The following is a 72,089-nucleotide window of genomic DNA, read 5'->3' on the forward strand; positions in this document are numbered from 1 at the left end:
ATTGGCAGGCTACTATCGGAGATTCATTTGGGATTTCTCCAAGATAGCCGTACCCCTGACACGGTTGACTAGGAAAGCCGTGGTCTTTCGATGGGGGCCTGAGCAGCAGGCAGCGTTCGAGATTCTGAGGCAGAGATTATGCGAGGCGCCGATCTTAGCCCTGCCCGAGGGCGTAGAGGATTTTGTGGTATACTGTGACGCGTCGATCTCAGGCTTAGGCATAGTATTGATGCAGAGGGGGCATGTTATTGCTTATGCCTCGAGGCAGCTGAAGCCACACGAGGCGAACTACCCGACGCATGATTTGGAGTTGGGGGCGGTGGTTTTTGCACTCAAGATTTGGTGGCATTACCTCTACGGGGTTCGATGTACCATTTACACTGACCACAAGAGTTTGAGGTACCTCATGGATCAGCCGAATCTGAACATGAGGCAACGTCGGTGGTTGGACGTGGTGAAGGATTATGATTGCGAGATCCTTTACCACCCGGGGAAGGCTAATGTGGTGGCCAATGCGCTTAGCTGCAAGGCGGCGCCGATCAGGGATATTTGCATGAGGATGACTGTGCTGACTCCCCTGTTGGAGCAGATTCGGGAGGCTCAACAGGAGGCTATGAAGGAAGAACATCGAAAGAGTGAGCGAATAGTGGGTCAAGTCACCTCCTTCGATTATGATAGCCGGGGGTTATTAACACTACACCGTAGGGTGTGGGTGCCGTATCATGGAGGCGTGCGCCAGATCTTGATGGGGAAGGCGCACAAATCCCGATTTTCTATTCATCCAGGGGCGACGAAGATGTATTGGGATCTTCGTCTATACTATTGGTGGCCCTGCATGAAGTAGGATGTGGCGTGGTACGTCGAGCGGTGTTTGACCTGCAGGAAGGTCAAGGCCGAGCATCAGAGACCGCACGGCAAGATGCAGCCGTTGGATATCCTGTTGTGGAAATGGGAGGATATTACGATGGATTTTATCACAAAGCTTCCCCGGACGGCGCGAGGAGTAGATTCGATTTGGGTCATCGTGGATCGATTGACCAAGAGCGCCCATTTTATTCCGATTCAGGAAAGTATCTCGGCCGAAAAGTTGGCCGATATCTACATTAGGGAGATAGTGGCGCGACACGGGGTGTCAGTGTCAGTGATATCAGATCGAGATGTGCGGTTCACTTCCTGGTTTTGGAAGAAGTTTCATGATGAGTTGGGCACTCGTCTGCACTTTAGCACCGCCTTTCACCCGCAGACGGATGGCCAGAGTGAGCGGACCATCCAGACTTTGGAGGATATGTTGTGGGCATGCGTGTTAGACTTCGGTGGTAGCTGGGATACCTATATTCCCTTGGCTGAGTTCTCGTACAACAACAGCTACCACGCGAGTATTAACCGTCCTCCATTCGATATGTTGTACGGTCGGAGGTACAGGACCCCGATATGTTGGGGTGAAGTTGGACAGAGGGTCATGGGGAGCACCGAGGTGGTGCTCAAGACGACCGAGAGAATCCATCAGGTTCGGAACAGGCTTCAGACTGCACAGAGTCGGCAGAAAAGTTACGCCGACAAGCGTCGATCAGACCTGGAGTTCCAGGTCGGGGATATGGTTCTCCTGAAAGTGTCGCCTTGGAAGGGCGTCATTCGATTCAGGAAGCGGGGCAAGTTGGGCCCGAGATACATTGGACCGTTCAGGGTTGTAGCCCGGGTGGGCAGGGTGGCATATAGGTTGGATCTGCCAACCGAGCTCAGCCAGATCCACAACACCTTCCATGTCTCCCAGCTGTGGAAGTGTCTCATGGATGATTCAGCGGTGGTGCTGTTAGAGGATATATAGGTTGATGACAGCCTGAATTACATTGAGCGCCCAGTCGCAATCCTCGACCGGAAGTCGAAGGATCTCAGGAACAAGAGGGTGGAACTCGCGAAGGTGCAATGGCAACACCGAAAGGGATCGGAATGGACTTGGGAGCCGGTGGAGGAGATGATGGAGCATTAACCCGAGTTGTTTCAGGATCGAGCAGCAGACTTCGAGGACGAAGTCTGAAATTAGTGGGGGAGATTTGCAGCACCTGGTTCCTGGTACGTACTTCTTGTGATTAATATTTTAATTTTATGCATTTTCGCTTGGGACTCGGCGAGTTGAAAGACCAACTCGTAGAGTAGGAGCGGGATAAGGCGCGGGGTTTGAACTTTGTACTCGGTGAGTCGGTCCCCGGACTCGGCGAGTAGACCCTGTTTGGACAAAAACCCTAATCCGGGTGTTTACACCCTATTTAAACGCTCTATCTTGGCCTCTTCAGTCCCTAACACTTCCAGAGAGTCGTAGAGAGAAACCCTAGCCCCCATATTATTCTTAAGAATGATTTTGGCCTTGTGGAGAAGGATTGGAGCTTAGAGAAAGGAAGAAGAGTTTGAAGAGTGCAAGAGAGGGAGTAGATCTGAAATCTACATTGGGAGAAGCTTTCATTCAGGTAGTAAAGTCTCTACCTTGATCTATAGTTCTTTAGATCCCATTTTGTCCCAATTTGGTGGTTTGCAAGCCCTAAAACACCAAACTCCATGTGTTTGTGCTTAATAATCCGAAAGGACTTCAGATCTAGACTTTATGGACGTGTTAGAAGCATAAATTTGTTGTGGTTGAAGTGATTAAGGACCCCATAGAGTGCATGACCTCTTAAAGAGCTTAGAATTCCATTTTTGAGCTTATAGGGCCATGCATGCACGTAAAGTTTGCAACTTTACGTGTTAAGCATGCCCTAGGATCATAGATATGTGGTTTTGAAGAATTGCATGTCTCAGATTTGGCTCATATGGGAAATGGGTCAAGGGACTCGGCGAGTCCCAAGGTGGAACTCGGCGAGTTCTATGAATACGGCCTTAGACTCGGCGAGTTGCATGAACAACTCGGTGAGTCCTTTGAAGATTGCCTGGTACTCGACGAGTTGTTCCTCAAACTCGACGAGTTGCATGAACTGTTATTGTGTACGAAGGGTTTAAGTGCCAGAAGTCCAACCCTTCGTGTTTTCACATAGGATTAGCAATCTAACGTGTTCCGTTAGTCCCAAAAACCCCAGATCCTCATAAAGGATGTTCGGATAAGGATCTGGAAGCGAGTGGGGAGTCTGCTCGCATGGACTCGGCGAGTTGTTCATGGACTCGGCGAGTCGGGTCAACTGGCAGTGACTTTGACTTTGACTCTTGGTTTGGTTGGGGGTAAATGGTCATTTTACCCCGAGGTCGGTTAGCAGTATTTGACTAAGGGTTTTGTGGGAATTATAGTCGGAGGATTTCCGGAGCAGCAGCAGCAGACGACGGTCAGTTCCCACGCAGATCAGCAGCTACTTTGAGGTGAGTTACCTTCCAGTAGCGGTGGGTCTACGGCTACAATGTCGGCCCACCAGTAGGAGTTGTATGATAGATGATTGTCTCTGTGATATTCATCTAAGGTTGCTACTACCTGTGATATGTTTATGTGCTAGTATGGTATGTTGCTATGTGCTAGTGATAGTAGGGGGAGATAGTCCCCAGAGTACCGGTCGATAGGGCCGAAGGGGCGGTCGTGCCCAGCCATGCTAGATAAATTATGTGATATGTGTTATGTGGTAGTAGTAGGGGTGAAATAGTCCCCAGATTCCGGTCGAGAGGACCGAAGGGGAGACCAGCACCCAGGTATGCTAGTCAGTATCCGATCGAGAGGACCAAAGGGGAGGACAACTCCCAGATGTATTAGACAGTATCCGATCGAGAGGACCGAAGGGGTAGGTCGGGCACCCAGATATGCCTAACAATATATGTTCGATATGTAATTGTATGGTATGTGGTATGTTGGGGGAACTCACTAAGCTTCGTGCTTACAGTTTTCAGCTTTGGTTTCAGGTACCTCTTCTTCGAAGGGGAAGGAGCTGGCGCAGTAGCGGTACATCGCACACATGCTTGTATTCCGCATTATGAAATTTTCCTGGGGATTTGTACTCTGACACCTATATGTTTTATAAAAATGTTTTCCAGACTTGCACTATCTTTTGTGAAATGATTTGATCGTTGAACGTTTTATTCCTGATGTTTTGCTAAGTACATGTTTTAAAAATGAAAATTTTGGCTCGTATTTTTGGGTTGTTACACATCACCCCACCGTCACCACCCCCACCACCAACCACCACCACCACCACCTCCATTACCACCTGTCACCACCACCTCACCTACCACCTACCACCTTGACCCCCACCACTAACCACCACCTACCAACATCATCACCATCCATCACCTACCAAAAACACGATCATCACCACGACCCGCCACCTGCCACCACCACCGATCACCACCACCCCCACCCACCACCCACTGCTTGCCACCACCACTATCTACCATCACCTGTCATCACCCACCCATCAACACCACCACCACTAACCAACCCACCATCCACCATAACCACCACCCACCACCAACAAAGCAACTATTACCCAATACCCCCATAAGCCATCACCCACCACCACCACTCCCATCCCCACCCACAATCACCATTCGTCTCCACCACACACTACCCCACCACCTTTCCCTACCTCCACCACCACTACTACCATCACCCACCACCGCCCATCTACACCACCACCACCATTATATAAAACCACCAATATCATATGTGATTAAATGTATATAATCACATAAATCATGTGTGATTAAATACATATAATCACATGTGATTATGTGATTTTATGTATATAATCACATATGATTTATATAAACAATATTTGTTTTCATGTTTTCCATTTAATAATTTTTATCGTGTATTTAATAATATATGATTATATGTATTTAATAACATATGATTAATATGAATAAATTTGTTTTTATATTTTTTACTCAATAGTTGTTCTCTTGTATATAATCACATATGATTAATATAGACAATATTATTCTTGTCCATATAAATCACACGTGATTAGATACATATAATCACATGTGATTAGATGTATTTAATCACATATGATTAAAGTTAACAAATAACAATTACTAAATCGAGAACTTGATAATGAATCACATAAATCATATGTGATTCAATAGTTGTTCTCGTGTGTTTAAATACATATAATCACATAAATCATATGTTACTATATGTATTTAATCACTTAAACCATATGTGATTAAATACATAAAATCACATGTGATTATATGTATCTACTCACATATTATTTATATAAATAATATTCGTTTTCAAATTTTTGATTCAATAATATTCTCATGTATTTAATCACATGTGATTATATGTATCTAATAACATATTATTAATATGGACAAAGAACAACTTTTGAATTAAGAAGGCAAAACGAAATCTTACACATATAAATAATATGTGGTTTGATACATATAATCACATGTAAGATTTCGTTTTGCCTTCTTAATTCAAAAGTTGTTCTTTGTCCATATTAATAATATGTTATTAGATACATATAATCACATGTGATTAAGTACATGAGAATAAATAATCGGAAACACAAAACTAATATTGTTCATATAAATCATATATGATTAGATACATATAATCATATGCGATTAAATACAAGAATAACTATTGAAACGAGAATGTAAAAATTTCACTTCTCCACATAAATCATATGTGATAGATACATATAATCACATGTGATTATGTGTATTTAATAACATTTGACTTATATAGACATGATTTGTTTTTGTGTTTTCTACTTAATAATTGTTTTTCATTTATTTAATCACATGTGATTATATGTATTTAATCACATATACAATAGTAAACGATCCATGATCTAAGGGGAATATTTATAAATAGAGGATTAATTTGTTTATTATTAAAATAACTATATATAAAATTTCATTGGTTTAGATTCAGTCATACGTTCACACTATTGTGTGAGCGTATGACTGAATCTAGACAAATGGAACTTTATATATAGTTATTTTAATAATAAACAAATCAATCCTCTATTTATAAATACTCCCCTTAGATCATGGGTCGGTTACTATTGTATATTTGTTATCATCTTCTAAACCCTATTGTTATCTCAAATTGTTGGTTCATCATCACCATCACTAGAAAATCCCACAACAGTTTAGCTCCATCGGCCCGAGCACTGGGCGAATTGGACGTCCTCTTCTTTCTCCCCAACAAAAATCATCTGAACCTTTCCCTTCCCTACTCCGGTTGTCGTTGCTTCTTCTTCCTAGCACACTGACTTCATCGACAAATTCTTACATTTCTCCGTCTTCGATCAAAACAAAGGTACATTCAAGAATATTCCTCCCCAAAGTACCACCGTAGTTAATTTCTCAAGACATCAATTTTTCTCTTTATTTCAGAAAAGATAGAAAATGATGAGAAAAAGGGTGGCGAGGAAACCAAAATCATTTGAAATCATGGACTCCATGGATCTCCCTCTTCATTCCCTAGTATCAGAACATGTGGTCTGCTCCTAGATTGTATCAATTTTTTGGGCGAGTTTTATGGGTAAGAAATTAATTGAATAAGGAACCCAAGAGGTACAAACTGTTCCCCTCTAACCCTCACCACATACAGAACTCTTGTTTTCTCTCTTTCCATTTGATTAATTTTGTTGTTATTGATGAAAACAAAAATTATAATTTTCTAAATAGTTAACTAAGGATTCAATTGATCTTCAATAGAGAATAAGGTAGTAGGAAGACACAAGTATCAGACTAGAAGTTTAACATACCATTTAGTGTTATACACTTTGAATATGAAGATCTTTATCTTGGTTCAACAAACAAAAAAAATCCATAATTGATACAAGGCATCACCTATTTTAATAATTAAGCTCCTGATTTTGTGATATCTTAGTTTCTACTTTTGATTCTTGATTTTTATTGTATATTTTAGTTATTTATAATCTTGGTTTTGTATGCTTTTCATTCTTGAATTTGTATGCCAGTTTTGATATTGGAGATGAACTTTCTATTAAATTTTTTGGTTAAATTATCACTGAAGGTATGCACTAACTTGCCATTTGACCACAAAATCAGGCGTATAGTTATTGGGTTGTCCTTCTGGAGTTCCTTACTAGTAGAGTTCAAGTTGATATGAAGAGATCTCCTTGAGAAGATGTTATTGTATCATAGGTCAGCTCCTTTCCTTGTTTCATATATGCAATTTGTCAACACGAGACGTTGATATGTAAGATTGGTATGAGTTATTAGTTATGTTGATTTGTGAAAACAGGATCTACCTTGTTTGACTGATAGGGGTTAAGTTATTGAGATCACGGATCTAGTTTTAGAAGGTTAATATTTGATGAAGGAAATCATCCAGGTGATGACAATAGTAGCAATATGTGTTTAATTGGAGGTAGATTATCAGCCATTAATCGTGGATGTAGTTTTGTCTCTAGTCCTTCTGGTGAAGCAACATCAAAGATTGCAATCTTCAAAGGTAATTAGTGCTACCCAATCTCCTAGGCTTTAACAACCTTAAACCATCAAATATATAATTATTGTACAAAATGGTCTAACTTTTCTCTTTCTTGTTTATAGGAGGAAAACGGAAGTTTTAATTGAATGATTTGTTGGTTTAGCTTCAAACATGAAGATGTAAAGACAGAGGCATGGGGAACCCATCAAAAAGCAAAGACAAATTCCTCAAGAATGATGACAGATTCTTCAAGAATGATGACAAATTCTTAAAGAATTATATATATATATATATATATATATATATATATATATATATATATATATATATTATTGTTTTTTATATTATCTAAGAATGACGAAATATTCTGAAAGAATGTACAAATAATGTAATACGTCATATAAATTTTTCGTTTATTCCTTAATAATGATGACAGATTCCTAAAAAATATATTATAGAAGGTTGTATACATTCTTTAAAATATTGTATATATTTTTCTTTTTATGTTATAAAAATGATATTTTTATATTTTTGGGATTGTTCTCATTTTTATAATATATATATATATATATATATATATATATATATATATATATATATATATATATATATATATATATAATGAGAACAATCCTAAAAATATAAAACAATCATTTTGTATCATATATATACCCTTAAGGGTATATAAGTTTAGGTACCCAAATTCACAATACCACGTTGTTTTGTATCATATAATGCATTCTAATTGTCTAATGTTCTTATAATTAACTTCTAACTTGATTTAATTCCATGATTTTTATAAATTACACATTTATCTTACTTTTACATAATTTTTATTTTCAACTATAATATATATAGCCTAGTATGTGGTCGGCAAAAAGATGTGATGTAAGAAGAAAATAATAATAAAATTTAAAAAATGTTGAAAGTAAATAAAGTTAAGGTTGAATCTTAATAACATTATAATGAATATATCAAACAAAACGACATATTATGATGTGTTTAGGTACCTAAACTTATATATATATATATATATATATATATATATATATATATATATATATATATATATATATATATATATATATATATATATATAGGGTTAGAATCAAATGTGAATCATAAGTATTGTATGAATGTGTGATCAAATTTTGATCATTAGATTAAAATGAATGAATGATTATGATCTTAAAGTACGTGTAATTAACACGGACTACAATGTATCTTAAGTAAGTGTTGAGACTATCTCCTATACATCACACAACACAAGACTATTTTCCTTTTGTGTGGAAGAACCAAGTTCATTTTATATCATTACTAACTTGATCATTGGCGGTTGTTTCTGAAACACGAGTTTTGGAACGGTTCTAACCGTCTCGTTGATGAGTTTTAAAGATGTCAAATCAGGATCAACTAACGATGATGAAACACAAGATTCGAGATCCTCTCCCGATTAATCCAATGATGATTTCTAGTAACATCAATAGTTTATATTGCATCTACATGGCTATGTCATACCAATATTTTTAATTAATTTAACTATATAAGTATTATTAAAACTTTTTATAAAATATAAACATATATTTATTTAGAAAGAATTTTGAATGGAAATTTATTTGTATCCATTTACCGTTATGCCGTATTGATTCACACTTTTTTAAAATGGCGACGCACATACTCGGAAACTACACTTGAATTCTGCATATGTGCTTATGAAATTTGAATCCTCACACGAGCATTTCACCATGCTAATAGGCCAAATGCCTATTAGTGTATTGATTGACATGGTAATTTAAAACGGACACAAGGGATATTCGTATAAGTTGAAGATACAACTAGTACAAACCCAAACAGTGATCGGATTATCGTATACCCAAAATAAAAGTCGACCTCATTTTATTAGCATCAAAAAGTGCTAAAATGAGCCAAGGAACATATAAGATTTTATCCTCTAAAACATTTTTAGAAGATAAAAATTTGCATGTATATAATAAATACCTTAGCTTCTTATTCATTACAAAGAGGATCTGATTTGTTAAATTGGCGCAGTTGGGCTTTCGAGATCTCGAAAACAGATGAGCACTGGGCAAGTCCTTGAATTTTCTCATCCAATCGTGTCTCGTCAACAACAAATTGGGAAGCATGAGAAGCAATTGAACCATTGGTTGCCACCAGCTTTAGGGGTTGTGGCGGGAGCTGCAGGCGGTGGTGTAGTTTCTGCCTCCGCTGCTCCTTTTGGCGTTGGCGGCGTTGATGATGGTGACTGAGGTTTTCCAGCATCTTCCTTCACCGGACTCCCCCCTGCAAGTCTGAGAGTAGCAAACACCATAAGCCCGATTCTACAAATCATGAATCATCAGTATCACCCATGGATTATTAAAAAAACTTACAAAGGGAATGCAAATGAACCAGTGCTTTGGGAACTTGAATCCGAATTACGAGTCCCCTCGGTCGGAACCCTAGAATTTGGACTGGACTCCCAATCCGGTGAGCTTTCCTTTCCCCTAACGAAATCGGTTGGTGATGCATTTAGGGTTTCAAGGAGTTCTTCCTTCTCGTCCGCACTCTTCCTTTCGTCTTCTACTGTTGTTTCCACCATCGGGCTTGTCAAACTGCCATGTGGCGTAAAACATGAATACTCGAATCCATCGTCCAGCCAGTGAAGTTTTCCAGACTGGCTTATAAAAAAATCACTATCCATGGAGAAGCTATTGCTCCCCATGTGGATACTGAATAACGATTCATTCGAAGCTGCACTCCATTCCGAATCATCACTCTGTTTTGGAGAAAATATAGATGAGGGGATCCTGTTTGGATCATAGTCATCGGATTGCGCCATCACTTGGATCGGAGGGGATTGTATTGGAGATGCATTTGATGTATCGAAATCAGAGAATCGTGGTGAAGCCATTGATGATAACTTCACTGTTAGTCTCCCAGATGAACTCGTTTTTGCTGATTCCGTATTATTTGATCTTAGCGAGATAGATTCGTTTTCTTCAAATTCTGGGAATTTCACATCATTTTCACCACCATTTACTTCCATTGGATTTGAAGACGATGAGGAAGAGGAAGAAGAGAAAGAAGAGGAAGACGCACGGCCAACCATCTTGTCATCATCTTTGACGCTGTAAGTAACATCAAACTCCGAATCTAGATGTTCACTGCTACCACTCCCGTTCTTGTGTTTCATTTTGTTTTGTTCAACAGATAAACTAATGTCTAATGCTGTAAAACGAAAAGCAATTCGTGTGCGTAGCTATCAATCAGTCCATGAATTTAGAAACGAAGAAGCCAACAATTATAACCATTCCTATTGTAATCCAAGATTCAATTTTTTTTTTCTTCTCAAATTAAGTTACTACTAGTTAATCAACACATTTACGGATCTGTGAGAAATAGATTCAATGAATTTTATGATATAATGATATGATCATATATGCATGGCTTCAAAATTGACGATGAGAAGGAAAACTCTGGTTTCATGGCAACGATTTACAGTTCTTGCGATTGCAATTTGAGCAAAGACGTAACAATCAAATCACGAGATGAAAATTTTGAAACGTCAATGGATTCATGTATCGTTATGAAACGAATGATGATTTGAGAAAAAAATTCGAAAAATTGTGAGTAACTGAACTTACTTGAACATGAACATTCCCCTTATAGTTGGAACCCTACGGGTTAAGATCGCCGGCAGCACCAATGTTGCCCTAAATTTTAACGATGAAACCTCGGGGCACGAGATAGAAGATAAAGGGGAAAAAGTTTTGTATAGAGGGAAGAACAGGGTTTGATGATCGAATAACAGAAGGCTGAGCGCCCATTTAGGAAACGCTCATCTGTATGTGTCTCTTTTCTTTTCCTATTCGACCGGTATTTCTGTTTGTCAGAAGGTTTAGGGATGATTTTAGGAATAAAACAAAAGATAAAGGGGTGAAAATGTAAGTTAGAAAATTCTTCTATAACATGACGTTCACCGTTCAAAAGCGTTCATATATCTTTCACTTATCTACACTCTTAGACGCCATAGCCATGGAAGCAACTTTGCAGAAACAGCTTTTTCCGAACCATCTGCTAATTTCACCAAGAACACCGTCATTTGTCCATCAGAAATCGAGTTTTTCAACTCAATTTTTGAGTTACTCCGGTTTCCCCAAATTTCCGATTGTGGAACGTCGTCATAGGAACGCAAACGCAACGAAGGCAAGGTTTTTGTTTTTGCTCTTTAATATTTTTCTTTCTTTTACCATTTGTTGATTATGCTGGTTGTAGTATTTAAATAGATTAATGCAAGGAGAAGGAGATCAAACATGGAAACGGATACGTATGTATTAATGGAGCCAGGGAAGGCTGAAGAATTTGTAGATGAGGAAGAACTGAGAGCCAGATTGAAGAATTGGCTAGAAAATTGGCCAGGCACCTCGCTTCCTCCTGATCTTGCAAGATTTGAATCCATTGATGATGCTGTTTCGTTCCTTGTAAAGTCAGTGTGTGAACTCGAAATTGATGGAGATGTTGGCTCGATTCAGTGGTATGAAGTTAGTTTGGAATGAAATCATTCAAGTAATTTGCAATTACAATTTACAAAACAATTAAATGCCATAGTTTTGCCTCCATTCAGTTCAGTCCAATCGAGTATAAATCAATATATAAGCCTTATACCATTTAAAAACAGTTTCACAAGGTTCAATCAAACACAATGAGATTCAAATAATTTCTAACCAAAACCATCTTGAGCAAATCCATCAAGTTTTAAGAGCACCGAGATCTTGGAACTTGGACGCTTGAATCTGCAGGTGTCACGAGATCTTACATCAATTAACATAGCACAAAAGATAATCAGCATGTGTGCATCATGAGGTTGTACCTTGTGTTGTTGATTTTTAGTAAACGATGGTGGTAAGAGACCCGATGATTTGTTAGACTTTGTTCTAGCAAGAAGTCCTTTAGAAACAGGGGACATGATCTGATCAGTTGGGCTTTTATACCTACAAAAAACCACCAAAAGATTTAATTTTTGAAATCAAAAAGGAGAAAGAAAGAATCGCTTACATTTCTGGATATTTGAATGCTTTTGGAACTGTAAGACGATCAGGGGTGGCGAGTTTAGCAGAACCACCGGCCGGAGATGGAGAATTCATCTGAAGTGGTTGAATTGGGGATGGTGTTGATGGAGACTTTTGATCCATGGCTAGCGACTTATGAATTATGATCGAGTGTTTGAGTTTAGATAGAAGAGGGAGGAAGATCTCTTTTTAAGGGTTGAAATGAAATCAAAATGCTAGGGTTTGGTTTTATTCAGGGTTTTGTCAGTGTGGAAGACGGTAAAGTGGAAGGATAAGTAGACCGTTGGAGGAACAAGGTAGTGCTTAACGGTCCAATTCAGTGGGCCAATACCCAATGGTGGCTGCGACTTATTTTATGGTTGACTACAAAACTATGCATTTAATATTTGTATTTTTACTCATATATAAATTCTTCGTTAAAACATCATAAACAGTATATATATATATATATATATATATATATATATATATATATATATATATATATATATATATATATATATATATATATATATATATATATATATATATATATACTTTTTAGTATTCTCATATCTGGTAAGCAATTCTTTACTTCTGAAAAATTGAAACTTTTAGTGAACTAAGAAGTCGATTTGTAGAATACGTTCGTCTCCGGTCCCCATTTTTCTGACCTTAACAGATATGTGACCTTGTGAGTTTAATAGATCGACATAAATAAATGAATAACCTTTAACCCAACTATTGGTTTTCGTTCTTGATTTCTATCTATAGAGAGAAGTGCGATTGTTTGATTGTGTTTGTCTTTCAGACAGATATGTAAGCGTTGATGAGTACTTTCAAAAAACAATTTTTTATCTTCTAACTAAACAAAAATCTAGATTATACTCCATGTTTATGTAAATTTGCGTAAATGGTCCCTGTTTCATATTAATTGACAAATATCTATATATTACCTTCTTAATCATTAACAAAAACTTATCTACGTTTTATTTACTACCATAAAATAAGTCTAATAAGATGTTTTACTATTTATAGTGATTATTGTTTAAAATAGCCGCAAATAAGACATTAAATATTGGTTAAAAAATATTTATACTGATATTTTTTATATTTTATGATACTTATTGTTACTTTTATATATATATATATATATATATATATATATATATATATATATATATATATATATATATATATATATATATGATCATAAATTACTTTTAGTTGCATGCATAATTGGTTATCATGATTACACATAACAATTTAAAACACGACCAAAAATTATTTATAGTGACACTGAAATTTTATAATCATGACTATCGATCGACAACTATTAGTCACATATAAAAGTTTAAACTGTAATAAAAAAAGTTACTCTTAATTTTTATCTTTTATCGTGCCTATAATAAAACATTTGGTCACACATTTATTTTATAGAATATAGTTTTTTTTTTGTATTTGAATACTAATAATAATCGAAAATTAATGCATCGAATCAAATTCAGTACCAAACACAAGAAGTATATGCAAAAGTTAAAAGCAAGATAACTTTTATTATTTTATTAGAAGTGTTGTATAAATTTTATTGTTCATCTTGATATTTTGAATTTCATTAGATTAAATTGTATATACAATAGAACAATATTAATATTTATTTCATGTTCAATCCTTATCATGTACTCTAATAACTCTAAAAAAAACTTAATAATTTCTACTTCAATAATAGAAAACATATATTTATGGTGTTGTGTTTACATCATATAAATATTAATTCTTTTTAATATAAATAGTATTTTTTCATATTTTCTTTTATCAATGGTATATGAATATTCAATAAATATAATTTGTATATTAAGGTACAAAAAAATAAAGATTATTTAAACGCAATCATATCACAAGAATTGAGGGACTTATGGAGTTATATAAAACAAATTGCACTTAAATGTCATACTTTTTATTGCATATCATTTTATTTTATAAATTAATTGTTGTTATTTTTTCAGATTGCAGAGATATCATGAAGTCGTTTAATTCTAAAAGAATAGAAAATTAAATAGTGTTTATTTAGATAATAGAAATAACATTAATTTGTCGACTATATCGATCCATTAAACTTCAACCGCTACAAGTTCTATTACTTCAACTTACAACAGTATGTTTTTTATTTCAATTTACAAATTAAAAACTATAATTCTATTTAAATTTATCACCCGTGGATTTCCACGGGTTTAAACCTAGTATATATATATATATATATATATATATATATATATATATATATATATATATATATATATATATTTACTTTTTAGTATTCTCGTATATAAATTCTTCGTTAAAACATCATAAACATTATATATATATATATATATATATATATATATATATATATATATATATATATATATATATATATATATGGACAAAGGGAATATGTGGCTGTGTTGTATATAAGCTTAGACATAGAACTACCAATACTACGTCGTATAGACTTAAAACTACGTAGTTTAAGTACAAATCTTAAATTTTAAATAAAACAATTTCCTATTTTTAGTCTTAGATATTTTGGATTATTATTGTTTCCTTTATTTCCATCCTTAACGAATTTAGGTTCCTTCTTTTTAATCAAATTCTTTAAACACGTGTAACTCAAAAAATTATAAGCAAATTGGTTGCAGCAATCACATATGTAAATTAGGAGAAGAAAGGAAGGCATAGAGAATTCTGCAGATGCCTATTTTCTTTTAATATTATTTTTCATATCTAACATTAAACTTTTTAATAATTTATATCAAATAAGAAAAACCTCATGGGATAAACAAACAACGATCAAAAAAACGGCATAAGACTTATGGTTTTTTTTCTTTGTGACATTGGTTAACTGTTCATATATTTTATAGCTGTAAAAGTATCCATATGAATTATGACGGAAATTCAGTAAATAATAAGTTTTAATAGCAATGTTAAAGTGAGTAAAAATCGTAAAATAATTTGTTAAAGTAGAAATGAAAGGAAACAATCATAATTCGATATTACTAGGAGTAAAAATAGGAGAATAGCTTTATTTAAAATTTAGTATTTGTAGCTATACTACGTAGTTTTAAGTTGAAACGACGTAGTATTTGAGGTTCTATATCTAAGCTTATATATATATATATATATATATATATATATATATATATATATATATATATATATATATATATATATATATATATATATATATATATATATATATATATGTATATGTATTTTTACTTTTTAGTATTCTCATATATAAATTCTTCGTTAAAACATCATAAATATTATATATATATATATATATATATATATATATATATATATATATATGTATTTTTACTTTTTAGTATTCTCATATATAAATTCTTCGTTAAAACATCATAAACATTATATATATATATATATATATATATATATATATATATATATATATGTGTGTGTGTGTGTGTGTGTGTATTTTTACTTTTTAGTATTCTCATATATAAATTCTTCGTTAAAACATCATAAACATTATATATATGGAAATGAAAAGAAAATAAAAGAAATTGGTGTTCCTGAGTTTCATTAAAGGAGAGAAGTAGAGGAAAATGTGAAGATAATTTTCCTTCCGATTTGGAAAGAAATAATAAAATGATTCATTTTTCTTATACTTCTCTCCAACTCGGGAACACAAAAGAAAATTTTGTTTTCCTTTCTTTTCTCTTCTTTTCTCTCATAACTTTCTTTTCTCTTCTCTTCTTTTCTTTTATTAAACTCGGGAACGAGACGTCAAAGTTTCCTGAGAACCCGAGAACTAATGGTAGAGCGTTAGATCAAAAAATTTAATGGCTTAGATTAAAAATGGCATAATTGTAATTATAAATGAGTTTAGTGGCATTTTAGGTTTTTATCAATGAATCTTAGGGTTAGGGGTAAATTCGGTATTGTTTCAAAATTACATAAAATATAAATTATCAATTAATCTAAAATACTAAATTACTCTCTCTCTCTCTCTCTCTCTCTCTCTCTCTCTCTTCTTCTGCATATCGACCACCTCCCTCCATCTACCGCCTCCCACCTCCCTGCATTGACCACCGTTACCTTTGTCGTCGATAAAGGAAGAAACTTGTTAATCTCTATATCATCGACGGTGATGATTCATTCAATGATTCCATCGCCACCGATCTATTGGTTCAGTTTATGAGAAGAGAACAGATCTCGCGGCTGATTCACATCTTCATCTCATCTCCGATGATCGATTAGCATCTCTGACGACATGTTTGTGTGTTTCGTCCCATCTCTATCGAGCGATTCACATCTGCGCCTCATTTAGTAAATCAAATCCTATCTTCGTTGTTCTATCAATTCATTAGATCTAGACGGTCTTCCGATCGAATCCATTGATCAATTCGAACTGAAACGAGGTCAACGAACGACTTCTTCCTGCCGATGTTGCTTCACTGAATCGACGACCTGATTTCATCTTCACAAACGACGACCTGATTTCATATCCGCGCTCCACATGTGGTAATCTATACTTCTCATTTGTTATTTATTGTTGCTACTTAATAATGTGATTTCTAGTTGCTACTTCTCATTTTCAATTTTTGATTTCTGGTTGCTACTTTCTTACTTCTGATTTCTAATTCCAATGGATCTTGTGGATAGTGGAAATGAGATGTATGGAAATGCAAATCCGACAGAATATGGAAATCAGGGACTTGAGATACCAAGAGTGAATTTAAAGCCACATTCACATTCTATTGAACAAATGGAAAGAAACACAAATAGAGAAAGGTTAGTAAATTGTCTCTCTCAAAGCCTCCAATTGAGCAAGAATTTTGATTCACTAAGTTGTTAAGGTGTTGTTGCTTTTTTATTTAATGAACTTATATGTATACATGTGTAAATATATGCCATCAGCTTCCATATTGCATTAGTTCAAATGTGCAGCGAAACTGGTGATACATTTTTAATAATAATTGAGGCATTCATATGTGCAAATGTGTAAAACTAGGAATTTGTTGCATTTTCATCCTTTTCATAATTATGAATCAAGTGCAGTTTTGTATCAAACCTATTTATATAATGAACTTATATGTATACATGAAAGGAGTACCTTGTTCTGAATTAGCTCAAAAATTTTCATGGCAAGAGAGGATTTGTTGGTCTAATAAGGTATCTGTTCCATATAAAAAACAAAACATATAACAAGTTAATGCATATATGTGAATTGATGTATTTCCATTGTGTAAACTGGATACACCAAATCAGGCCTGTAAAGTAAGCTTTTCCCTAGTTTCAATATAAATTCACAAAATTCCTTAGTTTTAATCATGTGATTCACATATAAATCACATGTAATTCACATATGAATTATATGTAATTCACATATTGAGGTATTTATTCGGAACTTCTTCAGATTTGGTGTTGATTTTTAGAGTTAGGGTTTTCTAACCCCTTTAGAGGATGGACAAGTGGAGCAATTGGTCCCTTCTCGAGTTTATGCTTTGGATCTGGACTCAAAGAGGTCCATAGACCTTAACCCTTGGAGCTTTATGGGTTATTCTGGGAGCCATGAACTTAGGAGGTTATTTTTGAGGCTAAATCACCAAGTGAGACCATCTAGATGTTATATGAGTGTCAAGGTCTGAACTTTATGTGATTATCATGCTTGGGAAGGTTAGATCTGTGGATTTAAGGAACAGATCTGACCTCAGGAGGTCAAAGGAGTTTGTGCATGGCATGAACTCGCCGAGTCCAAAGAGTAGACTCGGTGAGTAGGGTTAGGGTTTCCCGTAAATCACTTAGTGATAAGACTTGCCGGGTTGGGGAATTAACTAAGTGAGTCAAAGGGGATTAGAGGACTGGAGTTCAAGGCGGAACTCGCCGAGTTTTTCTTGAGACTCGGCGAGTTGAGTCGAGGTGGCCCCGCGATTCATGCTAGGTGTGACTCGTCGAGCAAGGGGAGGAACTCGACGTGCCAAGCGGGACTAAAGAGTTAGTGGACACGTGTAGACTCGCCGAGTCGCCCAAGTGCACTCGACGAGTCGGGTCAAGTTGACCGTTGACTTTTGTTGAATTTTGGGCTTTGGTCAACACTGGGGGCCTTTGAGCCAAGAGAGGGATAAAATGGTCTTTCACCCTTCTGAGGGTGCCATGAGAGGGTTGAGTCTAGTCCTGGGAGTTATATTCATGAGGGTATTTATTTTATGTGATTAGGCGGAGGCTGATGGGTTTTAGCCATATGAACATTCCTATGTGCACATGCTACCCTAATGCTTGGGTCTAGGTTTCTCTAATTGAACATACATTGAATCCAAGACTTCTAATGGCTAATAGACTATAATAACAATATGAAACCAGAGATTAGAAGTTTACCTTGAATCACTTGCTTGATCTTCTTGTCCTTGAGGCTTTAGAGTCACAACTGTCACTCCTCTAATGTCTTACAAACACCAACTAGCAAGAAGATGATTTAAGAGAGAGGAGAGGGGATCAAATCGGCCAGGGTTTCTTCTCTAAGCACAAGTCACGAAATTCCTTAGCCCTTCGGGTCTATTTATACTTGTAAGGCTCCTTGGGTTTTACCCTTAAACCCTAATTGGATAACTTAGGCCCTAAGCAATCCAATACCCTAATAGATAAGCCCTTTGGACGAAATCTAAGCCTATCCAAAGCCCTAGAATTCGTCCCCTCTTATCCTTAAGGGATTTATAGCCTAAAGTGCAATTATCAAACAATTGACAGTTTATACCCCTTTATTTAATTAATCTCTTTAAGTCACCAAATTAATTCCTAATTAATTTATGACTTATATTAGTCAAATAACAATATCATTATTCCTTATATTATTCTTATAATATATTAATAATATTCCTTCTCTCATTATAAATCATCCTGTTAAGTTGCTATGGTGAAGGCAACCCAAAAGGACCATGCACAACCGGGTCAAATACTTGCCAAATATAGTTGCAGCCTTAGACACTATTCCAACAGTCTCCCACTTGGATAAGTCTAGTAACTATATATACAAGTATATCCCGATTAGCAATCGTAGCTCTCAAAGACGCTGCCAAACTCTGATCTAATCAATCTTGTCCTTTAGATAAGGGATCGTACAGTCCTCTGTTTAGATATCATGCTGACAATTTTATGGAACTAATTTGTCTAGCATTTGGTTTCTCGATCTCCGATTTATTCGACATAGAACTTAATCGAACACATCAATTCAGTTCTGACCGGGCCCGACACATAAGTCAAATCAAATCATCGAGCGGCCGAGATACCGCTTTTACCTTCTTAAGATAAAAGTAACAGATAAACTTCAACTTATATGCATTTACTTATTCATTAATCAACTATACACAAGAATGCGCTTTATAACATCAAGTTACTGATGCGGTTTCGCATTATCAATGTACAACCAATTAACAAACAACAAACCATATATCTTGGTTTTAAGACTATATGATATTATCGTCTTGCGATCACCCTTTTTATCATATTCCATAAGGTGATTCCAGCAAGCACGTGTTTGTTCCAATGCTCAAAACTAGTTCATAAGCACTCATGAACGTTGCAGCAGACTTTTGCTATGTCTAATACCATTTAGACAATCTACACACCAATTCATGACAATCTTCATTCATACCTACTTCCAACATATGAACGATTGTGGACAATTTGAACAATTCGGTTATTCTTAATAAACTCAATTATTCTGGAAGTCAAAACATGCAAAATGAAACAATAGTTAAACAATTAACATAAGACAGTAACATTACTCATAAATAATACTCTTTTATTTAATCATCAAATGTTAATTACATTTATCTATTACACGTTTCTACTACTATCTAATCTATACTAATATCATCCTTCAGCCCAATACTCCTAGCAAGCTGCAAGTGCTTAACCCTACTCAGTCCCTTCGTAAGAGGATCTGCTGGGTTATCTTCTGATGATATCCTCTTCACTACGAGTTGTCCTTCTTCTACACGATGTCTAATAAAGTGATATTTTCTGTCGATACGTCGAGATCTACCATGATCCCTCGGTTCCTTGGTCAAGGCAAACGCTCCTTCATTATCACAGAAAATCTCCATGGGCTCCTTTATGGCAGGTACAACTCCAAGATCACCGATGAAGTTCTTTAACCATATTGCCTCCTTCGACGCTTCGCTTGCTGCAATGTACTCTGATTCGCACGTTGAATCAGCTACGGTTTCTTGCTTGGAACTTTTCCAAGTTACTGCTCCTCCATTCAGGGTAAAGACCCAGCCCGACTACGAACGGTAGTTGTCCCTGTCGGTCTGAAAGCTGGTGTCACTATACCCTTGCACCTTCAAGTCATCACTCCCTCCGAGGACTAAGAACCATTCATTCGTCCTCCGAAGGTACTTAAGAATATTCTTAACCGCAATCCAATGGGCTCTGCCAGGATTCCCTTGATATTTGCTAACCATGCTCAAATTAAATGCTACATCAGGGCGAGTACAAGTCATAGCATACATGATTGAGCCAACTGCGGAAGCGTATGGTACTCGGCTCATTTCTGCTATTTCAGCTTCGGTACTCGGACTTTGAGTCTTACTCAACTTGGCATTACTTTGTATCGGTAATTCTCCCTTCTTCGAGTTTTCCATACTAAAACGTTTTAGTACCTTATCTAAGTAAGTGTTCTGACTAAGTCCTATTAGTCTCTTACTTCGCTCTCTTACTATCCTTATTCCCAGAATATAGGAAGCCTCTCCGAGGTCCTTCATAGCGAAGCACTTCCCGAGCCAGGACTTAACTTCCTGCAGAGTCGGGACGTCGTTTCCTATGAGTAGTATGTCATCGACATACAGAACGAGGAAGCTTACTATACTCCCACTGGCTTTGACATATACACATGATTCATCTTCGCTTCGTACAAATCCAAACTCTTTGACTTTCTCATCGAAGCAAAGATTCCATCTGCGAGACGCTTGCTTAAGTCCATAAATAGACTTCTCAAGCTTACACACTCTATTCGGATGCTTCGGATCGACAAAACCCTGTGGCTGAGCCATGTAAACATCCTCAGCCAACTTCCTATTAAGGAAAGCGGTTTTGACATCCATTTGCCAAATCTCATAATCATGAAATGCGGCAATAGCTAACATCACTCTAATAGACTTAATCTTCGCAACTGGTGAGAAGGTCTCATCATAGTCAACTCCGGGAGTTTGAGTAAAGCCCTTCGCAACCAATCGCGCTTTATATGTGTGTACGTTTCCATCCACGTCGGTCCTCTTCTTGAAGATCCATTTGCACCCAACGGTCTTACGTCCGGGCACATTATCAACCAAATTCCAAACTTGGTTGTCATACATGGACTGGATCTCGCTGTCCATCGCCTCCTTCCATTTTACAGACTCCGGGCCTGCCATGGCTTCCTTATAGCTATTAGGTTCATCTAGATTTATTAGTGTACCATCACTAATATACGTGTCCCCTTCGGTAGTAATATGAAAACAATAAAACTGGGGTTGAACTCTAACTCTTTGGGAACGTTTAAGAGGTAAGGACTCGTCAATTGGTTCAACTGGAGTTTCCTCATCGGGTTGAGTGCTAGCGGTAGAGGTTCCTTCATCTATCGATTCTTGAATCTCTTCAAGCTCGATTTGCCTCCCACTGTCTCCTTGGCTTATGAGTTCTCGCTCTCGGAAAACTCCTATCCTCGCAACAAAGACAACATTGTCCTTCGGTCTATAGAAGAGATATCCAAAGGATTTCTGCGGGTAGCCTATGAAAATACATCGCTCACTACGAGGTTCGAGCTTGTCGTGAGTATCTCGTCTTACGAAAGCCTCGCAACCCCAAACCTTGATATGTGCCAACGAGGGAGCTTTCCCTGTCCACATCTCGTGAGGTGTTTTGGCAACCTTCTTAGTAGGGACTCGGTTAAGGATATGGGCGGCAGTCTCTAAGGCATACCCCCAAAAAGAGATAGGTAGTGAAGCACGACTCATCATAGAGCGAACCATGTATAACAAGGTTCGATTACGCCTTTCTGCCACACCATTCAACTGCGGTGTCCTAGGTGGCGTCAATTGTGAAACTATTCCACACTCTTTGAGATAGTCATGGAATTCAAGACTTAGGTACTCTCCTCCTCGATCGGATCGAAGCATCTTGATTTTGCTGCCCAATTGATTCTCCACTTCATTTTTGAACTCTTTGAACTTTTCAAAAGTTTCCGACTTTTGCTTGATTAAGTAAATATACCCATATCTACTATAGTCATCGATAAAAGTCACATAGAAGCGGTTTCCATCCTTCGTGGTTGATCTAAACGGTCCACATACATCGGTATGTATTAGGTCCAATAGACCTTCACCCCTTTCACATGTACTTGTGAAGGGTGACTTAGTCATCTTTCCAAGTAAACAAGACTTGCATGTGTCATCTTCCCTAAGGTCGAATGACTCCAACACTCCATCCTTTTGGAGTTGGGCTATGCGCTTCTTGTTGACATGTCTAAGACGACAATGCCACAAGGATGCTCTATCCTCACCATTGGAAGAATCCATGCATAAAACATCATTTCCTAAGTTATCTACAATCATAACAGTTTCATAAATTCCATTACATGGTATAGCTTCAAAATATAAGACACCATTTAGATAAGCAAGAATAGAACCATTCTCATTATTAAAAGAAAATCTAAAACCTTGTCTAAACAAACCATGAAATGAAATGATGTTTCTAGCCATTTATGGTGAATAGCAACAATTGTTCAAATCTAAAGATAAATGTATTGAGAATTCCTAGGTTTGGATGAGATTCATTGAAACTTTTCAATGGCATGTTTAAATCTCGATATGCCCCTCTCGTTTGTGACTGGGATACCGAGGATCATAAAGTGGGTGTGAATTACCATGCAAATTTACAGGGTGCCTTCATTGTAACGATCACCTATTCGATGTGTCGGTAAACCACACACGCTCCATCAAACTATGATAAACAATGAATCACCCTTTGCCACCTTTGCTTAGAACAAATTAGTGTGCCGGTAAACCACACGCGCTCCACTAACTTCTTAGCAAGGGTGCAAAGTGCAATTTCATGGGATTGCATCAATTCACTTTTCCTAAAGTAACTAAGATCGGGAAATTTTTGAAAAACATGTAGTTACTTTGTATTTCATATTATACTTTTAAAGAAGAGATGAGGTTGCCCTATCATACCCGTTCGGCTAACGACCCTCCACCGATCAAGCAAGCGGTGGGTGTGAGTGTACACCCATTAAGCGCCATTTTATAGGCAGCAACCTTATACCCACCTTATAGACCGGCTTCGTGAATGAGGCCTACTAACGGTAAGACTAGCATTTTAATTATACATATATATATATATATATATGTATGTATATATATATATATATATATATATATATATATATATATATATATATATATCTTGTAATATTATATTAGTGTAGGGTTGAATTTTAAACTTGTAAAATTCTAGGGTTTGAAATTTAAATTGTCTAAATTAAACTTTTAATCACAAAACATAAATTTCAAAACTTGAGGGAAAGTTTTAAACTTTTAAAACATAGAGGATCAAATAACAAATAATCTAAATTAACAATTAATTCCATAATTGTCCATATTTGATTTATTTAATGATTTCTTGCAAAACAATTTACCAATTTAATTAAAATAATTAATCAATTATCACATAAGGAAACAAATATTTTATTAATTGATAAATATCTTCAATTAGGTCAAGAATATACTCATATATATATATCATAAAATCGGATTTATATTGATCTAATATGATTAAGGAAAGTATCTCAAAGATAAACAGCAAGAAATCCCGAATATTGCTCTTTCTGACACTCGAACTCGCCGAGTACCCAGATGGACTCGCCGAGTTGAGCCTACTCGCCGAGTTCATCAGGCAGAGGACAAAAAAACGATTTTTTCAGCAACAAACAAGCAATCAAAGTATCAATTCAATAGAAACCAATCTAGGCTCTGATACCACTGATGGGTTTTAGCCATATGAACATTCCTATGTGCACATGCTACCCTAATGCTTGGATCTAGGTTTCTCTAATTGAACATACATTGAATCCAAGACTTCTAGTGGCTAATAGACTATAATAACAATATGAAATCAGAGATTAGAAGTTTACCTTGAATCACTTGCTTGATCTTCTTGTCCTTGAGGCTTTAGAGTCACAACTGTCACTCCTCTAATGGCTTACAAACACCAACTAGCAAGAAGATGATTTAGGAGAGAGGAGAAGGGATCAAATCGGCCAGGGTTTCTTCTCTAAGCACAAGTTACGAAATTCCTTAGCCCTTGGGGTCTATTTATACTTGTATGGCTCCTAGGGTTTCACCCTTAAACCCTAATTGGATAACTTAGGCCCTAAGCAATCCAATACCCTAATAGATAATCCCTTTGGACGAAATCTAAGCCTATCCAAAGCCCTATAATTTGTCCCCCCTTATCCTTAAGGGATTTATAGCCTAAAGTGCAACTATCAAACAATTGACAGTTTATACCCCTTTATTTAATTAATCTCTTTAAGTCACCAAATTAATTCCTAATTAATTTATGACTTACATTAATCAAATAACAATATCATTATTCATTATATTATTCTTATAATATATTAATAATATTCCTTCTCTCATTATAAATCATCCTATCAAGTTGCTATGGTGAAGGCAACCCAAAAGGACCATGTACAACCGGGTCAAATACTTGCCAAATATAGTTGTAGCCTTAGACACTATTCCAACAGAGGCTAGATCGTATTCTACCGAGTCAGAGAGTTACCGAGACATCTGAGGTGAGTCTTCTCACTATACTTTACCTAGAGTGGTAACAGAGTTATGTGACAGTATATTTTAGAGCTATGTGCCAATGTATATGTATGTTATTTATGTGTTGAGATTTATTGTGATATGTGATATGCATGATTCAGAGTTTCAGAGTTAGGACCAGTGGGTCCATAGAGTTAGGACCTTTGGGTCCACAGTGTTAGGGCCAGAGGGCCCACATAGAGTTGGAACTGGAGGGTTCCACTGGGACACACCGACCAGAGGGTCAGCAGAGTTATAGCCTTGAGTGGCTAATATGTGTTAGAGTGGTATTTTGGGGAACTCACTAAACATTTATGCTTACAGTGTTTTGTGTTATGTGTCTCAGGTACCAACGATGACCGCGGGAAGGCGCCGACATGATCTGTACACACACACATACACACACCCCCGTGGAGTTTATTATGATTTGATTTTGGGATTTGTAATGAGATAATGTTGATACAATGTTTTCTTGAAAATGATTATGAATGAATGTGTTTTTTTAAAAGTGAAAAATTGTCTTAATTTTTACGGTGTTACACTTTGCATTGTTGTGATACTGTACATGACGTCCTCCGCCCCCGAACGTTTCCACCGTTCAGGTTTTAGGGTGTGACAAAACGTAAGGGGGGTGCGGCGCCGGAGACGGGAGGTACAAGGTGAAGGTGACGACTGGTTATGTTGCGCTAGGGTTAGGGTTTTAAACCCCTAAATACCCGCTCCATCTAAATGTTTGCCATAATGGCTGAACTGGTCCCTCCCCATAAACACTTTTGCAAAAAAGGCCCAAAATTTACTCTTTATACCCCCGCTCCCCCAATTCCTTTCATTTTAAGTCTGAAATTTACGTTTTTAACCCAGTCTCCTGAAATCCTTTACAATTTAAGTCTAATACTTACCAAATAGCCCCTTGGCCTCCAAAATCTTTTCAAAATAAATTCCAAAATTACTTTTTAACCCCCGAATGATCCGATTTATAACATTTGGCTTCCCAAAACCAATAATCCCCTAAATAATATGAGTTTATTGCGACTATTCATTCATCAAATTTTATCTATTTATTTATTAATGAAACAGGATGTTACACTTTTTGCGATCCCAGGTTTGGTCGCAACATGGATTCGAGTTTTTTTTTTTGTGCCAAAAATTCATCCGGGAGTGAAAAATCGATACATGTGATCGCAGGTTGTGTACATGCGATCGCAGGTTGGCCAAAAAGTGTCAAAATAGTATCCTACTTCATTAAAAAGGCCCGTGACGCATTTATTTCAAAGCCTGCGATCGCAACCTCAATACATGCGATCGCATGTTATCCCTTTCTTGTTCTGGAAGCTTCCAACTTGAGTATAAATACAACCCTCATAATCAGTTGTAAGGGTTAGACGATTCCAGACGAAGAAAACCACTTCAGAAGGCGATTTTTGAGTTCTTTCAGCGACTTTTGGAGATCTGAAGACTGCGAATCACCTCACACATTTAGTTTATCTAGATTGATTAGTAATGTTTCTTTTATTTAGTTTGATTTTGTTTTTGGCCATGTCTGGCTAAACCCTAGTTTTCAGTTTTGCAAATATGAGTACTTTTCATGTGATTGATCATTAGATATGGTTTTTGATTTGTGTTTCTATCTAGATTCTTCAGTTTTGTTCTTAATGAATGTTTGATTTTGATTCTTGTTAGCCTAATCACCTAGCTAGGGTTTTATCCTTCCAGTTAATCAGTTAATAGAATCCGTAATTGTTCTTTTCAACTGGTAAAAGTAACAAGTAATAAATCGGTTCCGTGTTTGGGATTTGACTTTATTATAAACTGTAAAAATCATATTTTTACGCTTCCGAGCATGTGAGAAGTATTGGATATTGCTGAGAATTTTACATAGATTATATTGCTACTTTTCTGATCTTAATTAAGAGATTGTTTAATATTAGACAGTAAAAAGTTAGGGTTAATTGAAGAGCTTGTTTTGGTTAACTAAATAAGGTAAAAGAGAAATTACTAGAGCTTGTTAGTTTTTCTCAGTACCAACTTAGATAGAATGAATCTCAAATAACCGGATATGGGTTGATTGCATGATTAGGAAAGTCGTAGCAGAACTGAAATCATTTTTTATATTCATTTTCGTTTAATTTAATATCACTGCATTTTTAATTTTTAGTTTAATTCAAAATCCCCTTTTTATATTCTGTTTCTTGACTAGATGTGCCTGATGCAAAAAGGCATTGACTTTTAGGCTGTGTCCCTGAGGATTCGACCCTGCTTCCCTGTGCTATCTTTTTAGTGCATTCCAAGCAGTGATAAATTTATTTGTTTAATACGTGTGCGGCAGCGTGTTAACACCTTAGTCTTGGACCAAACTAGGTGAGGGGTAAAATGGTCGTTTTACCCCATGTATGGATTATTGGTTTTGGATCGGAACCTGATTGTTATTTAGGTGTTATTTGTTTGATAGCGCAAGGCTTTTAGCGGGTCAGCAGTCAGAGATCTATTCGTGGGTTCGTCTGTCGAGGTGAGTCTCCTCACTGTTTTATGGATCGAAGGCACCAATGCTAGTCCATTTGGTTTATGTATTGTAGGAAGACCTGGGGGTAGCCCTTGGCATTTTTTATGAAAGACCAAGAGACGGCTCCTGGCAAATTGTATGCAAGACCAGAGTCTGAACTCTGGAAGTTACTAGTTAAGTACTTGTAGATTGTATATCGGTTGTCTTTGTGATGCTTGCATGGAATACCAGGAGGTGGCTTTTATCACTTGTCTATAAGACCCATGGTTTTGGCCCTCGACCTGGCAAGGAAGACCACGAGGCGGCTCGTAGCATAATGACAAGACTATGGTTGGCACATAGCATTTTTATTGATTTATTGAATATGTATGTCATGTATGGCTCGTTTGATATGTATGGTATGTGGTATTTGGGGAACTCACAAAGCTTTGTGCTTACATTTTTGGTTTATTCTTTCAGGTACTTCCGGTTCGAAAGGGAATGACCCGACTTGATCGTAGCACATACACCAATGTTTTTTTTTTTTTTTTTTTTTTTTGCAATTCATGATTTTTTAGATTTACTCTGATAAATGTTTTTACTCTGGAAGGCTTTTAAATTGTTTGGATAAGGATAAAGGAATGTCTGAATATTTATATTAAATATGAAAATTTTACCCTGTGATTTTCGGGACGTTACAAGTTGGTATCAGAGCCTTGGTTTGAGGGATTTGGGCATACTCTCGGGTGTGTCTGAACTCAAACTGAGAGTTTGGTGAAATTTTCATAAAATAAACATCTAATTAAAAAGAAATTTCTAATTAAAGAAAAGGGTGTGATGCTTGCAATAAGCCGAACTCAAGTAAGTGGTTCCCAAAAGGATATAGATCCGGTAAGAAATTTTTTTTGGTAGGAAGGTAAGAAGTTTTTTTTCTACATATTTTTTTGACGAACAAAAGAAATGAATCACTAAATGATTCATTTGTAAGATGATTCACAAGAAAAAATTCCCAAAAAAACATCTTTATGATTCATTTTTAAGTAAATTAAGAAAAAATTCCCAAAAAAACATCTTTATGATTCATTTTTAAGTAAATTAAGAAAAAATTCACTTTTGTGACAATTTTAGTGAATAACAACAAAATCATTGTATAAATGAATCATCAAGATGTTTTTTTGAGAATTTTTTCTTGTGAATCATCTTACAAATGAATCATCTAATGATTCATTTTGTTTGTTCGCTAAAAAAATATGTAGAAAAAAAACTTCTTACCTTCCTACCAAAAATTTCCTTCTTATTTGATCTTGAATCGTTCCCAAAATACCAATACATGTTTATTATGATATATGATATGATTATAAGAACTGCATGCTAGTTTAGGGCTAAGGATCTGCTCGGGATTGTATGCTAGGAGAGATGCGTTTTGTGCCTGATTGTATAAGCTTTTAGAATTGCATGCTAGTATGGTTTTCATACAGGTGGATATAATTACTTGATTAGTGTATGTTGGTTAGATTTTTCCGTTGTCTGAATGCTGCTTGTTTTGTGCTTTGTGGGGCTCTTAGTGATGTGGATCAGTTACTAAGTGAATATGTTAAGCCATATGCGACACAAGTTAAATAATCTCAGAGTGATGGATTTGACCCTATTATGAAACTCTCGTTTGAGTCCAACCGTTCTAGGGTTGAGTCTTTTACTCGAAGGATTATCTGATCTCTGTTGCATGTGAATATATTCATGAGGTAGTTGGTTGACATTGGTGGGAGTCCTTCAGCAGCCAAGGGCTAGGTGGGGTCGGGAACCTAGGAGAGCCTAGGATGTGCTTCAGTGGGTTTTGTTGCACTGTTTAGTGAGTTTTTGGTGCAATGGCTTGAGAAGGTGACTTAGAGGATTCAGAATGATTGCTGAGGAAAGTATGGACATGTATGGAGGTAGTATTGGGCCCATACTACTGAAAGCACATTATCCATACTCGAATCGGTGAGCGTCTTGGAGAATCCAAGAAGTGTATGGGAGGAGGATTTTGTATATGTTCTGATCTTTGGCATGTCGTATTTCAGTTTCATAATGAGTACACAGGGAGGTGGTTCCGGTTCTAGATCTGGTTCTCGCTCAGGTGCAGGTGCTGAGCCAATTAGCGAGCAGATGCGGGAATTCATCTCATCGAAGATTTCTTGCAGTATTTCGGAGATCTTGGATGAGCGGTTGGGTGCGTTCCGTGCTGAGGTTATGACCATCATTGGAGCTTGTACTCTTTCTTTCCGGGAGTTCCGTGCTTGTGGAGCTCATGCGTTCCATAGAGAGAAGGACCCCATTGCCAGTATGAGGTGGTTAGTAGATATGGCTAACGTGTTCAGGACGAGTTTCTGCCCTGAGGAGGCGAATGTTAGATATGTTTCCTGCCTATTGAAGGACAGGGCATGGGATTACACAACAAGCCATTTCCCTCTCTCTTCTCTTACTATGTCTGTAGCGACACTAGCTTAGCGAGTCCTCTAGTGAAAGCTAGGGGGTGGTGTTCCTTCTCCTAACGAGCCCCATAGCGACTTCACTCCTTATAACCTAAGGCGGGAAGGAGTGATAACACTCCTAACACATTGTCACGTTAGTTTTTTTTATTGACACGTAAGTGTTTTTTTTTTTTTTTTTTTTTTTTTAATTTTTTATTGTCATGTAAGTTTAGAATGTATACATTGAAAAAGATAGAGAGTGGTAGTGTGTAGTTTTAAATAGATTTTATTTTGAAAAAAAATAGCAATAGCTAATCAAAACTCACCCTTACCATTTACCATTTGCTCTCTCCTCTCTCCTGTCGTTAAGCATTTAGCGATAGCCCCTTAGGCCTTAACGAGACACATGGGGCGGTATTTGGCCTGTGCTAGCAAAGGTCTTGGCGACCGACTTGCAACCCCCACCTAATATGTAAATATATTTTTTTTAAGTATTTGGCTTGTGTTAACAAAGGTATGTAAATATATATTTTTAAAAGTATAAAACTCCAGGTGACTCACGTTCCTTGCGGGGGCAATAAGGTCATTTACGCAAAGAGTGCTTTATGGCGAGATCCCGTGTGCGGCACCAGCACCGAAAAGTCTCTCTCCTTTTTCTCCGCGCCATTAGGAATTAAGAACTCCCGCTTTCGTCGCCAATACTTACATAAATGACGATATTTATCCATTGATAATTGTATCGAAACACTGTTGCAGCTGCCAAATGCAAATAATGCTCAATTAACCACCCAGATACTTGATAGCAGCCTGCTTCTGGTGTTGAATTCCCGATTTCAGGTCAGAGATATCTCGTATTCCTCTACCTACTTCTGTAATCACTAATGTATGTTAATTTGTATGGATTGAATTTCTATCTGAAATTAGGATTTTTACATGCTCAATGCAAATGTTTATGCATGCTTATAATCTATATGCTTTAATGTGTGTGCGCTTTGAACTGTTTTCTTTTTTATTTAATATTTGTATGTCTGTTTGATTTGACTTCGTTCAGCTGGTATAATTGTGAGATTTTACATCTGACGTTGATTAGACTAACTAGTTTCTATACTCCATTTCGTCCAATTCAATTTCGTAGTTGAAACTGCTTGTTCTTTTTTCTCTTGGAAGGGGTGATTTGGCACCATTTAACCTAGCTTAATAAAATAACCTATAGATACATTACTAGAAGTGCTAGTGTGACATGATCATACGGTTTCCAGATTAAGGAGAAATTAATCACGTTTATCAGTTTGATTATGTGAAAACTTTGTCACTATTACTTCCCTGTAGTAATTTTAATACTCAATAATATTTGTAGTTTTAACTCTAAGATTTGTTATATGATTATTCATTCTCTTGACAGGAATAAATGGCTACAATCTCAGTAGCAGATATTGCCTTCCAGACCCATCCACACCACCTTTTTGTTTCCTCAGGCATTGGTGGATCTAAATCGTATGTCAGTCCCAAGAAATACACACTAAACTGTAGAAAGCACTTCAATAGTAAAAGGTTTATATTACCTTTCTTACTCACCTTACTTTCAAATGTTCATAAATCTGTTGGAATCCAACATGTAGTCTTTGCAGAAAATGCTTACACAAAAGTGATCGCATGTTCAAATCAAGTAACTTTATGTGCTGCACTGTGGTATGTTATACTCCTTTAGTTGTAAGTTGTTGAACATCATTGTTATGGACACCATTTTGACATCCATGGCATAATGCATGAAAAGGAAATAGCAATATCAGAAGATTCAATAACTGTTGATAATGGTGGAAGACTAGCTCTTGTAGTTGATGATGATTCTCAAAAATCAAAATTACTCAGTGATGGACCACGTAGAGAAATACCAGACTGGATGGCACGAAGGATAGGTTCTGTTCGTCCTAAGTTTCCTCCTAAAAAGATTGACATTTCTGAAGTCAACACATCAAAATTCAAGTCTTTGGAATTGCCTAATCCTTCTGAAGTATGGTCAATTGCAAAAGCAAAGCCAAAAGATGGGGACACATTAATTGAACATGTAATTGAGAAAGAGTTAATTGAAAAGAAACGGAAGTCTCTAGAACGTGCTCTGCAACGAAAAACCATTCAATGGCAGAAGACCCCAGAAGAAATAAAACTAGGTTTTTTTATTAATCTTTGCTTTTCTATCTATTTTGCCCATTATTTGTAATTTGACTTGTTCTTTGCTTCACAAATCACAGAGCCAGGAACTGGCACAGGACGTGAGATAGTGGTTAGTAACTTAATATAAATTACTAATTAGCTACCATTTTTGTTCTTTCATTAATCTTTGATAAATTGTTTTCATAGTTTCAAGGTTTTAATTGGGAAAGTTGTAGAAAAAAGTGGTACATGGATCTGGCTCCAAAGGCTGCAGATTTATCTCGCTGTGGTATAACAGCAGTGTGGTTACCTCCTCCAACTGAATCGGTTGCCCCACAAGGTCTTTATGACTTAAAAGTATTTATTGTGACTTAAAAAAATACATGGCATGATATAAAAGTGTTGATACATTTCATGGAATGACTTCAGGGTACATGCCTTCTGATCTATACAACTTGAACTCAGCATACGGGACACAGGAGGAGCTGAAGCATTGCATAGAGGAGATGCACAATCACCATCTTCTGGTATTATTTAGTCATCTTTAAAAAATAGTTTGGAGGAAAATCTGATGATACATAAATATGTTTTTTTTTTTAATCTTTTACAGGCGTTGGGAGATGTTGTGTTAAATCATAGATGTGCTCATAAACAGAGTGAAAATGGAGTATGGAATATTTTTGGCGGGAAACTTCCCTGGGGACCTGAAGCAATTGTTTGTGATGATCCAAATTTTCAGGGTCGTGGAAATCCTTCAAGTGGTATGAATAATTGAATATATCTCTCTAAAACAAATATAAATATGATTTATAGATTCAATGTTTATGTAAGGATATGTGTTTTTCATGTTATGAATTGCAGGTGACATATTTCATGCAGCACCAAACATTGATCATTCCCAGGATTTTGTACGAAATGATGTAAAACGGTGGCTGAACTGGCTTCGGAACAATATTGGTTATGATGGGTGGCGCCTTGACTTTGTGAGGTCAAAGGCTATTTTGGTCAATACTAGATATATATATATTTTTTTTCTTACAAGCCGATTGTTATGTTATTTATGTTATTTTATTCATCTTTGTAGGGGTTTCTCAGGTGGATATGTTAAAGAATACATTGAAGCTTCAAATCCTGCATTTGCCATTGGGGAGTATTGGGATAGTATGGCTTATGAAGGTGGTAATCTGTGCTACAACCAAGGTAACTTTTATATTCATTTTTCTTAGATACCATGTAAAATGTCACACGGAAACATAAAACTGAAAACTTTAAAAGTGAACTTTTTTTTTGTAGTTCTTGTGCTAATCTGTGTTTGTTTTGGTCTTTCATTTAAATTACTCATTAATAGCTGATTTGGATTATTAATATGCTCACAGATGCACATCGTCAACGTGTAATTAACTGGATCAATGCGACTGGTGGCACCTCATCTGCATTTGATGTCACAACAAAGGTATGAGAATTATCATATTGTTTGATGTCACAACAAGAGGAACTAGAAACTACTTGATGGAATGGAATGAGCAAAACGTATAACGGAATGGATCATTAGATTCCATTATCATTTTTGGTTGGCTTAAGGGAATGAAATGAGTCTTTCAAACATGTTTGTTATGTACAATTAGAAAATTAAGTTGATAAATAACAAAGAAAATGTTGGTTTTTAATAAAAATAAACTTTAATCACATAAAAATATATCGCTAAAAAAGTGCATATAGACGTATTCCATCAAGGAATGAAAAAAAAAAAAAAACCAGACTATAAAGAAGGAATCAAATTCCATTCCGTGTTTGATAATGATTATGATTTATGAAGGAAAGGAAGCAGTAGATTAGTAGTAATTGTAGTGGGGTTTGATGCAGGGAATACTTCATTCGGCATTGCATAATGAATATTGGAGATTAATAGATCCTGCTGGAAAGCCACCAGGAGTCATGGGATGGTGGCCCTCACGTGCTGTCACTTTCTTGGAAAATCATGATACCGGCTCAACACAGGTCAACTCCTCCTCCTCTCTCTCTCTCTCACACACACACAGAGTCACATATTATATGAAATTTTTGGTCTCATGGGTATTTAATAATTTGTTACATACATATAATACAGGGACATTGGCCATTTCCACGGGATAAACTTATGCAAGGATATGCTTACATCTTAACCCATCCGGGGACTGTAAGTTCCATCTGAATATTATTTGTTATTCTGTGACCAAAAAAAAAAAAAATATATATATATAGTTTCTGTTGGATTTAATGGATTTATATTTTATATTGCAGCCTGTGGTGTTTTATGACCATTTTTATGATTTTGGGATCCATGACGTGATAACGGAGCTAATTGAGGCTAGGAAACGAGCAGGGATCCACTGCAGGAGTGTTGTCAAGATTTATCATGCAAATAGCGATGGGTATGTGGCCCAGATAGGGGACACCTTGGTCATCAAACTTGGTCACTTTGATTGGAATCCTTCTAAACAAATTGATCTTCATGGGACTTGGCAAAAGTTCCTGGATAAACACTCAGATTACCAGATTTGGTTCAGAATCTAGTACACTGCTTCTTTTATAATTTCCATATTCCAGGAAATTACAACTAATAACTAAATCGAATCCAACATTCACTAATATTTACTTCTTAATAAGTAATATCCATTCGTCTATACAAGTGCAACACCGATATTTTGATTTGATTTTCTAACTTTGGTTTTGCTTTAGAATAAGCGTTTTCACCCTGTTCCCGAGTTTATCAAAAGAAAAGAAAAGAAGAGAAAAGAATGTCACGAGAGAAAAGAAGAGAAAGGAAAGGAAAACAAAATTTTCTTTTGTGTTCCCGAGTTGGAGAGAAGTGGAAGGAAAATTAATCATTTTGTTCTTTCCTTCCAAATCCTCCCAAATCGGAAGGAAAGACAGGAGGGCAGTGATCTTTTCATTTCTCTCCACTTCCTTTCATTTCTTTACTTTAATGAAACTCGAGAACACCAATTTCTTTCATTTTCTTCTCATTTCCACCAATTTCCTTTCCTTTCTCTTGTTAAGTTGAACTCGGGAACGGGAACAATTTAGGAATCTGATCAGTAGTTGAGGATTTTTTTTTAATATATTATTAGTGTTTAGATAAATAACAGTTTCTCCTTGAGGTACATATAACTTATATCTACTTTTTTCATTACAATAAGGAAACTCAATGTAAACAAATAATAATAATAATAATCTAAGACTTTTTAGTTAAAATATTAAATATATACTAATTTAACACACCATTTCGTAGAATACATGTTTTAAGCTAATAACTATTTATAGAAAAGATTGTACACACTATATTTACCAAAGAGCAGACATTATTTTTGAAAAAGGAAAATAATGGAGGTGAAGGGGGTATGAAATCGAATATAAAAAAGTGGAGATGCGGGGGATCGAACCCCGTGCCTCTCGCATGCAAAGCGAGCGCTCTACCATTTGAGCTACATCCCCAACTTGTTGTAAGCTGGAATCAGTTTATTATTATTATTATAATGAATCGTAATGTTGTTATTTGATTATGATCTAATCCCATTAAAAAAGTAGACCAATTAAAAAACAAATAATTTTACCCTTTCAAGTTTACTATTTGAGTAACTATTAATATTCTTAAATCTTAACAACTAACATGCAAAAGCTAAACTTGACGATAACTAAAAAACAACCTTATCCAATAAAAACCATGAATGATAGAAAAAGAATATAAAAGCTGATTACCTTGACTAAGAACAAAAGTAAAAGTTCGCTAGCTTAAATAGAAATAAAAGTTAGATGTCGTAACCTTAAATATAAAATTTCAAAAAGTTGGCCATTTTTCTAGGATCTAAGAGTTTGCAATAGTTGATTAACCTTTTTATATAATTTACCCTTAATATTATGAAATAAAATTTTTAAAAAAAGATCAATAGAAGGGCAAAGTGGTCATATTAAGAAAATAACATTTTAGCTATACATGTAAAGACCAAAGGACCTTCGGTGCAATACTTGGAAACCATAAAATCATCCATATCAGCTTTATAGAGGCAGATCCAATGTAGAGTCTGGATAGCCCGAGATCCCTCTCAATTTGTTTTTCAATAGTGTAACTTTTTTTGAAAAAAATCGTTCTACGTTGCAGTGATACCTTTGAAAAAATTTTGAACTACCTTAAAAAAATTGTGATATCCCTTTACTTTGATTCTATCCCATGGATGTTTATACTTGGACCAATAGTGCAGTCAAGGTTGTAGAACTCGTTACTCGGTACCTGTTCGGCCGACTACCGAGTACCGAGTACTTGGGGGTACTCGGATTTGGAAATTTTTATAGAAATATATTTAGGGAAATTATATATGTCAAAATCATAAGATAAAATCATAAGTTGATTGAAATATATAACAAAATTGGATACATGTGAATACACAAAAAATGAAAAACACATAATGGTTTCACTTCATGAATAATTACTGAAAATTTAAGATATATATGTAGTAATAATCACATGTGTGTGTGTGTGTTAAATAATAAATCATTAAGTATATTATACATATTAATCACCAAGTTGACCGAATTTCACAACACTACTCAGTTCGTAAGGGGCCGATCGAGGAGTACTCGAGATTATATAACTCGCATCGGCAAGGGGGGGAGTAGCGACTACTCGAAGGAGTAATCGGCCAACTCGACGAGTTTTACAACACTGAGTGCAGTTACATGCAAACCACAAGGACCAAAGACGTAATTAACTCTAATTAATATATAAATTTAAAATATTAATTGATTATTTTTCGACGGTTACATCATAAAAATAATAAATCATTGGATTTCTATATCATTTAAAAGTTTTTGGTTAAGCAAAATTAAAAAAAAAAAAAAAAAAAAAACCTTCTTCAAACAGTCAAGTAGTTTTTCTAAAAGGATGTTTGATAAATGAGTTTATTAACTTATTAATAGACCGTTTTAAACTAAAAAACTTATTTGTTGCTATTTCATTATAGCTTATATAAGCAAATTTTCCAAAACAACCTTTAAAAGAAAAAAATTATCATTTTTATGATTAAATAATTAAAAATTCTTCTAATCAATGAACTGAAATTTTATCTAAATTTACAGTGAATTTTATAGTATTTAACCTATATAAAATTTAAAGTTTAATGGAAAGATATGAAAAAAAGGGAAGATTTTATGGTACAGCTCTTCAAAATCAGCTGTCTGATCTAATCTCCCCAAATATCGACATCCACGGCTAAAAACATAACACCGACATCTCTCGCAGCCTTAACCTCAACTTCGATCTCTACATACCGAATAGTGAATACCAGACCTTAGCCTCGGCACCAAGCCTTCAGGTTCATAACCGAACCTAAACCGATAAAAAAGTAAAAAAACCATAACCAAAGTGTTTATCACATTTGTCCGAAAAAAAAAGAAAAAAGAAAAAAAATCCATCTTTCTCGCTCATCGTTTTGGAAAGAGAAAGTGTGTTGAAATTAGTAGGGGTGAGTAAACCCAAACCAAGAAACCGAGAAACTGACCAAAACCGACGAAACCGAAACCGAAAAAACCGAAACCGAAGCAAAACCGACGGTTAGGGTTTGAGTTTTTTAAAAACCGAAAAATCGGGTTCGGTTTCGGTTTTTACCCAGAAACCGACCCATCCAACCTGAAAAACCGACTCATACTTAAAACCGACAAACCGCCCCAAGAAACCGACCCATCCAACCCAAGAAACCGATGCATACTTGATTTTTTGGTTGTAATAGCTATTTCGGGCTTTGGTTGTAACTTGTAATAGACAATTTGTTGTATGACTCATGTTTTTTAAAGTATTTAACTTAAATTTGGTGTTTTTTGAAGTATTTAACTTGTTGTTTCATTTATGGAAAATGGGTTAGAACCCAAAACCCATGGGTTTAAACCCAGAACCCGTGAATGTATGGGTTGAACCCAAGAAACCGAAAAACCGCCCAAACCAACCTCAGAACCCGAGAAACCGAACCGACCAGAAACCGATCCTATTGGGTTTTGAAAACCAGAAACCGACCACTTATGGGTTGGGTTGGGTTTGGGTCCAAAACCGACCCAAACCGACCCATACACAGCCCTAGAAATTAGTGCGAAAAAGTAAGAGATGCATATATACACACATGTGCACATACAGGGAGAAAGCAGTAGAAAAAGAAAGAAGGTGCATCCTGCATTTAGCTGATTATTGGCTTCATTTGTGTTGTAACTTGTACGCTCAATAACTTTGTACTGGTAGCTGTAATTCCGCTAAAGCTTAGCATTTTCTTGGATAAATAGTTTGGCATTATTATTTTTTTTCTATTTTTAGGAAAGTTTTCAAGGTTGGTTTCATGCAGAGTTTTTTCTGGGGTTTGAGTTTCGGATTTGCCCCAAATTTAACTTGTCAGTCAATAATTTGGGCCCTAAGCTCATGTGCGAGTGCTTTTGCTACATAGGGTTTTGCTTGGTTCTAGTGCATAAGTGTGTGTTCTTTGAAATTGTTTTAATTTTTCCTTCCTGGAATTGTAGTTGATCGGGACAATGGGACTTCCTGAAACCGAATACCTGAAAATGTAGCACACTTGATTTCAACTGCTGACAGAAAGAGAAGAAGACTTATCTTAACAACACAACTTATGCAAATGTTGTTTCGATCTGCACCAAATATTGTCATTTTAGAAGATGCTACTAAACATTGTGATACAATCACATACTATGTTGCAAAATTTGGTATGGGTGATGCATTTAGGACTTCTAGAAGAAGTGTTGAACAGGGTAGTCTTTTAAAAGTTGTAGAAGCTTTTATTGATAGATCAAAGAGGTTGGAAGACATGTTATTGAGGTAACAAATAATAATAGCATATTATGTTTTATGGTTTTACTTGCATACTTTAATGAATTATAAAATGTTGAATGAAGGTGAGAGAAAGAAGGATCTTCAATTGTTGACATAAAGGTGGAGTTTCAAGATTTGGAAAAGTTTCAGTGATTAATTGTTTTTCAAAGTTTCATAGTCGAGGGTCGTTGGTTACAACAACTGGCACGTCATTATTTTGTGGAGCCTCTTCCACTATGCAAAAACTTAACCCTCAAAGATATGTTACAACTAGTGAAATGCCAAACGTAGTGCCACAAGGGCAATATTGTCTTTCAATATGATAATTAGTTTGATACAATCCCTTCTCCACCCTTATGTATCCACCCTTTTGACAAAGTATATAACCTTTTTTGTACATGTTAATAAGATACTAGGGAGCTTTTGGGGGTTACCAAATCTTTTTTACCAACACAGATCAAAGTAATGGCATGTATGTACTTTAATTTCTTCCGCTTTCTGAAAGTTGGCATCTTGATTAAGATGTGTAGTTTCTAAAAAAGTTGATATTAGATGTGCATCTTGCTTTTAGCATAATGGCGAAAAGATTATAGATTTTCATCCCTTTTATGGAAAAAAAGAAAATTGAAATTAACTTTTAATCTTGCTAATCTTGTGTTTTTCTCAAGTCACATGCTTTGGTTTCTTGATCTTGCTGGTGGGAAAAAGCTTTGGTGTTTGGTGTTTATGCTAGTATATAGTATTTATAGCATGGAAATGGAAAAAGTAAAAGAGAGAAAATAAGAGTTTTTAGCATGCTATATTTGTTGGGATTTTGTATACCTGAAAAGAAGAGTGACATGTCAGGTGATGTAGATAAAGATTTGGTCATGATACTATTAATAACCATGTTAGTTGGAAAGTGATGTGTGAGAAGGATTGAATATATATAACTATATATGAATATGTTTATTTTTCCACATGTGGGTGTGTGGGGTTTTTGGCTTTTATATATAAACATGGGAAGAAAGATCTTCTGACAACATTACAAAAGAAAGTATGTGCTTTTGTTCCTTTGTGATGTCAAGTGGGATAATGGTTTCTTCATGGCCCACATTTATGTAATTATGGTCCCATAAAGGAAAGAAGATTTAATACTTGGATATGTAATTTGTTACCAATTGGTGTGAACTACTAGCAATCTACTTGGATGGATCACTCATCTATGTAGCTTTAGCATTAAAATCTGTGACCTTGAACTCACTAACGACTCCAAACAGATGCATGAGGAGAATGAGTAGCTATCCTTAGGTGGCTTCTGTAACACCGTAAATTTCAAAACAATTTTTCGCATTTTATAAATACATAATTCATTCATTATTTATAAAAGAGTCATTGTTTAAAACTCAATTCATAACATATATCAATCCCAAGATCTCATAACATAAAAATCCCGTGTGTGTACTGATCAAGTCGGCGCCTTTCCGCGATCCTCACTAGTACTTGAAACACATAACACGAAACACTGTAAGCACAAAGCTTAGTGAGTTCCCCAAAATACCATATATAACACATATTATCCACTCGAGGCTATAACTCTGTGGGTCCGTGCACCCAAACTCTGTGAACCCTCAGGTTCTATCTCTGCGAACCTTCCGGTTCTAACTCTGTAAACATGCACAGCATAAATCACATAGAATAATGCAGTGCAACACATAACACAAATATAGCATACAAACACTGTATCACATAACTCCGATTACCTACTCAAGGTAAAGTATAGTGAGAAGACTCACCTCGGATATCTCAGTAAATCTCTGACTCGGTAAACTCTGGTCTAGCCCCTGCCTAATCACATGAAATAAATACTCTAATTAATACGACCCTCAGGGCTAGGCTAATCTCTCTCTCTCTATACATCCTCTAGGAAGGGTAAAAGACTATCCTACCCTTCCGATGACTCTAAGGTCCAAACATTGACTAACCCTAAAAGTCAATGAAGTCAACGGTCAACCTTGACCAAACTCGCTGAGTGCACAACTGTGACTCGGCGAGTCCACACGTTTTCTTCACTCTCCTAGTCCTCCTTCGACTTACTGAGTCAATCGTTAACTCTGCAAATCATCACAGATCACAATCTGTGAAATGTCCCGACCCAACTCGCCGAGTCCGGCTCCTGACTCGGCAAGTACCATCGTGCACTCTGTCCTCTAGATTCCCTCTGACTCACCAAGTCACTTCCCCAACTCAGTGAGTCACCAACTGTGTGATTATCGGGAAAACCCTCGTCTTACTCGCCGAGTCGGCTATTGGACTCGGCGAGTTCATGCCATGCTCAAGCTGAACTGACCTCCTGAGGTCAAATCCGCTCCTCTAAACCGTAGATCTAGCTTCCCAAAGCATTATAATCACGTAAAGCTAACATCTTGGTGCTCATGCAAAGACTCAAAGGCCTTATTTGAAGATATGATCTCTAAAATGACATCCAAAGCTCATAACCCCCATTAACACTCATAAAGCTCAAGGGAAAAGGGTCTTTGGACCTCTTTGGGTCCAGATCTACAGCACCAACACGAGAGGGGACCAATTACTCCATATAACCATCCTCTAAAGGGGCTAAAAAGCCCTAACTCTAAGAATTACACCATAAACTGAAGAAGGGTCGAATGAATACCTCAAAATGAAGTCTCTGAGCCCTGGAATCACTGGATTAGCACCCTCTTCAGCCTCCTCTTGTCTTGGTCCTCTTCTATTTGCAAAAACACTAGCAATGATCAAGAAATGACTCTTGTCCTCTCACAAACGCTCTAGCTCACTTAGGGTTTCTTTCTGGGGTCTGGTAGCCGCAAATGACGGCCATAAGGCCCCTTAAATAGGCCCCAAACCCGAGGAATTAGGGTTTCATTAAACAGCGTGGACTCGCCGAGTCCAGCTATCCACCCGGATAATTATTCGCGTCTCTACTCGGCGAGCCTACGCATCAACTCGCCGAGTTCTTCCACACAACTTGAAATTCAACGAATAAATATAATACCTGAAATTCCGGATGTTACAGCTTCTTTCACCATGTAACTTAAAATGAAAGCATGATATAGTGTTAACTAAAGATGAAAAACAGTCACCATGTCAAATTAGCAAGTATTTGAATAATATGGCAACTTCAAAGACACAATAAATTCAAAAACTACGGAGTCAACAATACATCCAAGAAAAAAACATGTGGGGTTAAAGCAGTAATTGTGTTATATTACCATTACATATAATGATATAATACATGTAGTAACAGTTATCTATTAATTTGGTATGTGTTGGAAAATATAAAAGTAGGAAAGTCGGCTAGTTTATAAGAACTTGAAATAGGTTTATAAGGAAACATTTGTCCTTTGTCTTCAAAGGATTTAGTGAGTCAAAGTACAGGCTAAGCCCACAAGCATATCTCGATTTAGTGGGTCAAAGGATAGGCTAAGCCCACATGGGTGCCTCGATTTAGTGGGTCAACATGCATGTGGTTCCCGATTCTCTATTTCTATATTTTTGAGTATTCATTGTGTTTATTGGTTCTTCCATGACTGATGGAAAGAACGATAATATAGGGGTTTATATTGAAGCTTACATCTGTAGTGTTGTAAAAACCTTTAATGGTTTAAGGACAAGAGGTCTTCCGTGCATAAAGAATCTGTGATCTTCAGGTTAATTTTATTTGTTCTGTTCCGTCTTTTAATTTGTCTAATAATGGAACTGTCTCATTCTACATTTCTTATAATAAAACAAATTCGGGAATGATCAATTTGATTTCTAAACGAGACTTGGTAATCTAATAATAATAATAATATGATTTATTATTTGCGATGAATCAACACTTTACTCTCAATATTATTTATCGACATGTTTGGTGTTGATATTACTTATAGTTCAAATGAGCTAATATAGTTTGGAATTTTTGAAAGAAAGGAACAATTGTCATTGTCTTAGTGAATTAGAAATTAAAACATATGATAAAATAGCAAGAACTATAATAGATATCACAAACCAAGATAGACGTATGAAAGATTGTTTAGTATGATTAGTTGATACCTTGATCTAATGCGGATATGATGAATAAAATCCATAGGAGTTAAAGATTCAAGAATTCAAGGGAAGGGGAAGAAAGTATTGGATACATATTTCGACAACCTAACTATCGATGTGGGTATATGTGAATTTTTATCATCAGATGCATGGATAACAAGTTATTCTCTATGAATTAATGTTAATTTTCATATGATTATAAATATTTTCAAGAAAGAGTCATGATACTTGTTTTAAGTTATGTGGTGCAAGCATGAAATTTTTTTATAGATGTGGTTTTGAGTAATTGTATAATATGAAATGAGTTTTCTATGTTAGTTATTTTCTAGAACTTTTATTATGAATTCATGAAACATCTTTCACATAAGAATTTTATTTACTGTTTGGGTAATATCTGAATCTGTCATAAGTTTTAAGTATTCAAGACTATGGCTTTTGATTTGTTTCATTACTATGAATAACTAATAAAGGTTCAAGTTTGCTTGAAAATTTGAAGTTTAATATATGTTGATGTTTTGATTTAAGCATTGCCACCAGACTCATATTTAAAGACATACCAAGCTAGATTGATTTTTTAATGTTTTGGCTAATCAAGTCTAGACAAATGTCCACATAACGTGAAGAGAAGGCTCTATTGGGATGATACCTCCCGCCGCGAAGTAGATGCCTAGACCAACGATATCTTAGTGAGTTGATTTATTCTTTTTATTTTGGTAAGAAACAATACAGAGAGAATCCATGAGATCATTTTTATCAGAGAGAATCCGATATACGGGGAGAACCCATATGCTTTCTATTTTTTAATGATTTGATTATACCTACAGTGTATTATCTTCATGAGAACTTGAGTTTGTCAAAGTATATAATGTTTTATTTGCACTGAGTTATTTAATTTGTTTTTAGTGTAAGATCATGCAAGTGATTTTATATAAAGTTTGTTTGGGAACAAGTTTTATCGAAAGGTTTATGATAAAGAATTATGTGTCTTATATATTTGCATGAAGATTATTTTAGTATAAGTTATATTGAAAGTGTTCAACATGCTTTGTAATTATATTACATGAAGTTTGATATAAGTTATTATCAAGTATTTTGAAAAGTCAAAGTATCAGTTAAATAAAATAATTTTGAAGAGTCCTAAAACCATGTAACTCATGAGCAACTCGACTTGCATATTGTTTCTTTTAAATGCCATGTGTCATAGGATTTCAAAAGCAAAGACTTAGAAGTGACAATTTATTAGAGAAAACTTTTTCGAAGTCACAGAAGAGAATCGAAGTGTTCAAATATTGTAATATTTTTCTTTCTATGGTTAATTTAATTTTTCATTGATTGCAAGATGATCATTGGTGAGTTAAAAAAGAGTTTTAAGCTTATTCATAATTTTAGACTTTCGTTGTCGTTTTTAGTGTTTTTAGAAAACCGATTTTTAATAAAAACCCAACACTTGTAACAACCATAACTTTTAAATAATTAAAGTTTGGGTTGTCTCCGGTACGAACAAGTGTCTAGTTTCCAAGTACATTGACTTCCAAATGGTCGACAAAAGACCCATCTTGAACCAAGTGCATGGGGTTCGGGTCTTAGTCAATGAGTTGACTACACTTTTTGTTTCTCTACTAGACTCTTCCAAATGGGTGAGATTATTACAAACTAGTCAACATCCTAGAAAGACTTATCTAAGAGGATGATGCACAAGGTCAATGACTACTCCTTGGATGATTTTTTGAAGCACCTTCGAATTGACGAGACTCTCAACAAGGACAAGTGGGGTAAAGTCGGATTGAGTGTGCATCAACCATTGTCAGAAGGGGATTCTAGTCAAAAGAGCAAAATTAGGCTCAAGAGTAAGAAATGATTAACGACAACCAACCACCAACAACCAAAAAGAATCAGAAATGCCACATCTTGTAACGACCCGTCTCTGGTATGTTGCTTCCATGATATTTATTTAGAAGTTTTCAAGAGGGACTCGGCAAGTCTATAGCCCGACTCGTCGAGTAGGGACGGGATTTCGAGAACGTGTAAGTCGACGACTCGGCGAGTCTGCCTGCCAGGAAGAAACCGTAAATCCCCGGGTTGCTCACTATTTAAGCAATGTTATGTGCCCCAAAATCGCCTCCCTCACCCTCAGAGAACCTGTGAGAAACCCTAAACCATCCCTTGATTGATTAAAGTGTTTTTGTGTGAATTCTTGAAGGCTTGGAGAAGAAAAAGAAGAAAGGTCCAAAGAGAAGAGGTGTAGAGCAAAGATCCAAGGTCAAAATCAGAGTTCATTGAGGTATTTCTCGGATTCCGTCTGTTTTATGCTTTAAACCTCCATTAGAACACTTCTAGGGCTAGTTTGATGTATTTTCCAAACCTTGTAGTTGTATGGATGCCTTAATAGGTCGAGATATCCCTAGATCTGTTCATTTAGGAGTTGTAGAGCCCGGATCTATTGCCTTTTTGAAGATGCTTTGCATGAGAACCCTAGATCTAGCCTTTATTATGCTTTTTTAGCCTTATAATCTTCATGGATGCTTATGGGCATGTAAAGATAGAATCTTTACGTGCTAATCGAGCTAAGGGAGCCCAGATCTATAAGTTTTATACGCTGGATTCAAGCAGAATCGAGTTTAGAGTAGTTGCATGCAAGCGACTCGGCGAGTCGAGTCGCGAGTCCCCGATTTTCCCCTTTTTGAGTGTTGCCGAGTGGGGACCAGTGAGTAGTAGAGTGGACTCAGTGAGTTGGAGGTCAGACTCACTAATGGAGGGACTCGACGAGTTGTTCATACAACTCGGCGAGTCCAAGACAATCTTCTTAGCTCAAGAACAACTCGTCGAGTTGTTCATACGACTCGGCGAGTCAGATGCAGATTGCCTGAGTTTTAGAATCGAAAGGGAACTCGTCGAGTTGATGCCATACTCGACGAGTAGCCACGAGTAGGGTTGAGAAGTGAGAATAAAGACTCGGCGAGTCAGGTCAACTGTAGGTTGACTTTGACCGGGAGAGTTGACTTTGACCAGGGGTAAAAGAGTCATTTTACCCCAATGCAGTGATTAGTATTTGATTGAGTGTATTTATGGAATTGTAGCCGGGGAGATACCGGAGCAGCAGCAGATAGCTTCCAGAGCCATACACACAGCAGCCAGTTCACGAGGTGAGTTTCCTTCCAGTAGGAACGGGTCTACGGCCACAATGTCGACCCGTTTAGTTAGCAGTAGTTTCGTACTTCAGTCAGATGCAGTAGTTAGAGTGCTTGATGTCTTTGTGATTCAAGCATGTTTTATGTTATGTGTTCCAGACTTCGGTCCGATGCAGTATATGTGTTAGCAAATACGTGTTTATGTTATGCTATGTTCGCACACACCACAACTTCAGTTTTGTCCTGGGAGTTGATTCAGTTTCTTAGATATGTTTTGATACAGTTGTGACACAGTTTTTCTCACAGTATTTTAGTATGGTTTGAGATACGCAGCGTATGGTTTTGTTATGTGATACTCAGTTTTATGATTTTTGGTTATATTAAAAATGAAATTTTCGGGTCGTATTTTTGGGATGTTTCACATCTGATCCTACACATGGATCAACAAACACAGTCGGAGAGATTACTCACTTGGTAGAAAACGTGGATCTTGTAGGATTCATCATGATTTACTCTCTTATACGGGTAGTGGCGACCCGAAGTTAGTTCGTGGATATAGAAGCTATTGTGTACGTCTACAGAAGCAAGTTGGACTTCCATAATTATGGTCTCGTTCGAGAAAGAACAATGGTGGTATGCGCTAATGGCAAAAAAAGTTGAGGTATTTGGCATTCGCACGATGCAAGTGAATTTCAAGAATGATCACCGAGTCACTTTCAAGATGTGTTGCATTTTCCTAGGATATCGAAGGGACTAGTGTCGATATATGAGTTTAACAATAACATGTACAAGATGGAAATAAAGAATGTTCATGTGGAGTTTACTAAAACCAACATTTTTGTTGGTCAAGCAATCAACATGCGTGTAATATATCGAGATGATTTGATTGAAGGAGGTGTAGGTCATTTGTATTTCGTCGTTTTTTTTCTATTCGAAGCTTTACGTTATTTTGCTGGTTACGTTTCGGGTATTGACATGGACGAAGCTTGCTTAGGGCAAGGGGGGCAGTGCCCCCCCCTGAATTTTTTGTTAGAAATAGCCCTTCCATTTTAGTTTATATACATATATAGCCTAATAATAGAAAATTTATGTTGTGGCCCCCCTTGCTCTCAAATTTTCATGCATATTATACTTTCGCCCCCCCCCCCCCCCCCCCCCAAAAAAAAAAAAATGTCCAAGCTCCGTCACTGGGTATTGATTCGTTCTCGTCTTGTGAAGTTTGGGCTTGAGAAGCTTGAAATTTTTGTTGAAATTGTTGTGGGAAGGTGTTTAGTTGGAATTTTTTTAATTGAATTGGTTATTGAAAAATGGGTTGATGTTGAATTAGTGACCTTTATAAAAAGTTCATGAAGCCACCAGTGGAGAATAAAAATGTGGGTATTATCGGGTTGTTGTATTTAGCTCATACAAACCGGTGGGTGAATCAAAATGTGTTGTGTTTGGGTCAATGGTTTGATTAAAATTGTAGGTGATAAAATAATGGAGACTATAGAAGTGTGGAAGTGTTGTTCTTATTTATAGTTGTAAAACCGTAATATTTGGGGGAAAAAATCTTTTTAAATGCTCAACATTATATATTTGAACATTTCCCTCTCCCTTAGTGTAAGGAACCGTGATTTTGCCCACACCCTAGGATGCCAAACATGTTTCATGTCCCTTGGGTAATGTTCATATTCCCATTATTGAAAATCTACTTGTCAAAATAATATAAAAATCTACCCTAATAAATGAAAATGTTATTGCCACTTGTCATTCTTTCATTTAATTGGCCACATGTCATTTTGTCATAATTTTAAGATATATTAATTTTCCACTTGTCATTTACTTCATTATTCATTTCCAACATATCATTAATTTAGTTTCTATAAATTAAACCTACCATAATGGCTATTAATTTCAAATTTCAAATTTGAAATTTCAATTTCAAATAAATTTACATTTTAACCTTTGTATTTAACATTTTGTTATAATAACTCGTTTAGTACACGAGTCTGACAATTAAACACATAATTTTAATTAATTTATTTTTTGCATGTTTTTTTTGTCATAATTTTCACTTATTTCATATTTCAAATTCAAATAAACTTCTCATTTAATCGCTCATATTTAACATTATATTTTAATCAACCCGTATAATATACGGGTCTCACAACTAGTGATTAAAATATTGTACATTAAGGGGTGCGGTAAAACCACACCTCTAATTTTTTTTCCATGTAACCTCAATACCACGTCACTTCCCACCTTTCTCCCCTCTCTTCCCTTGTCACTTAGGAACTAATCATCTCTCATTTTCTTTCATTTTTTATATGTTAAAGGTTCTTATATAGTTATATTACTACAAATGAAAAAAAAAAGAAAAAAAAAAAGATGTAGTATACAATGATTTACCATCGTGGTTGGCCAAAATGTATGTAGGGTGAGGGTGAGGGAGTGATGTTCGCATCAACACGCCCCGTTCCTAGCATCACATCAAGTGTAGGATTTAGATGTATGCATACCCCATACCCTTAATGTATTTCATATGATTAAACAATTTTAGATGGAAAAGTGTTGAATTTAGTGTGTTTTCTTAAACAATATATTTCCATAATTTAAAATTGTTTATCTTACAATACGTTGTGTTCTTTTTCTTCGTTACTCATTTTAATCAAATTTTAATTATAAATATAAAGTTTAGTACTGTTTAACTTCTTGAGGAAATATAAGTTATGTATTCGTGGAACGACAGAATCCAAAAGCGTGGACTTATTAATATTGTAACACTAGATAAGTTCGTATATTGTGTTTCACTTTCACATGATCTTTAAAAAATATATAAATCATTTAAACGGAGTGAAAAGAAGTCATGAATCAATTCTTATTTCTAAACTCTAAAGGATCACATTTCACAAATGCTTTACACTCAAATGGGCTTCCTCGTGTTTTTCTAGAACTACTCTTGGGCCCAAAATGCATCCAGCTCAGATCCACTTATTTAAATCAGAACTCTGAACCCAGCAGGCCAGTAGTACCACCCGCGAAATGCTAAAGGAATCTCTGAATCTGTAACTTGTTGACCAAATCTCGACATTCTATTTCCACTTATATCTTGCATAAATCAGTAATTAAATGTATATACACATGTTTGTGTAAAATATTTATATTTGTTTAATAATTTAATTAAACAGATTGATATGAGACAACACGAATTAAATGGATAAATTCAGGGCTGATGATTTCAATTCAATAATGTCTCGTTTATTTGTAAGTATATATATTTTTAATTCTTTAGATAAATTGGATGGACCCAACGATATATGAAATAAAAACTTTAAATCTCTTTGTAATGTAGCAACTACCTAGACCCTGGGTCAAAACTCTATTCACATATTTTTCTTTCTATCTCATACTCCACAATTAACTCTCTCGGCTCTCCTTTTCATGATCTTAGCCCTTTTATCATCCTAATTCATATTCTTTCCATATTGTCATCTAAACCTCCCAACTTTCACTATTTACAATTTCCATTTTTCCTTGTCCGTCTACCCAACTTTTACTCTTTTACCACATTAAATGTTTCAATCCGACATTATACAATACATTTACAAGATCTAACCCTCATCTGCTATAACGACACGAAAATAAACAGAATGACACAACATACTAATTAAATTGGTTGGATTACGGTCAAACTCTCTATTCGTTTAATGTTTCAATTCAACATGAATTCAACACAATGTGTTTGCCATGTCAAATATCATACAATATTACAAAGAAAAAAATTAAGTACCGAACATTCGAACCTTTAGCATTAATTCATGTCTAAATTCTAGCTTAAACTCCGTTTACAAACTCAAGATATTTAATACGCAGGCCCTATTTAAAAACCAAAATAATCCATACATAAAGCAAATTGACAAATGTTAGAAAATTATAATCATGAAAATATAAATATTAGAATTTAATAATTATTAAGGTGGGGGGCGAGTTACAAATTGTTGGATTTTTTTTTTTTTTTGGTTTGAACGGCGAGAATAGTGTTAGCATAAAGCAAAAATACTAAGTAAGAAACTTAAGCCAAATATAAAGAGTCAAACCGACTATAAGAGAACATTTGTAGTAGGAGAAGTACATCAAATCGACCAATCAAGATAACTTAACTTGGATCTTAATTTAATCCAATTAAATGTGCTAATGCAAATATCATTCGCCAAAAGCATCGAAGCTCGCCGAACATTCATGTAAACAATATCATTACGTGCTTTCCAAATGACCCATAAGGTGGAATAAGTAATTGCCAACTTAAGCTTTTGAATTTTTTTTGTCAATAGCATTATAATTCAACATCTCCAGAAGATCCCCACATAGGAGGATTCTTGATAATCACATCCCACCCCACAAGCCAACTCCATAAAACCTTCACCATATCACAGTTGAAGAACACATGCTCTAGAGTCTCGACGCTAATCTGACAGAAATGACATAAGAAGGTATGAACATTAATACCACGGTTCAAAAGGTTTTGAAAGAGAGGGTTCCTGTTTTTAAATAATCTCCAAACGAAACAATTAATCTTTAAAGGGATCCTGTTTTTAAATTTGTTCATATTTAAGTATTTCTTATACATGTAGGCAACAAACTTATTAGAAATGTTCGCATATAATCATTACCGTCGGTTGTAACAAGTTACAACTTAATTGATACGTGACAAAGATAATTATCCATGAGGGTAAGGAATTATTAGTTTTGTTCACATCTAGGCATTTTCTTGTTCACATGCGATCAAACAACATATGTTAAGGTTGTCCATATAATACTAGTTTCAAAATTGAAGTCGATAGTTGAAGTCAGAAACATTTGCTCTACTCTTGTTACCTTAATCAAATTATGGACTTCTTTGGTAAATTGTCACCAATTATTACCTTTAATGTACTAATACCAATGCAAAAAATCTTAATATATATCAAGTAAGAAAATACAATCAACCGGCTAGCACATAATAACATATAAATCAATCATCTAAAGTATGTCAGTGTATCTCCAAAATTTTAACTAGGTAAACATAGAGTCTATTGAGTTTGTGGTTCTAAGGAAAATACCTTTAATGTATTTAGACCATGTTAAAATTTCACATTTTCAGCAAATTAGATGTATTCGATAAGAAGATTACAAATGAACTCTAATGACTTTATTAATATAATTCGGCTGCGCAAAAAAAAAAAAAAATGCAAGCATTTGATTTCTGTGACAAGAAGATTAAGAATGGATTGTTGTCAACACTTCAATTTCTAAAACCTAACCTACGATTTTCCCAACTTCAACTACTTGTTTTTAATTTCTAAAATAATAGTATTATGTGAACAACTTCAACAAGTTGGATGCCCAATTACAAACAAAAAAAATGTCTAAATTTAAATAAAACAAATAATTCATTACCCTCTTTGTCACGTATATACCTCTTAAGTTGTAACTTGCTATATAAGTTGTCTTAATGGTTATTTATGAACACTTTCAATAAGTTCATAGCTTATATGTTTCCAAAAAAAATTACCAAAATATGAACATAAAATGATGATTACTCTAACAAAACAATTTCCCAAAAATCTAAATATATCATTGTCATTATAATACGATTCCTTGGTGAAAAAAAATTGGTTTGAATATATTGAATGTAGGCCGGACAAAACCAATTTTAAGATACCAACCAAAGAAACCAATTTTAAGATAAAAAAAAAATCCACAAGTTTAAATTTTACGAACATAAAATCCAAAAGTTTTAAATATAAATATCTAAATTTCAAATGTCAAATATAAAATTAAAACAAACATACGAGAAGATGGGAAGAATCGGCTAAAGAACGCAAATTTTGAAATTTTCGAGATGTAATTTTGAAATATAAAATATCATAATGTATTTTCATTTTTTATATGTAATTTTTATAAGGGATAATGACTTAAAAGGGTAACATATTATTCGATTTGTACAAATTTGATCACTGAGTTTTTTTTTTCGTCCACATTTACCCCTTAAACTTGTTAAATTGTACACTTTTAGTCATTATGACCTGTTACTCCAGGTTAGCCGGGAAAAAATGACTTGATAGGGTAATATATTTTTCATTTTGTACACATTTAGTCCTTAATATTTTTGTACATATTTAGTCCTTAAATTTTTTTTTCAAAAGAAGTCCTTTTTTGTACTCATTCAGTACTTATGAATGATTTCTTTAGGTTTTTTTTTACGACATCTTACGTGAGATAATAATTGATGAGGTGTTTGGGGTTGTTGATGCTTATGTTCAATGCGATCTCGACTGTTTGGTTGCGTAAGTCTTGTGGTTTGGCTTAGGTCTTGTATTTTGAACATCATAACTTGTTCATACGATATCAGATTTTAAGGATCTTTATCCATATTGTTCATTTTTTGAGTCTACTACAACTTTCATTAAGATTACCCCCGTTAAAATGTAATATATTTTTACTAACGATTTTATAAAAAAACATACATACATGCATTCATAAAAAACGTATGGACAGGGGAAGACACAGTAATACATAGTAGGTGTTGCCGAGATGAAATAGGTGTTGCTGATACATGGAAAATCGGTATAAGCGTAAAAAATAAAGCGAAAATTTTCCACTACGAACAGAAAAAACAAATGTTGTCGGTGCAACACCGGGACCATACTAAATCCGCCACCGGGTATGAATATAAAAATGGTAAGTAAAAATATATTACTGTATTTTTTAATGGGAGTAATCTAAATGAAAGTTGTAGTAGACTAAAATACGAACGCATGGATATAAAAATCGTTAAAATCCGAGATCATATGAAGAAATTATAACGTTCATAACACATGACCTAAACAACCAAGTAGTCGAGATCGCGATAGATATAAGCATCAAAAGTCTCATACATCTCATTAATGAATGTGTACAAAGTAAGAAATATATTATCCTATTAAGTCATTTTTACCGGGTAACCTGTAGTAGCCGGTCATAAGGACTGAATGTATACAGTTTAACAAGTTGAAGTAGTAAATGTGGACAAAAAAAAAAGTCAGTGACCAAATGTGTACAATACAAATTGAAAAATATATTATCTTTTTAAGTCATTATCCCTTTTTATTTTATTTAATAAGAAAATTAATTAATAATATTTCGGTAATTCTATTTTGTACGATCCGAACGCTACTAAACCATAAATCGAATTGGAAATTTGGTTTTGTCTGAATTTGATCTCGGTATGATTTTTGATTTCTTTTGTTTCAAACCAACTAATACACTAGATCAGATTATGTTTGTATTCAAGTATACTTGTATGCCAATTATAATTTATACAGTTGTTGAGTAAAATCTGAATTTACAGCTTGTAATGCAATAGTAAAATCTCAATAAACAACTCGTAATGCATAGAATACAAGCACCAAAGTTTTTAATTTTTAACTGCACACTCATTATTTAACCACAAACGAAAATGCCGCCCGCAAAGTATCTCAACCGCGTCAAACCACCAACATCCACCGTTAACAACGAGAAATTGCCAAAATTAATGGTTACTTCACCTCCACCGAACACACACAGATGCGCCACCACTGTGTGCCCAGCCTCCGTTCATCTCGATTTTATTAATAATTAATAAATCTTTAAAATTAATCAATCAATTAACCATACAAATCCCAAATCAAATCAAAATCAACATATCAAAAACTTCAAGCGGATAAAAACTAAAGATTTCAAATTACTAGAAGGTCGCATTCATACTCTAATTAAATGCCAAATAAAATATTAAAAAAAAAAAAAAAAAAAAAGGATAAAGAAATTAGAGGTCTTTCTTTGATTATATCGCTGATCCAAATTAAAAAAAATAATAATATATTTTTAGTTATTACTAATTACTGCTGTACAAGGGAGGAGGAAGAGGAGCCGTAAAAATCGACTAGTTTTTGTAAAATTGAGACTTGTGTGCGTAGAAGGAGAATGTAATCGGCCGTTTCTTGAAACAACTGATCGGCTGATGATGCGGTGGCAGTAGCGGCGGTTGTGGAAGCGGCTCTGTCGTTTTCCTGAGCGGGTATGAGGTTCTTCAGAGCCTCAAGCTTGTCGGAAACAGAAGATGTCCTCGTTATTGTTGATTTATTATGATGAGGTCTAGATCTTCTTCTGTAGTTTGTGGTCGTCGATCCTTTTCTCGCCGGAAAATTCTTTAATCTCCTCGGCGTGGACCCCATAACCAAGAGCTTCAAAGATAGGAAGGAGAGAGTGGAGGATTATGCGTTTCCGTTTTGAGTGGGGTGATTCATATAACGGAAGAGCCATGGGCGTTATGGGGTTTAAGTAATTGGATCTTTTTCCTTTGCCTCCGGTTTTCTCCATTATTTACGAATTTGCCATTCTTCATTTTATATCTTATAACAAAACCTAAAATGCAATATATTAACGTTTTTGTTACTTTTTATTTATTAAACGTGTTATTACCTGTTATTACGCAGAAAACGACAAACGTATGTTATCTCACTTGACTTTGAAAGATTTGTAGCGGGAAGAAAATGGCACCCATCTCCTACAAAGCCTGCTCATCTGCAAATTGGCACATGTGAAAGCATCACATAGGGTCCTTCTCATCCTCAATTTACCAAAATACCCCTCTTCCTATTTTTTTCCATATAATATCTGTCTAAATTTACTATATTTATATAAAAACATATGAAAACAGAACTCGAAACTTCTTCAATGTTACCCTTACATAATCGAAAACGACATTTCATGTTGCCATTGATAGCTAGGCATTTCGACTCTTAGCTTTCCACGTGAATCGGTGTCGAACCTTATTTAATATAACGAAAAGGACTGCACATGGATAAAACCGTCCAACAAATTAGGTAACAGCTAATCGTTTTTTTTGTCCCTAGCTACTATTATTGATTTATTGAGAGCTAGCGACATTTCATAAAAATTTCAAATCATGATAAATTGTCCGAATTTAAGAAAAAAAAAAGGTTATAGGATTGGAAAATAGAGAGGGGTAAATTAGGAAAAAGGAATGTGTGGGGCCTAGTTGTGAAATAGAGGGAGCGTGGCCTCCCTAAAGGGAGCATGTGAAAGGGGGATGGGCCAGCAGGGTGAAAGGGGTGCGTAGTGCGCAAAGCGGCGCATGCACATGGAGGAGCACATGCAGAAGAGAGTTGTACGTTGGAGAGAGCATGTGAGGGACAGTGAAGCAGCATGACTTGTACCGCATGTTCTGCACATTCCCTGCAGCTTCTGCTCCGATGGCAGCCAGCCACCACGCCATTGCTACCTCATTTGTACACCTTTCCATGCACTATGTACAACTTCCACAAACCTTATCTTATCCTTAACTATCTGTCAAGTTTTATTTCATGTTTCAGGTTTAGTTTTTGTAGATTTTATGAAAAATGGTTGGTTTTGATGTAAAATATTATTTGTTTCAAACAAAATTGAGTAAATTCAGTATAATATGAATAATAGGTAAATCGTGTACGGAAATTTACTTTTAAGAATATATACATATACTAATAGTTTTGTATTTGGTTGGATATTTTTAGATTTGGAAAAAGACTTTTATGAAATTAAATAAACAAGTTGACTAGACTATTCAAACTTTGAGGTGGCATGAGATGATGAAACGTGGCAGATAAAGCACGTGATTATATACGGAGCATTTAATAAACTTTGATAAGAGCAACGTTTGTTTTATCTTCTTCTATCTACTTTTACTCCAACGCCTCACTTGAATAACTTAATGATATAATATATCATAAACAATTGTATATTTGGTATGATTCGTCTAGGATATTATTTTACTTTTTCGTACACATTTGATCTTTTATTAAAAAGAGGTTTTGTTTGTATTATTCCACAATATTCCAAATGAAGTCACAATATATGTTAATCGATCATCAACAACTTCTAATAATGTACTTATGCATGTTAATTCACGAATACAAAAAGGGATAAAACATACATCTAATGGTATCGTGTCACATATGTCTGAGAATTTGAACTCTCACCTATTTAGGAGGTGATATCTTTCCAACCCACCTACTAATGGCCATTTGGTGTTAAAGAATAGGCTTTTTACTTTTGTGAAGAAAAAACATGAACGATATCTTATCACTAAATATTGATATTTGTTTATAAGAAGTAAAAGAATCCATCAAAGGTAATGATCTAACAATCCTTATAATTTAATCATCAAAAATTGCTAAAATTCATGATCATGATTGAAATGAGCCAGTAAAATTGAACATAAGCCGACAATTGAAAGTAGAAATAATAAAGGCAATTTGGAAGATGTAGAGTAAAAATTAGTGGGGTAATCAAGGGATCGAAAATGTAAAGTGATAGAAAAGGGAGGACCATATCGGGTCACTTTTGGGGTGAGATTTGTGTCCGGTGTAGGCGGGAGTCCATGTGCCAGACGGAGTTCACTTTATTCCCTTTGTTTCCCGGTCGGTTGAGCCCACTACCACGAGGCCCGCTTTCAGTTTCACTCACTCAGACACACTTGTATCTTCTGCATACATGTTTGTACCTGCTTTTGGACTCTTCTTCCTCCTCTACTTCCTTTTATGAAATTTAATGACGATGCCGGAAAATGATTTTTGTTTTTTATAGAATGTAAGACCACTTCAGTTTTAAACTGATCCCCACTTTGAATGGGAAAGTAATTAAGCTTAAAATATATATAAAAAAAAGGAGTTTGAGTCACATTGATATTGAGGTTTTTTTCGTTTGTATGTAGATGTTAAATATTGTATTATCTAATTTGTTAGAAAAACGGAGAGAATATAGGATATGAAAATAATCAAATCCTGGATATGGTACTAGATCGTGTCTATTCACTGTCCATGTCATTATGCTTAAGTTCGACCTTACAATCGTCTTGATATCACGAATCTTGTAATATGATAATCCAAATGTGTGGTGAGTTGTGTGTGATATTCAATCTGTCATGAATCAGAGAATGAATGATCATATTTTGACTATTTGTCATGAAATACATCATTGTAGGCTATCTGAATAACATGTTGATGTACGAGATGTCTTAGGAGCACCCAGCCAAAAGCCAACAGTGGCGGAAGAGGGACTGGGGGAGGCCATGGCTTAATAGTTGTCTTGTCTTAATTGTTTGATGTATTATAACTTTGAACATATTAAATTATATGGTTTTGTTTTGTTTTAGAATTTAGGTTTCAGCCCCTACTTGTAATGGTTGTGTTCTGCCCTTGCCAACAAAATCAAAATAGTTCTCGAGTAATGTCGACTAGAGCTTGGTATTTAGCTTAAGTACTCAAACGGGTTGTTAGAGATTGTTTCTTACTCCTACGCCCCAGTGAATCCCCACAACAAAAATAGTAACATGTAGTTAAGTAATATGCATCTATAGTCACCACTCACTCTGCATTAGAAAAGACTAATAGAATTAGAGATGTCAAAAAGTTTTGTGGGTCGTCGATCCCATAGGGGATATGCGTTTAAAAAATTAGGGGTTCTCCATTTTAATTTTAGGGCAGGTATGGAGAGTCCCATCCTGAAATCCCCAATGGAGCGTTAAGATATATATATATATATATATATATATATATATATATATATATATATATATATATATATATATTCATGTTTTTAAGTTGATAGTATAATGTTTATAAGATGTCATAACATTTATTTTTTTAATATGTAAACTTTTTTTATAAATAATTATTTTTTACCTAAAGAATAACATCTTTTAAGCAAAAAAAAAAAAACAATTTTTTTAAACCGAAACAAAACATCAACCCAAAAATTATTTTTACGGTTTCAAATTAGACCTTACTGTCATATTAAAAATGAATGACATGTAATTGTCAATGAAACTTGATATGAGTTTTATAAACTCTTCATTTCTTTTGTAGTTGTAATGTTAGAGGTGTTTGTCACACATAAATAAATATATATGAGACAATTTTAAATGATAATAGTGTTTGCTATTGTGATTGTTTATGAGGTTTAATGCACAAGTCATGGATACAATACTGAACGTAGTGTGTAAGGTCTTGGGAAGAGTTTGTGGAATGAGTTTATGGGGTAAGTAACAGAAACTCAAACACATTTACCTAACAAAGACCAATTTTCACGAATACAAAACTAGGTCAAGTCTACGGTGCCCAAAAACATAATTTTAAGTGATGGTGCTAGTACATCAAGTACTATCATACAACTTTTTATAACCTAAGTTAACAAATTTAGTAAACCATTACATACCACATCCTCTATTACCGAATTAGGATACTATATTTATGTTTATGGTATATATTGACGAAAGTGTAAATCTTTATATTTCGGCATGGTGGAGTGAAAAAGACCAACTATTTCCGATTGTGTTTGTCATTGCTCTAATTTAGTTGTCATAAAAAACAAAACTAACAACGCTATCTATGTAGAGCTGGAGGCTTCCATATTTCCAAATGTTATTGCGATGAAACAAAACATATACATCATGTGTTGGCTTGAGGGTCCTGAGAACATAGAATAAGACACAGGAAGAAGAAGCAGCACATGGCTTATTAATACTCTAAGATCCCACGGCCAAGAAAGACAATTTAGAGGATGATGATGCTTTTATTTATTTTTTTATAAATATTTTATACAAAGATGCGTCTTAAAAATGTGTAAGACAGAGACGATTATATAAAAGAGTATATATAAAAGGAAATATATAAGACGAAGACGAATATGACTTAAAATATATAAGACGAAAAGATTTTTAAAGAACACAAATTTTTGATTTTGGGAAAATTTTAGTGCTTATATAAAAATATTGAGTTCCAGGATTTTCTTCTTTGTATTAATATTAACTATTTATATAACTATTTTATTGTAGTAAAAGAATTGTCAAGAATTTAGTTTTTAATAATTGTCTTAGAAAAAAAAATAGATAAATTTACAAACTTGTTGTAAGATTTATAAAAATAAACCAAATACCCAAATAACTACAATTTATGCATAGACCCCTATGACAATATCAAAAGTATTGACGTTCGTTTTGTGTCATTTTCATAGTCAGTTTTGTATTGTCTAAGGTGTTTTTTTTGGAAGCCAAAATTCATAAAATATATGGACCAACTATGCAATCCTCTGCAACAGAAGAGGTGGACCAAACGGCTGCAACCTATAATAAGAAACTTGTTAGTTTTGTAACATTTGCAAACTGTTGCAATAAACTGAAATTTAAATAAACTTATCTTACAAACTAAAAATAGTTCTCAACGCCCAAGTTTTAATTATTTTAGTCTTAAAATATTGAAATAATACTAAAAAGAACATATAAAAAAACAAAAATATAAAATTTCTTAAAAAAATGTTAAAGAACCTATCAGCTTTTTTCTAGAAAAAAAAAAAAAAAAAAAAAAAAAAAAAAAAAAAAAACTAATTTTAAAGAACATAAAAAATTTAAGATAATTTATTAAAAAAATTAACATAAAAAACAATAGAAAATATTGTAAACAATGTCTAGAAAATTTCGTAAAAAAATTACACATGTTAAAAAAGGTGGAGTCGAAACCGAAAATATTACTAAAAAACGGTAAAAAAATTTAAACAAATCTAAGTTTTAAAACAAAAAGTCAAATTTTTTTAAAAAAAATATCAAGTTATAAAAAATTGTGGAAACAATAAAAAGAAATTATATCAAATCCGTAAATCATAGTTTAAAAAAACAAAGTTTAAAAAAAATCAAACTATACCAAAATTCTAAAAAAATCACTTGCAAAAAAAATGAAAGTTGAAAAAATTTGAAGAGGCGGGTCAAGTGTTGTATTGTACAGAACACATACAGATGTTTTGTAATCTAAAGTCTTCCAAAAAACAAACTATTGGAAAATGGCAAATGTTACACGTATGTTGCATCATTACTAAAAAAAACAAACAATCTCTAAAAATTCGTGAAAAACTTCATGTAAAATATAATATAAAAGACCACAATTTTTTATATATAAAATCCTTAATTCTCATATTTAACTTCATTTAAAAAATCAAACTTAAAATCATCTAAAGCTATTCTCAAGCAATTTAATAAGAAGCTATTCTCAAACACATGTGGGTTCAAAGTTGAGAATGAATAATATCAGGAAACAAATAAAACAAATAATTAAAAAATACTATATTTTCTATCGGAAATATAGTGTTTTACATAGGGGTGCAAACGAGTCGAGCCGAGCCCGAGCCTGGCCAGGCTCGGCTCGGGCTCGTTTAAGTTATATAAGGCTCGAGCTCGAGCTTGGCTCGATTCGAGCTTCCTTATATTGAGCTCGGCTTGAGCTTGTAAAGAATTATACATGCTCGGATCGGGCTCGGGCTCGGGCTCGACTCGTTTTTTATCTGACGTGTCTAAATAAGCTTAAGCTCGGATCGAGCTCGTTAAGAAGCTCGCTTACTAATACCCTAAATCCATAACTCCCCTAATATTTTTTATTTTAATATATATAAATAATATTAAACTGTATTATATAAAGGCTCGTTTAGGCTCGCGAGCCTAATCAAGCTTAATGACATAGGCATGAGCTCGAGCTCGTTTAATAAACGAGCTTAATATTAAGTTCGAGCTTAGCTCGGGCTCGTTTAAAATCGATTTCGAGTCGAGCTTTTAACGATCCGATCTCGAGTAGCTCGCGAGTAGTTTGGCTCGTTTGCACCCCTAGTTTTACATATTGACTTGTGAGAAAAATACCAAACAATAGAACGTTTCCCTAATAGTGTTTGCGCAATTTTCTATCGAAATTTGATTTATGATTGAAGATGAAAACAATTTATTGATTCTTCCACGATACATCCCAGTCAAAAAAGGATCATCCATTTTAACTAGGTAATTCTTTTTGTTAACTAGGCAATTCTTTTTTTTTTCAGTGTCAACATTACACAATCTAGTCTTTGTGTCAAGTATGTTTATAGAAAGAAATACCGTCTCTAAAGTCTCAAGTCTATTTATAAATTCATTATTTAAGTTGTTATTTTTCTCTAAATATTTGTCTAAAATTAATAAATTATCTTTTATCCCAAAACATCAAATGATCGGTTTGAAAAAAGATCGAATAGAAACAAACCGGCCCAAAAAGAATCGGACCATTTTGAACAATTTGTTTTCAAGTTGAGAAACCGTTAAACAATACCTGATTAAGGCCTGTTAGAAGACTGGTTACACTAGGCTCAGTAATGAATGTCGGCGCTGGCCCATGACTAGTTAAGAACCAGTGAAATTCATGGTCGTGCTATTCTAGAGTTCACAAAAACCAACATCAATTAGATGTCGATACTGTACAAAATAAATATGACATCTTGATTAGGGCTGAAAACGAACTGAACGTTCGGCGAACCGTTCGTGAACTGTTCGGTGGGAAGTTCATTTATGTTCGTTTATTTAATAAATGAACGAACATGAACAAAAACTATCGTTCATTTAATTAAATGAACAAACATGAACAATGGTCTAGTACGTTCATTTATGTTCGTGAACGTTCGTTTACGATGTTCGTTCGTTTAAGTTTATTTATATTTATTTTTTTATTATATTGTTATATTATATGTTTGTTTATGTTCATATATGTTCAATTGTGTTTTTTTATCTTTGTTAGTTTATGTTCGTTTAGCATGTTCACGAACATAAATGAACGAACATGAACAAAGTAATTTGTTAAACAAACGAACATGAACAAGAAAATCTTGTTCATTTATCCGTTCGTGTTCGTTTGTTCTTCGGCTAACTTAAACGAACGAACATGAACAAGACCTTGTTCGTGTTCATTTGGTTCGTTTACAGCCCTAATATATATATATATATATATATATATATATATATATATATATATATATATATATATATATATATATACTTATTCATTCTCATTAGTCCGTAACATTATCTTTTCCGCAAAGAATTATGATTTATCATTAAACAAAAACATTCAAATTACAATGTTACAGCTAATCTTACTCATAGACATTAATTAGGTAATAAACCAATATTCATGCATTCCCCCCATTTTTATGACCGATCCCTTTGATAACATTAACAAGACAAGTCGCAAGAATGATGAACAAGATCCATTAATTAATGTACATTGCATTGCTTAATTCTGCTGTAAAATCTAACAGACCATAAACAACCATCAATTGACATCTCCCCATCAATACGGGCTGTCATAACGACGGGCCAAACTTTCCGGAACAATCGGCTCACCCGTAAACGGGTCAAACTTATACGGTTGACCCGTAAACGGGTCAAATCTCATTTGTGGTCTACTTCCTGGCCTATCATTAATTTGAGGATCCGGGCTCGGGCCACTTTTTGAAAAAGATAAAGTCGGGATAGGGCCCGGTATTCTGCTGTATGGATCTTGTGAAGGTTTTGCAAAAGATGGGCCCGGGATTTGGTGGGATTGGACCGGGCTCATTTCCTCCATGTTTCCATAAGCTGTTGGAATATGTGAGTTTACTAAATATTTACCATAAGAAGAAGAAGAAGAACCAGGCAATTCATGCAACTGTATAGGACTTCTGTCTTCTGTTTTTACCATACCCGGTCGACTCGGTAGACGATAATCTGAATATAATGTAGAATAACGGGATGTATAACTGTCACCCCTGCTGCTGCATTGTACACGAAACTTTTTTTAACCCATAATAGCAATGTACTTTATAAACTTTATTATTCATCTGATAATTTTATTTATATATATTTATAATTATAATAAAACAAACCTTGGGTCAACATAGGGAAGAGAGTCAACAGATGGAAGGTGGGCCCTTACTGGTTCTCTTAATCTTGATAAACTTGAAGGTTGTTGATTGGCTCCAAATTTGTCCACCTGGTACTGTTTATATAATTATAAAATAAAAAAAAAAATTATGTTTATCGGGTCATAAACTAATAATAGTTTAAACTGGAAAAACTAATAACATACCCTAGAAATTAGGGCTGCAAGATAGCCTCCTTTGTCATGTTTCTCTGCTCCTGATAACATGAACTGTAGAGAAATGTGTAACATGATCAATTTATGAAGGACTGAAAGTGAAACTTTTTTTTTGTGTGTAGATACAGAATTAAAGATATACTTAACCTGATCAAGAACTGATATGGCCATGGATTCAGGTAATTCTGCTAGATTAGATAGGGATTCAACTTCGATCTGGTTAAGGACAAATTAAAAAAAGAAAAAGGTCAGCTTTCTGACCATATTTAATTATTTATTAAGTATAATATAGAAAATTTAAAATAAAAAATACGGAACATACATCGAACCGAGTGGCAATACCGAGGCGTAAAATTCGAAGTAACCGCTCTCTGACAGCTACTGGTAACAAAAGAACAGCAGCTTCATGGGGATCAACAACAGCTTCCTAAATAAATGATTGGAAAGATATATAGAAATTACAACAAAAAATAAAAATGAATATTTTAAAAAATAAAAGACATCAAAATTAAAATAAACCTTTTGAAGTGTCTCTTCATGACCATCAAATGAATTCAAGTATGGGTCATGATTTTGTGGTCTGGGTTTATTTAAATTATCACGAGGCTGAGTGTTTTGAAAATCTTCATGAACCCTTTTTCTTTTTTTGTCCATAGGTCTTGCAACTTCAACCTAGTACACAGGTGTTGATGATTAAATAAATTTCAGATTTATTTTTTTATGTTCTGGATAATATAAAATTAAAAAAATAAAGAGTAAATTTATGGTACCTGAAGTTTAATTGATGGCCCACCTTTTGGTCCTGGAACTATTTTTTCATTTAGTCCCTCTATGGCATTATCAAGGTGCTACATGTGGAAACAAAATTTAGAAATTAAAATATTTAATCTACATACTAAAAAAGAAAAAATTACACACGACTTACTGATCTTTGAGAAAAATGAACAAATCCAACTGAAGAATCTCCCTTGCTGGACACCACCACTTTTTCTACCTTCCCAAAAGGCATGAAGAGTTTCTTTAAGTAGTCTTCATCGATAGTTGAGGGTAGTTTTCTAACAAATGCTATTTTTATCTGGAAATAAAAAAATCATTTAACAACAGATAATTCAGAATAATCATGAATTTTAAATTACTGTGATGATCAATGAACACCTTAGCAAGTTCATCCGGATCTACTTCAGGATCCTCTTCAACCCATTGAACAGATGGATGTAAAGTACCACCAAGAACAAAATCTGGCTTTGATCCAGCCCTAAACGCACGTGCTGCAGTCTGAGAAATTTTTTTTTTAAAAAGAGTAGAAATATAAAAACTATATAATAAAGTGAGTAAAATAAAATGGTTGATATTTTTGTAAAAAAAAAAATGTCTTACAGCATGAGATGAGAACTTCACGAAAGCAAAACCACGATTTTTAAATTTTTTACTCGTTGCCTCACTACCACTTTGGGGCATTGCAAGATCAATTGAAACAACATCTGGAAAAACCTATACACCATAAAGAACAGTTATATATAGTTAGTGCATAATGAAAAACAAGTATATATATATATATGTATATATATATATATATATATATATATATATATATATATAAGTTTACCTGGCGTACAACTTTATTAAAATCATCAGCACTCCACCCTAAATGAAGAAAATAACTAAGATAAAGGGAACTGAAAGATTGTAATGAAGAGGTTATCAAAAGTTAAAACAAACCTTTGTTAAGGTTTCCTAAAAATAATGTATCCTGTGCAGCTGATGGAAGAACACCAATCTTTTTACCTTCTAGCTGGAACATAAAGGCCAAAAAAGTAAACTTTACAAAATTCTAAATTATTTTCAGTTTACATAATCAAAGAGTACAAGCTTGAGGAAGTATATATATTATCTATGGGATTGCATTACACTAACAACAATTTGGTTGAGTTCTATGTGCATGAAAAATATAAAAATAAGAAGAATATTTTTTGTACCATAGATCCAGATAACTCCTTCAGAGCTTTGTCAGCAGCTTCTTTTGTTGCAAAGCGTACAAAGCCGAATCCCTATATATTTGTGCATATAAAGAGATGTGTGAGTTTTAAAAGAGAGAAACAGATAATGAGTAATGAGAAATAATAATAATAATATCGAAATGGAAGACCTTTAGGATGCCATTTTGATCCTTTATCAAGCGCATGTCTGTAATTTCTCCACAAGCAGCAAATACCTTTCGAACCTTGTCTTCATTCAGAGAACGAGCTAAACCCCCAACAAATACCTCCACACCTCTGCTTCCATGCTCTGAAAAACCAAAAAGAAAGACCCCAACACATGATTGAAAGGGATGCATATAAAGTCTTTAAAAATATATAAATTAGAAGATGAATTCCCTATCTCAAGAACTAATAATGTTCCTCTATTCCAAAAAAGCTACATTTTCATCTTCTTACAAATGTAATTTGCTTAAATAGTGCAAGTATAATAATAAGGATGAGGATCCAGGCCTTGTGTACTAGAAGAACAATGAACTTGTGGTTTCGAATTCTACCTTATAGTTAGAATTTAGGACAATAAACTTAGCTAATGGAGGATTAGACAAAGTGGAACTTACGATAATCAGTGGAATTCTGATCCAGTGAGTAGCTCATCTGCAATCAATAACACATCCAATCTAGTAAGCTTCTTTCCAAGTTTGCATATTGCAAAATCACGTAAAACCTATCGAAGAAAATCAAGACAAACTTCTTTCCAACTGACTTGAGTTGGTCAGTTGGAAACTGAACTCCAATTTGATACTCGTATTGCGCCACTTTTTTGGAACTTGTGACAATTTATTTGTGCTGAAAGTGCATCATGTTCATAATTGAATTTCGTGCAATCAAGTATGGGAAATCGAAGTTTACACTACACGTCTACAAATTTATCCAGGAACATTTTGATAATCAAAACTGATCATGTTCCCTGGTGTAACAAGGATGCCAAAAGAAAAACATTACCATGTTTCTCCGATTGATTACCTGAAAATGCTCCCCCAATCTTCGGAGAAAGATGTCCGTTGAGGCCTAACCCTGGTGATTCCGCCGCAGAAACTTGACTTGTTTTACGGGAAGGGAAAGGAAAGAATCCTGATACGAGGAGTGAAGTCTTGAGATTTAGGAAAAAGAGTGGTACGATGATGTATCTAACTATCTATGGTTATGGTTAGGGTTCTTGTTTCCGTACCTTCTCTCCTGTTTAGTATTTACTCCGTGTTTTTATCTTTTTGGGTCTCTCTCCCCGATTACCAAAATCTGGCCTAAAGAGTATGGCAATCACATTGTTTTAATGTGTTATCTTTGGACTAAATTATCGAAATAGTCCTTCTGGTTTAGGTAAAATTGCGTGTTTACTTTCTAACCTTTTATTACATTCGTAACATAGTGTAATATCTTCAAATTCACGGTCAGAAAAGACCGGTTTAATTTATGTTTTTTAAAATAATTTTTAGAATAATCCTTTGATTAAAAGAGTTGCGGAATTTGTTTCCAAAACGAAATATGATAAAATAAGATTTACCAAAGCATTTCTTAAAAAATGTATTTGCATTATATAACAAAACTCGGGTTGTCATGTTCCGATATAGACCAAAAACATAAACGGCACATTATAAGCCTTACAACAATTATATACATTATAGGCCTATAATCAAAAATATCTTGATAAGTCATCCAACTTATACTCTGGCGCTAGGGACGAGCAAAAGGACCGAACCAGCCGGAACCGGCCCGAACCGGACCAGACCGGGGAACCGGCTTCGGCCAAAATCAAGAACCGAACCGGCCCGGCGGTTCTACCGGTTCCGGTTCCTACCGGTTCTTGTCGTGTCTTCAAATGTTGGAACCGCTCCTTGAAAAATAGCATCATACGGTTCCGGTTTTTGCCGGTTCTACCGGTTCCCGGTTCCAAAAATCCACAAAAATAACGTCCCGGTCCCGGCCCAACCGGTTCCATCGGGTTCCGGTTCCGGTACCGGTTCCGGCCGGTTCCCCGGTCCATATGCTCATCCCTATCTGACGCCACTATCAGCAATACAAAGAAAACTGAGTGGGTCGGGCTTGGGAGCCTGGTGAGCATATAGGGTTTTCAACCCACAATAAATAATTATATTAATTTCATCAACCAACAATAACTCAATTACCCATTCCAGTTATCCTCACTTTACGTCCCTAAAACAACTATCACAAGGGACCTAGCCTAAGGATTTTCGTCGAGGCGACAACACATGCTTCGGGGGTTCCTCAGCAATATATGTCAAACATGGCAACAATGTGGGGAATGGAGTACAATAATTGAACACCCAAGTTCAATAACACCTACAGGTGGCGAGCCTGCCAGCGTTCCACTAGACTATCTAGAAAAGTCTGTGGCCATCATCTAAACCCCGCTAGATGACTGAATCAGCAACAACATCGAGGCCTCTCATCATTTTATTAATCACACGTCAACTATCTACCCATGTTTCACCCAACATATTTGTAGATAAAATACATATACAGCTTAAAACATGTATAAAACATTCATTCAACACTTATCTCAAATAAACAAATAATGTATATACACATAGCACGTATTTTATAGAGAATACTTCGTATTTAGGTGTTAGAAGAAAGTGAATATACACTCACACAAAACATATATTTAATACATTCAAATAATACTTGTATTAAAATCGTGTTTATGAAAGGGATTATGCACTCACTTGATAAGACGATTGTCGGGCAAAGCTTCGGCTCGGAAACTCTTTTCTTCTCGGGATCTTCGGAGCGTTCGGACTTGCTTCGGGTGTCAGGATGATACCGGGGCTTCGGGGGTGCGTCAAGAGGGCTAGAGAGGGTATAAAGAGTGAGAGAATGGGGAAATAGCAACCACGGTCGGTTGCCCTTTGATTTCTATTTATAGGGCTGAAATTTGACATTCACGTCGTGAGCCACAAGTGCTCACATCGTGAGCTCAATCCTGCATAGGTCATTGCGGTCGTCATCAGGCCACTTGCTCTGGAAGGCGTCCATCACCTGTTCACGTCGTGAACACTATGTTCACGTCGTGAACTCTGACACAGGCCTCAAAGTTTGTGTTCTGAACTTCAGAAAATCATATCTCTCACATACGAGCTCCGTTTCCGACGTTCTTTATATCCATGTGTAGGTGAGATTATGCTCTACAACTCTCGTTTAGACTCCGTCGGCAAATTTTGACTTTATTTTTATTATATTATTTTTAGTAGGCCGGGACGGGAAAACTCCGTTAGAAATTCATAACTTCTTCATCTAACGTCTGTTTTCGTCTATCTTTTTACCGTTGCATTACTATCGACGAGATCTTCGATTCTCGTTTAGATTATTTCGGCTAGAAATCACTCGATCTCATATTCGAACTTTGGGTAGCATACTGCTAAGTTGAAACTTCGAAAAATCATAAGTTCATCATACGAAGTCAGATTTGGATGTTCTTTTTATGTATGCTCTCGGTTTAACATATACTATGACTTCTGTTTAGATCACTAAGACTAACTATCGCTTTATCGTAAATTCACTATTTACGTCACGCAGTGTCGTATCGGTTCTGTCGCAAAACTTCGACAGGTCATAACTTCTTCGTTATAACTCAGATTTCGGCATTCTTTGTATATCTGGAACCCTTGTCACGACCACTACAACTTCCTTCATAGATATTGGGTTTATCTAATATTTACTTTAACGCTTATTTTATCCTTAATTCAATTAAGTCACAATAATTAAGCATAAAACACATAATACTCAAATAACACATTTCTATTATTTCAAAACGAGTTACAACGGTTAACATAGACCATTACATCAATATTAATGTCTAGCCTAGAAACACGGGTGTTACACATACTCAAGGTTTCATTTTATTACACGCCTCATCCCTATTGACGTTTTCTGTCACTCATCTATGTTAAATATATCACGTGTCTGGCACGCTAAGGGTATATTCGTCCTTTTACATATGGCGCCTGAATGGATATGCCAAATGTTTCTTATATCTTCTCGGCTATCGTTCTCATTTGCGTCAAACATATCAGTGCTCTCAACTAAATCACGTAGAAAACCTAATCTACTCAACTTCAATCAACATTTTGCAAAGGCAACAATGGTGGGGTGGAGGATTTGAGCATACATGGCGGAAATAAACGTTGGACGAGTTTACAGTAAGTATTTTTGTGTTTAATACTCTCATCTAAAGCACAAACTTTCAAAAACTAAGCTTCAATCTCCTTCTTCACAAGTGGTAATCCGTCAATATTCTCGATTAAACTGTTTTATAATGGAGTTTTTACAAAGTTTCCTGGAAGGAGATACATAAAGGGAAAAAGAAAAGTATGTTGATTTAGTGGACATTGGCGAGTTCTCGGTCCATGATATTGACGAAATTGTGGACATCCTTGGTTGCGTGGAGGAAGGTAAGCAGCTTTTTATCACTTTAAATGACCATTATCAAATTTGGACATTTGTTTGTTTTGGCTTGTGATAGTGATATTAACCACTTGAGTACATATGTGGAGAAACATAAAGTTATTGAAGTTTATATAAAGCATGGTAAGACAATGTTGAAGACGTATTTAATGTCCCCTAACCCTAGTAAAGTTAGGATCGAGGATATTATTAACCCCCTGCATGTTATAAAAGGATTCTCTTAGAATGGAAGAAATCAAAAATAGGGGATTGTAATGGTTCTACAATACCAGAAGTTGATCAATTTAGAAAACCCCCAAATGAGCAATTTGAAAACACAAGGTTTTGACCAAGAATTTGATCATTGTGAAAACCCTCCAAATTACTTTACTGTATTTGTACAAGATGATGTCAATCAAATTGAGGACATTGAAGTGCACGGTGATGATTTGATTGATAGTGACTATAGTGACTTCCTATTAGATGAGGATAACATCATTGATAAATCTGACATAGATATGAAAGATTTTTTTCTTGAACATTGACCAAAATGTGGAATGGATGGGTGACAATGGAGGATCAAGTGTGAATGTAGAAGATGGTAAGGAAGATGAAGAAATTGAGGTGCTTAACAATGACAATACTGATGAGGGGGGAATAAAAGTAGAAGAAAGTCAATTAAAGCAATACGAAAGGCACAAGAAAACAGTGAAGCGCGTGTTACTGATTCCTTTTATATGTATCAGACTTTTGGTTCGTCCGAAGAGTTGGAAAAATAGAATAAAACAACATGTTTTTGAGACTAGAAGAGAGACTGGGATAATTAAAAATGAAAAAAATAGGGTAAGGGCCTTTTGTAAAGGTGGTATACCATACCTTATTGAAGTAGGTGTTGGTTTGGTGAAGAAAGGAAGTGTCCATGGGTCCTATATACAATCAAGTGGAGTAAAAATGTAGATTGGGAGGTTCGTACGTATGAAAAAAAAACATGTATGTCTACAAACGAGGACTATGAAAGCTTGACTCCAACTGCAACAAGTGTCTTGGAAAAAATAAAAAAATGAGGCATCACAGTGTAATTGTGTTTTTTTATGGGAATGGTAAATATTAGGTCACTGGTCCATTGATGGACCAGTGTGCTATTGACATGGTTCAACATACCTGTTCTTATAGGAAATGGGAACTCACTGGCATCCCACATAAGCATGCACTAGTTGCAATATGGGATATGACTATATGAGAAAAAATAAAAAAGATGTGGGGTTGCCTGAATCATGGGTTCATCCCACTTAGTGGCTACAAACATGGAAGGAAATGTATTCATTCAAGATTGAACCTATAAATGGAAGAAGAATATGGGAAAACTATCGTTGTCCAACCACATTGCTTCCTCCTAAACATCATATCCTAATCGGAGGTGTGACTGTACAAACCCATCAGCAGTTGAATGAATTGAGATTTTGTGATACTTTTATTTATAATTATGATTTTGAGCAACAGTTTACGAACAAAGGGTTTTGCCATGGATATATATTTATGAAAATGTGTATTTATTCTAGTTTAAAGATGGAAAAAGTATTTTAAAAATTAGGACATTACAATAAGTCTAAGGGTTATAATGCAATTCTGAAAACAACACTTTTGTAAAGAGGAATCAAGTTAGGGCAGGTTTTGTCAAAATATCAAACTTCAAAGATCAATGCCGCCAAATTTTGAAACTCGTACAGGTTTGTCCCCTTCATTAGGCACAACCTGTACAGGCCTGTCATTTTGGGCATATGCATCAGACTCTCTACAAAATACCAAACCCTAGCTAGAGAATTTAGGTGTGTGCTCTTAGGTGCGACATGTAAGAGAGAGAGGGAGAGGGAGAGAGAGAGAGAGAGAGAGAGGTGAGCTGACAATTTGGATGAGCCTAAACCCCACCATAATTGGTATGTCATGGTGTGCTTCAAATTGGTTACTAGCAAAGATGCATAGAGAAAATGAGAAAGAAGATCGAGAACAATAAGGAACTTGTAAATTCAAAATGTTGTGTTGTTTTTCTAGTGAAAATCTTCATTAAGGTTATCAGGATAGGATCAAGTTCCGGTGAAGCACCATTGTTTTTTAGTTCTCCGATAACTCTAGTGTTTGGTGAAAATAGATATATTGGAGGTACAGGAACGTATATTGGTGAGAAATTGTTTTCAAGCTGCTCGTTGTGTGATATTTGGAGTTAGAACTTGTACATTGGTGACAGAGGTAAAGGTTGTGTCCGGGGCTGAACGAGCAAGTGTCTTTGGCGATGTTTGTATGATTTTCGG

General features: G+C 35.1%; 5 protein-coding genes, 1 long non-coding RNA gene and 1 other non-coding gene across 10 annotated transcripts; 3 read left to right on the plus strand and 4 right to left on the minus strand.

Annotated features, from left to right (window-relative positions):
- Positions 1 to 9,101: 9,101 nt before the first annotated feature.
- LOC145087629 (uncharacterized) lies at positions 9,102 to 11,167 on the minus strand. Its single transcript, XM_079025630.1, has 3 exons — positions 11,032 to 11,167; positions 9,778 to 10,615; positions 9,102 to 9,696 (listed from the first exon to the last, which is right to left on the minus strand). The coding sequence occupies exons 2-3, from the start codon at positions 10,578 to 10,580 to the stop codon at positions 9,510 to 9,512; spliced, it is 990 nt and encodes a 329-aa protein (XP_078881756.1). The 5' UTR covers positions 10,581 to 10,615; positions 11,032 to 11,167; the 3' UTR covers positions 9,102 to 9,509.
- Positions 11,168 to 11,221: 54 nt separating this feature from the next.
- On the plus strand, positions 11,222 to 12,006 carry CRR7 (chlororespiratory reduction 7). Its single transcript, XM_079025632.1, has 2 exons — positions 11,222 to 11,593; positions 11,674 to 12,006. The coding sequence occupies exons 1-2, from the start codon at positions 11,357 to 11,359 to the stop codon at positions 11,941 to 11,943; spliced, it is 507 nt and encodes a 168-aa protein (XP_078881758.1). The 5' UTR covers positions 11,222 to 11,356; the 3' UTR covers positions 11,944 to 12,006.
- A 22-nt stretch (positions 12,007 to 12,028) lies between these two features.
- LOC145087631 (uncharacterized) lies at positions 12,029 to 12,740 on the minus strand. Its single transcript, XM_079025633.1, has 3 exons — positions 12,443 to 12,740; positions 12,258 to 12,378; positions 12,029 to 12,180 (listed from the first exon to the last, which is right to left on the minus strand). Exons 1-3 carry the CDS (start codon positions 12,577 to 12,579, stop codon positions 12,136 to 12,138), a joined length of 303 nt encoding a protein of 100 aa, XP_078881759.1. The 5' UTR covers positions 12,580 to 12,740; the 3' UTR covers positions 12,029 to 12,135.
- A 3,710-nt stretch (positions 12,741 to 16,450) lies between these two features.
- Positions 16,451 to 25,822, plus strand: LOC145087632 (uncharacterized). The gene is made up of 3 exons (XR_013700848.1): positions 16,451 to 16,965; positions 17,107 to 17,235; positions 25,639 to 25,822. It is a non-coding gene; the product is annotated as an uncharacterized LOC145087632 (long non-coding RNA).
- Positions 25,823 to 30,832: 5,010 nt separating this feature from the next.
- LOC145087633 (putative alpha-amylase 2) lies at positions 30,833 to 35,063 on the plus strand. Of its 2 annotated transcripts, none has more exons than XM_079025634.1 (14): positions 30,833 to 31,058; positions 31,624 to 31,772; positions 31,841 to 31,910; positions 31,996 to 32,389; positions 32,471 to 32,502; positions 32,580 to 32,712; positions 32,802 to 32,899; positions 32,983 to 33,133; positions 33,234 to 33,360; positions 33,457 to 33,572; positions 33,749 to 33,825; positions 34,236 to 34,370; positions 34,480 to 34,548; positions 34,653 to 35,063. In XM_079025634.1, exons 2-14 carry the CDS (start codon positions 31,630 to 31,632, stop codon positions 34,923 to 34,925), a joined length of 1,818 nt encoding a protein of 605 aa, XP_078881760.1. In that variant the 5' UTR covers positions 30,833 to 31,058; positions 31,624 to 31,629; the 3' UTR covers positions 34,926 to 35,063. The 2 variants fall into 2 exon arrangements, with proteins under 2 accessions (XP_078881760.1, XP_078881761.1); XM_079025635.1 differs by having other exon boundaries at positions 31,850 to 31,910.
- A 710-nt stretch (positions 35,064 to 35,773) lies between these two features.
- On the minus strand, positions 35,774 to 35,846 carry TRNAA-UGC (transfer RNA alanine (anticodon UGC)). Its single transcript has one exon. It is a non-coding gene; the product is annotated as a tRNA-Ala (tRNA).
- Positions 35,847 to 62,348: 26,502 nt separating this feature from the next.
- Positions 62,349 to 66,603, minus strand: LOC145087634 (uncharacterized). 3 transcript variants are annotated; one of them, XM_079025638.1, is made up of 16 exons: positions 66,346 to 66,603; positions 65,940 to 65,976; positions 65,490 to 65,629; positions 65,320 to 65,391; positions 65,063 to 65,135; positions 64,950 to 64,987; positions 64,721 to 64,834; positions 64,499 to 64,618; positions 64,269 to 64,418; positions 64,114 to 64,191; positions 63,863 to 64,015; positions 63,666 to 63,770; positions 63,491 to 63,559; positions 63,335 to 63,397; positions 63,132 to 63,244; positions 62,349 to 63,014 (listed from the first exon to the last, which is right to left on the minus strand). In XM_079025638.1, the coding sequence occupies exons 2-16, from the start codon at positions 65,974 to 65,976 to the stop codon at positions 62,558 to 62,560; spliced, it is 1,782 nt and encodes a 593-aa protein (XP_078881764.1). In that variant the 5' UTR covers positions 66,346 to 66,603; the 3' UTR covers positions 62,349 to 62,557. The 3 variants fall into 3 exon arrangements, with proteins under 3 accessions (XP_078881764.1, XP_078881763.1, XP_078881762.1); XM_079025637.1 differs by having other exon boundaries at positions 62,349 to 63,017; XM_079025636.1 differs by having other exon boundaries at positions 62,349 to 63,020; positions 66,346 to 66,602.
- Between the last annotated feature and the right edge of the window lie 5,486 nt (positions 66,604 to 72,089).

This window comes from Lactuca serriola, chromosome 2 (genome assembly GCF_051521515.1).
Source record: "Lactuca serriola cultivar US96UC23 chromosome 2, Lser_US96UC23_V15, whole genome shotgun sequence".
In the NCBI taxonomy this organism is placed as follows: domain Eukaryota; kingdom Viridiplantae; phylum Streptophyta; class Magnoliopsida; order Asterales; family Asteraceae; genus Lactuca; species Lactuca serriola.

Coding starts and splice junctions, on each gene's coding strand:
- LOC145087633 (XM_079025634.1), top strand. CDS start 31,630: ATGGCTACAATCTCAGTAGCAGATATTGCCTTCCAGACCCATCCACAC. Junction 31,911..31,995: donor ACTTTATGTGCTGCACTGTG/GTATGTTATACT, acceptor ATGCATGAAAAG/GAAATAGCAATATCAGAAGA. Junction 32,503..32,579: donor GCACAGGACGTGAGATAGTG/GTTAGTAACTTA, acceptor TTGTTTTCATAG/TTTCAAGGTTTTAATTGGGA.
- CRR7 (XM_079025632.1), top strand. CDS start 11,357: ATGACGTTCACCGTTCAAAAGCGTTCATATATCTTTCACTTATCTACA. Junction 11,594..11,673: donor GGAACGCAAACGCAACGAAG/GCAAGGTTTTTG, acceptor GTATTTAAATAG/ATTAATGCAAGGAGAAGGAG.
- LOC145087629 (XM_079025630.1), bottom strand. CDS start 10,580: ATGAAACACAAGAACGGGAGTGGTAGCAGTGAACATCTAGATTCGGAG. Junction 9,697..9,777: donor GGTTCATTTGCATTCCCTTT/GTAAGTTTTTTT, acceptor TGCTACTCTCAG/ACTTGCAGGGGGGAGTCCGG.
- LOC145087634 (XM_079025636.1), bottom strand. CDS start 65,976: ATGAGCTACTCACTGGATCAGAATTCCACTGATTATC. Junction 63,771..63,862: donor ATGAAGAGACACTTCAAAAG/GTTTATTTTAAT, acceptor TCATTTATTTAG/GAAGCTGTTGTTGATCCCCA. Junction 63,245..63,334: donor TTGCAGCCCTAATTTCTAGG/GTATGTTATTAG, acceptor TTATATAAACAG/TACCAGGTGGACAAATTTGG.
- LOC145087631 (XM_079025633.1), bottom strand. CDS start 12,579: ATGGATCAAAAGTCTCCATCAACACCATCCCCAATTCAACCACTTCAG. Junction 12,379..12,442: donor GCATTCAAATATCCAGAAAT/GTAAGCGATTCT, acceptor GGTTTTTTGTAG/GTATAAAAGCCCAACTGATC. Junction 12,181..12,257: donor CTAAAAATCAACAACACAAG/GTACAACCTCAT, acceptor TGACACCTGCAG/ATTCAAGCGTCCAAGTTCCA.